Source organism: Vombatus ursinus, unplaced genomic scaffold (assembly GCF_900497805.2).
Source record: "Vombatus ursinus unplaced genomic scaffold, bare-nosed wombat genome assembly UNPS02014778.1, whole genome shotgun sequence".
Classification (NCBI taxonomy): Eukaryota; Metazoa; Chordata; class Mammalia; order Diprotodontia; family Vombatidae; genus Vombatus; species Vombatus ursinus.
The window spans coordinates 4,665,686-4,737,774 of NW_020954556.1; the positions used below are offsets into that span (position 1 = coordinate 4,665,686).

Here is a 72,089-nt window from a genome sequence, read left to right on the forward strand (position 1 = left end):
AGTTTTCTCACAATTCCCACAATTGAATAAAGTTTTCTCACAAAATAGAAATTGGACTAGACCCATAATTGAATAGAAAGGAAACTGAGCTACTTCTAGAACTGAGTCACAAGATAGAGTCAGTGTGGTTCACTCCATTCTCACAGAAGTGCAGACTGGAACACAGTAAAGCCTTGATAAATAAATGCTTGTTGCCTGAATGACTAACCATGGTTGGAAGGAAGGGGTGTGTTTCATCACTGTGGCTGTTGTCTACCATTGCCTCCCCACACCCCAGATCATCTTTCTCAAGTTAAGTACTAACTCATTATCTTCCACTCCTTTTTCTTTTTTCCTCTCCTTCTTAATTCCAGTCCTTTATGATAGGACCCTTTGTATGCTGATGCTCCCTAACCACCTTAACCTACCAGTTTCTCAATCTCTTCAAATCCCAAATCCTATTCCTCCATTCCTCCTTAGTCACAAAGATCTCACAATTACCCAGAATTATTCCATTTCTTGATCATAATTGCTAACACCCCTCTATGACCATAACCTTCTATCATTACTTCTCTCCCTATGCTTCACCCTTCATACACCTATTCCTCACCTTTATTACAACCTCCAATTCCCCTATGCTTCAATATTTTCTCATATTTACTCCTGTCCTGTCTTAATTTTCTTCTTTTTCCCATCTCCACAGTATAACCAATTAACCAATTCAAGTCCACATTATCCTCTACTCTCAAATCACTGGACTCTTCATCTCTTGCTAACTCTGACCTTGGATTACTCCTACCATCATTTGCTGTTTTTCAGAGGTGGGGAAAATCACACAATTGAGTTGACTGGGTCCACTGTAAATTTATGCTATCTAACCTCAACAGGGCCCTCTCTGTAAAAAGTAAGTCCTTTTATCCTTTTCTAATTGATTCTCTATCTCCTTCTCCATGGAAGCTGTTCTAAACCTTCTCTTCTCTCCAAAAGATTCTACAAATCCTCTTCTCTCCACCCTCTCATCTGAGGACCTTGTCTCTAATTTTTTTGTTTGTTTGTTTGTTTTTGGCTAGGCAATGTGGTTAAGTAACTTGCCCGAGGTCACACAGCTAGTAAGTGTCAAATATCTGAGGTCGAATTTGAACTCAGGTCCTCCTGACTCCAAGGCCAGAGCTCTATCCACTGCGCCACCTAGCTGCCCCCTTTTGTCTCTAATTTTACTGAGAAAATTGAGGCTATTGGATGCAAGCTCCCTCTTCTGACTTTCTGTTCATTTTAAAACCCTCTGAAACCATGACCCACTCTTTCCTTCATTGTTGCAAAATGAGATGGCACTTCTCATTGCAGAGGCCAATTCCTTTACATGTGTCATTGACTCCATCCTCTTCATTCTTGTCCAGTAGATTGTCCCCTTACTGATCTCCTACCTCTAATCTCTAATCAAATCTCTGGTGTACACTTGTTCAATTCCCACACTTTCAAACATGTCCAGATCTCCCCCATCCTTAAAACCTTCACTAGACCCCACCACTCCTTCATTATCTTCCTATATTTCTCCTCCCTTTCTCATCCAGAAAAGCTCTTGTCAACTCTAATGTTCTTTTCTCAGTTTCGTCCTTCTTAACCTCTGCCACATTTGATACTCTGTCTCCTTTCTGGGTCTTCATGACACTGCTTTCTCCTGGCTCTCTTCCAACCTAGACCACTACTCAGTATCTTTTATTGGCTCATCATCCAGATAACAATCCCTTATTGTCAATGTTCCTCAAGACTCTGTCCTGGATCCTACTGTATTCTCTCTCTACACTCTCTTGGTGACCTCGTCATGTCCCATGGGTTTAATTATCTTCTCTGCAAATGACTTGGATTTATATATCTAGCCCCAGATTCTAACCTAAGCTTCAGTCCTACATCACCAACTACCTAAGGAACATTTCAAACTGCATTCCTAGAGACATTTCACCACATTCAAAAACGGAACTCATCCTTCCTCTCAAACCCACCCATCTATGTTGAAGGCACTTCAGATGTATTATTCCAAGCATTTAGGTTTGTAATCTTAGCATTATCCTCAACTCCTCATTCTCTACCATAGCACAATCAGTTGACAAATCTTGGAATTTCTACCTCCACAATATCTCTTGCATGGGACCCTTTCAATATCCTCTCACAGCCACAGTTCAGGCTCTCATCACCTCTTGCCTGGACTATAACAATGGCCTTCTAATTGTTCTCTCTGCCTCAAGTCTCTCCCCACTCCAAAATCTTCTTCACACAGCTTGCAAAGTGATTTTCCTTAAGCACAGATCTGACCAAGACACTCCTCTATTCAATAAAACGCCAGTGGCTCCCTATTGCTTCTAAGATAAAACAGAAACTTCTTTTTCAGGCTTTTAAAGTCTTTCACAACTGGTCCCAACCTATCTTTCCGGTCTCATCTTCTCCCCACATTCTATGGCCCAGTCCATTGGGTCTCTCTCTTCCTTACACACTCCATCTCTTATCTGTCTTTATATTGGCTATCTTCCATATCTGTTGTAATCCCCTTCCTCTTCACTTCTACATTGTATTTCTGTGCTCCCATAAAGACACAGCTCAAGCATCACCTTCCACTTGAAGCCCTTCCTGATCCCCCAACTACTAGTGCCCTCTTCCTTCACCTTATAAATAACTATTTTCTATCTACTGCATGTATATATTTAAAAATATATATGCACACATATGTGTCTGTATCTAGAATGTCTTGTATACATCTATGTACGCATGCACACATACATGTATATGTGTAGACACATGCACTCATTTATGGTGTCCCAAAAGTTTTAATGCAGTCTTCAAGCATGAATAGTCCAGACATGAGGTGATAGGACAAGGTCCTGCTGTAGTGGCTGTGTCAAAGAAAGGGACTTATATGAAATATATTGTGAAGATACAAATGACAGAATTTGTCAATAGACTAGATATGTGCAGTATATGAGAATGAAGAACCAAGGATATCCCCTAGGTTGCAAACCCAAGTGACTTTGAATATGGTGACGTCCTCAGTAGGAAAGTTCAGAAGAGGGAAGAATTTGGGGAGACAGATAATTCAGTTTTGGACATGTTTAATTTAAGACGTACATAGAACATCCAGTTCTAGATGTCTAATAGGTAACTGAAGATGTGTGACAAAGTCAGGAGAGATGTTATAGCTGGATTAAAAAAAATATCTGAGGATTGAATCCATGAGAAGTGATAAAATCAAGTGAGAGAATATAGAGGGAGAAGCCCAGAACAGAGCCTTGTAGGATACCCAATGTTAGAAGGCATGACCTAACTGAATATACAGCAAAGGAAATTGAGAAGGAATAGTCAGAAAGGACCAAAGGAAGATCTCTGGAACATTGGGTAAATCTTCCATTGAGTATTTATAGAGAGAAATGGACAAGAATTGCCCCAACATGAAAAGGCACTGGTGACTGGTATCTTTGCAACTAGAAAAAGCCCACAATGATGAGATCATGAAACCATCAAATGGTAGCACAATAACATTTACAGTTTGTAGACATATGAGATTTACAAAGTGCTTTATATACATTGTCTCAGATCCTTATGATATGCCTGGGAGGTAGTAGGAAAAGTATTATTAGCCCCGTTGAGTGAATTAATCTCAACTCAAACTCTATAGAAGTTTTTAGGTGGCTCAATTTTTTCCCTAAATTATAACAACTTTTGATTACTTTAATTTTTTTGGTCTTAAATGAAAAGATATTAACAATGAGGGAATTTTACTAATATTTATCTTAAATAGAAATTTAATTTAAAGTCTTACATAACTGAATTCATGCAATTGGAGCTGAACAAATACAACATCCAACTATTAAAAAAAATTTAAAATGCTGATCATAGGATCAACAAGTGCTAACCTGATGATCCTTAACTCAACACTAAATCTGGTAATATTGTCAGTGAATCCTTGCCTTCTCATAAGAAGGAAGTCCTAGAGTTGGAGTTTTTTGTGATTCCATTCCCAAGAAAGAAGCAGGCCTCTTCTCAGTGACTATCCAGCCATCCCCTTTATCATTTTGGGAAAGAATAAAGTGAAATATATTATGGTATTTTGAAAAAGTTAAAACCATCATAAAACATAAGATATATTAACATTGGGGTTATAAGACCTAGGTTCAAGTATTCGGCCTACCACCTAATAGCTTTGTGACCCCATATTACTTAATCTCAGTCTGTTTAATCTATAAAATGGGGATAATAATTATGCTACCTTCTTGAAGGGTTAGTATTCGAATCAAGTAAAATAATGTTCCTATTAGCACTTTGCAAACTATAAACGCTAAACAAATATAAGGTGTTACGATGGCAGCTGTGGAGAAAATGTCATTAACACATTGCTATAAATTGCAGGCATTCACCTTCCATTGGTAAAGTGAGTTTCTTCACCAAGAGTTCCCTATTCTAGTGAATTCACAGGTTGTCTTTATCCCTATACATCCTTACGAAGTGCTCTATGCACATCATGAACTCTAAGGTCCCTCCAACTTAAATCAAAGGTATCTTTTAAGCATGATAACAACCTTATAAGGTTGTTCTGAGGATCAAAAATGAGAACATATTTCTAAACTCTAGGAATGGATTCCTCAGTTGGGTGGGAAAAGTTTCTCTACTAATATGGATGACAGCTGTTCAGTAATTTGTTTACTCTAAGAGAATTACTCAAGGTTTAGGGACTTGTCTAGGGTAACAAAGCTAGCATGTATCAGTGACGGAACTTGAACCCAGATCTTCCTGAAGCCTGCTTAATCATTGTTATGCCATGCTGCCTCTTAGAATCTGACCCTCAACTACTAAGTATATATTTTTATTTATTAACTTTATATTTATACTGTATGTATTTTTATATGTACCTGTCTCATTCATTAGTACACAAGCTCTTTGGGGGCAATTTCAATTTTATTTGTATTGCCAGGCATAGAGTAGGTACTTAATAAATGATTGTTCTGAGTTCAAATCCTAGCTACTGACCTAATTTAGGCTGGTCTTTTGACGAGGGACAGATGCGTTACTAACTCCATATATGCACTTATTTTTCTGATAGGTCATATCCTAGTAGACTGTAAACTTCCTGAAGAGAGGAGATTTGTCTTCACTTCGTATGTCGTTCAATGCTGAGCTAAGTCACTGGCCTGTGAGTCTGTATTCTCATCCGTAAAATGGGAAGAGTCGTCATTCACCTTGGAGGAGGCAGCTTAGGGTCCCTGGAGTCAGAAAGAGGTGGGTTCAAGTCTTCCCTGAGGCAAACTAGGTCTCTGGCCATGGGCCATGCCTTTAACCTCCAGTGGCCTGGTAAATTTTCTAGACGCTCTAGATTCCTGATGAAATCTCCAATTTACACCAGGTGAGGCAGTTTCCACCCGGGGTTATTTTCTCACACGACGAAAATCCCAACTCAGGACAAAAAATAAGTCACCTTATAAGGTTACTGGAAAGAAAGCGCTTTGGGGAACACATGCGTTCCAATTATTATGACGATAATTACTATCCTCCCTTGTCCTGAGCTCTCTTACTGTTTTAAGTGAGGTTGGGAAGGATATTTCAGGCAGAGGAGCGACACTCCCAGCTCTGACCCCCCATAAAAGTCCCGACTACCGCCCTTTTCCGTTCCTTTTCCTGCCCAAAGCACCCACGTTGTCAAGCAGCCCTTCACACCCCAGCCCCGCCTCTCCCCTTTCTCACGCTCCAACCGCCAAAAGCCAAATCCCCGCCCCCCGCCCCTGACGCATGCGCAGTCAGACCATCCTGGCGCAGGCTCATTTCGCTCGCTCCTCCCCCGCCCCAGGCCCAGGATCTAGCTTCTCGCGACCGGACTCTGGGATCGCCGCTCCTCCCCCTCAAGGGCTTACAACAAAAGAAAAAAGATAGGGATTGGAGGGACAACCAGACCAGAGAAAAGAACCAATAGACTTCCTTTCCTTTGCGCATGCCTGTTGGGAAGGACCGGGGTCGAACAGGAGATTAAATCCACTTCTCCATAGTTTAGTGGTGGCTGGGACCGCCACTAAAATAGAACCGCTCAAGAAAACGAACGCGAAGAAAGGGCGGCCTGGGGCAGGGCTAAAAAGCTGCTGATAAAATCCGGAAAAATGGAGCCAGCCTCTGGAGGCGATGGCGCGGCTTTGGACATGCGTAGTAGGCTTTCCACGGGTTCGGGTCCCGGGGTCGGAGGGTCGGGCGGCGAGTCCAAGGGACTCGCTTGCTCCAGTGTCATGTCGTCCCTAGGGGACTGTGAGTTCCTGGTGCAGCGAGCCCGGGAACTGGTGCAGCAAGACCTGTGGGCGGCCAAGGCCTGGCTCATCACCGCGCGCAGCCTCTACCCGGCTGACTTCAATATCCAGGTCAGGGCCCGGCGTGCGCGCGCGTGCTTGTGTTTGGGGACCGGACGTGCGTGGTGGGGGCGCGCGCTCGCCTGTGGGGGGGGACGACGACTGTGGCGCTGTCAGTGCGCGTCCCTGCGTGCGCACGTGTGGGGGTGGGGAGCGCTCGGTGTGTTTATGGTGTGTGTGCGTACGGCAGGTGTGTATGTAGTGCGTTCGCGCGTGTGCATATATAGGTATATATAGAGAGTGTGTGTATATATATGTATATATATATTGTGTGTATGTGTGTGTGTGTGTGTACCTATCTAGGGTGCATGTGTAGATAGTGTGTGGATTGTGTGTGTGTGCATATGTATGTATATAGAGAGAGTGTCTGTGTGTATATATATAGTGTGTATATGTGTGTGTGTACATATCTAGGGTGCGTGTGTAGATAGTGTGTGGATAGTGTGCGTGTGTGTGCACGTATATGTGTATATATAGAGTATGTGTGTATATATATAGTATGTGTGTACATATCTAGGATGCCTGTGTAGGTAGTGAGTATGTGGGTAGTGTGCGTGTATATATAGTGCAAGTATGTGTGTATATAGTATTTGTTTATATAATGCCTGTATATAGTGTGTGTATATATTATAGTGTGTATATGTAGTGCATATATGATGGGTGTGTAATGTGTGTATGTAACATGATCATATGTATTTAGTGTGTATGCATGTGTGTGAGCGTATATGCATGCACACATAGAATATGTATGTGTGTGCTGTGCCCAGAACCAAACCAGGTGATGATGTCAGGTTCTAGAGCCGGGGTTCTTAACCGGGAATCCTTGAACTTGCTTTTAGGAGGCAACTGGGTGGCTCATTGGAGTCAGGAAGACCTGAGTTCAAATCCTGTTTCATACACTCCCTAGTTCTGTGGCCTTGGGCAAGTCACTTACCTTCTCTCAGCCTCAGTTTCTTCATCTGTAAAATAGGAATAATAATAATAGTGTCTATAGGGATGTTTCATGGATTAAATGAGATAGTATTAGTAAAGGACTTTGCTTACGTGCTTAAGGCACCATATAAATGCCAGTTATTTTATGTTGTTATTATTATTATCATTATTAAAAGGGGATAATAATAATCCCTTCCTTCTAGGGTTATGGTGAACAATAATATTTGTAAAGTACTAAGCTATATAAATTCTTGTTATTGTTGTTGTTATCATTATTATTATTACAACAGAAGTATCTGAAGTGATTTTTAGTGGAATTCTGTGACTCTTTTATGCACTTCTTTTTCATATCCTCTCCTTTCTTTAGTTTCCTTCTCTAGCTGTCATCTTCTATTTTAGACATTGGTGTTCTCTCCTTCCCCAAATTATTAGGTCCTGACTTTGTCCCAGGTTATCGGTAGAACTTTAGGCAAGTTATTTCTTTCTGGGCCTCAGTTTTTTCATCTGTAAAATGAGTAGATTGAATTAGATGAACTCTAAGGTCCTTTCCAGTTCTAAGTCTATATGATATTGTCTTCTTATCAATTTACATGTTATTTCTCCCTGTAAAATGTAAGCTCCTTGCGGACAAGGGACTATTTTTCATTTTTGTCTTTGAATCTCTGGTGCTTAGCATATAGCAGGCATTTTAAATTGAAATTGAGTACTGCTCCCTGCTTTTCTCTCTGCCCTCTTTTCCGCTTTTGCAATATGAGACATTGCTAAACCCCTGCAGTGAATGGCAAGGCTAAAGGGCCTGCTGACCCCACCATACATTCTATTTGTTTTTAACTATATATAGTATTTTGTTAAATCCATTATCACTACAGAAAAAATGACTCTTAATATTTATATTTTGTTGACATAAAATGTCATGAGTGCTCAATAAATGTTAACTGATGGTGATAGTTTACACTAAGAGTTGGATTAGGAATGAAGCAAACGAAGTTAAAAATTAGCTATTGCTGGACCAGAAACAGTGGATAATGCCAAATGTGAATGGTCTTTGTTTCAGTATGAGATGTATACCATTGAACGGAATGCAGAGCGGACAGCTTCAGCTGGAAGGCTCCTGTATGACATGTGAGTGAAGACAGCTCTTACCCATGTTTGACTTGACTTATTTTCTTCACTGAATTTCTACATGAGGCTTTGTATCTGGGTATGGAACTAGGAGTGCAAGGATTATCTGCAGGCTTACCCAGGTCACTAGAGATTATTGTTTAGGAAAGCTGTTTGTAAGTGTAGGTAATATTTCTTAAAAACTAAACACAGGGGCAGCTAGGTGGCTCAATGGATAGAGCACTAGCCCTGGAGTCAAGAGGACCTGAGTTCAAATCCAGCCTCAGACACTTGACACTAGCTGTGTGACCCTGGGCAAGTCACTTAGCCCCACTGCCTAGCAAAAACAAAACAAACAAATAAACAAAAAAACTAAACATAGACTCAGTGTGCATTCCAAGCCATCCTTCCTGCACATAAGCTCCTCTGTGTACAGCATTTAAAACCCTTCACAGTCTGGTTCCAGCCTGCCTTTCCAGGCTGATTTCATATTACTCCCCTTCATGAACTCTATGACATTTCTTGACACTGGCTTACACGTGTAGAGAAGACAGTTCGTGTCTGACACTTACGCCTTTGCTTAGGCTGCACCACCTGCCTGGAAATCACTCCCTTCTTTCTTCAGCCTCTTAAAACCCCTAGTTTCCTTCAAGACTCAGATCAAGTACCTCCTTCTACAGGATGCCTATCTTGTTTCCCCTAGTTGGTAGTGCCACATCCCCTTCCCCAATTACTTTGTTTATTTTCATTGTGTGTTTTATAGAGACAGCATAATAGAGTTGTTAAAAATCCAGCACCAAAGCCAGGAAGACCTGGGCTTACATCCCACCTCTGACTCCTGCCTGCTGTGACCAAGTCACTTAACCCCTCCATTCTGTTAGAGAAGACCTTCATTGGTAGAGGGAGTTTCCTCACCTGGGAATTCCATGAAGTCACAGGTCCATGACCTATCCCCTTTGTATTTCATACTGAGAAGCAGCATAATCGCACAGCATGTAGAGCCAGCCTCAGAGTCAGAAAGAACTCAGTTTAAGTCCCTCCTCTCCCCCCCTGGCAAAGGCATCTCAGTGCCCCAGACAGCTCTCTGTAACTTAAAGTTGCTGGAGAGTTGCCACCTGCATTGGCAGAGGGCTTCCTTCATCACCTGAACTTCTTGATATCAATCAAATCACAGGTCCGGACAGAAACGTTTTGTCTATTTAGCAGGGCACATGTTGTCTCTTCTGTCCTCCCCTCCCATTAGAATGGAAGCTCCTTAAAGGCTGGGGCAGTTCTTTGGTGCTGTCTTTGGGCACTTAATAAATGCTTATTGAATGAATAAATGAAAGGCATAGACAAGTATCCTGAGCTTCATGTGCCTTGGACTTCTACAGCTTTCTCTTAAGCAGCTTTGTTTTTTCGTACCAGTCAAGTTTCCATTTCTCTGTAGTTCTCTTTGAGTCTATTGGTATAGACCTTTCTTCACTTAGAAGAAAGAGAAATGGTAGTTTTTGTTTAATCAAAATTATTTTGAGTACTAATAGTTTTTATAGGCAGATTTCCATTTGAAAGTTTAGAATTCTGGGGGAGGGGGTATATGTGTGTGTGTAACACACATAAAACATAGAGGATGTCCCAAAAGTCTTAGTGCAGTTTTAAGCTTTAATAACTTCAGAAGTAAATATGTCACAAACTTGCAAAAAAAATGACATTTGAAAAGTTAATTAGGGTAACAGGCTAACATTTTAAACGTTGGTATATTTCTTACTAAAATTCAACATGACTACCATCTTGTGTTATACATTGCTCTAGTAAATTTTTAAACTTCATAAAAATTTCTCATCAACAGCTATTCAGTGATTGAAAAGATAACGTTTGTCATTCTAGCCTTAAGATGATCCAGAGAACAAGATTTTGATACATACACGACAATTTTGACTTGACCCCTCAGTAAAAAGTCTGATGGAAATAGATCAGGTGAACAAGATAGCTAGGAAAAGGACCTCCTCTCCTGATCCACCAGTCTGAGAAAGTATCATCTAGAAACTATCATATAAGCAATGTGTAATGAATGAATGATAAGATGCTCTTTCTTGTTAAAATTAAAATTGCAAGGGGCAGCTAGGTGGTACAGTGGATAGAGTACCGGCCCTGAAGTCAGGAGGACCTGAGTTCAAATCTGGCCTTAGACCAAACACTTGACACTTACTAGCTGTGTGACCCTGGGCAAGTCACTTAACCCCAATTGCCTAAAAACAAGCAAAAAAAATTTAAAATTACAAATATATTAATTCAAAATTCATAAAACTAAGGTTAAAAGACAAATAATTAAGCTTTCAAATGATTTTTTTATGTTTGTAACATTTATATTTCTGGAGTTATTAGAACTTAAAACTACTCAAGACTTTTGGGATATCCTCTATTTGTATATTTTATTTTCAAAGTGTTCTTTTTTTTAAAGGTTTGTGAATTTCCCAGACCAACCAGTGGTATGGAGAGAAATAAGTGTCATCACTTCTGCATTAAGGAATGATTCCCAGGATAAACAAACTCAATTTTTAAGAGGTAAAATATGGCAATCCTGCATATTACAAAGTAAACTTTCCTGAACCTCAGATTTTCTTAGCAATAAAAATTAATGTTTTTGACGCTTGTTCCTAACTCTAGGCATTGTTCCTGGCATCTAAATTTGTTTAGGTATCGTCAGGTAATCTCATGAGCATTTTCTTGAAGCCCTTTAGCATCCTTGGAGAGAAATGAATTTATCATTGTTCCTAAAGAGATGTTGTACATTAAAATAGGCTTAAGGAATGAAGACTGTTTCTTAAGAATTTTCTGTATCAAGTGTCACGTTTAAAGTGAAAAGAAAAAAAGACTATCAGATTGCCAGATTTCTTGTAAATGTCGTTGAAATATGGAGGAAAAAAGATTGAGATTATTTTGTTTTGTTTGTGTATTTCACCCAGAGGAAGGAAACCTATGGATGTCCAATAAAAGAACATGAATGATTTTAAGTCCTCATAAAAAAGAAGTGAGGTGATCTGCCTTATTCCACCACTGTGTGCCAGGCACTATGCTAAATGCAGCATAGACGGGGGAGACAAAGAAGGGCAAAAAAACCAGTAGCTACCTTGGAGGAGCTCACGATCTAATGAGGAGAGACAATAAGCAAACAACTACATACAAATAAACTATGTGCCCGATAAATAAAAAGTAATCAATAGAAGAAAGCCATTAAAATTAAGGAGGATAGGAAAGGCTTCCTGTAGAAGATAGTATTTTGGTTGCCACTTGAAGGAAGCCAGGAAAACCAGGAGGTGGAGACAAGGAGGATTCAGGAGAAACAGCCAGGAAAAACACTCGGGGTTCAGGAGATGATATGTCTCATTCCAAGAACAAGGAAGCCAGAGTCCCTGGTGTCTGTAAGAGTATGTGAGGGAAATGTAAAGGATAAGAAGACTGGAAAGTTGAGGGGGAGCAGAGGGGAAGGTTATGAAAGGCTTTAAATGCCAGATGATTTTTAGATTTGATTTCAGATGTGTTAGGAAGTCACTGGAGTTTGCACAGGATGGTGTCGGGGGGAGGGAGTGGGGGAAAGGATGACATGGTGAAACCTGTGTTTAAGGAAAATCAGTTTGACAGCACCACTTGTGATCCTAGCAATACAGAATTTCCATCTCTAGGTTGCTATTGGCAAGAAATAATAAAAACTAACACAACAGGATATTCCATTTTGTGTTGGTTGGTCTGAACATTAACTCTTACTCTTTTGCCTCTCTCTTCTCATTTTCCAAAAATAAGAAAAAGGAAATTTTACTCCGTACAGGTCTGTTTGAAACCCTTCCTGGTCGGGTACAATGTGAAATGTTACTAAAGGCCACAGAACAATGCTTTAATACATTGGAGCGAGCAGAAATGTTACTTCTGCTTTTGAGGCGTTTTCCTGAAACAGTTGTACAACATGGGGTAAGAGAAGATTTGATACAGTAGTACCTAAATGTTCCTATTCAATTGATAATATGTGTTTTCTTAGATCAGTGGAGGTGAAACTGATAGCCAACCAAGTAATTGAAAATATTTTTTGTGTTGACTTTTACCTAAAAAAACAGTTTGGTAAATAGTAATAGTTTAGATTTTAAACTGAGAATCCTTAGAAATTTGCCATATTGATTGTAAGATATTAGACTTTGCCTTATCATGTTAAGGAAACAGTGATTGAACTATGATAATAATATGTGCTCAGCAAGCAGTGGTTATATAAATTTTTTGTTCCTTGGGACTAAACAATGTATAAATTCTTAATTTTGGTGTGTTTTGGGAATGGGCTAACAATTATGTTTCAACAACCCCAGTTTGCTTCTGGTTCAATCCCATCTTGCCAAATTGCTTTCTTTCTGTCTCTCTTTACTAGTAGTTCTCTTGTCTCTGGGAGGTCAGTTCTGTTCTTCCTTTAGCCTGTTTTCTGGCTTGCTGACCAGATTGGCCTGTTTTGTTACCCTCGCCAGTCTTTCTTTGATTTTAGCTTTTCCTATTCTGCAGCACATTACTTTCTTTTCATCACTGCCATGGACCAGTGCTTTGTTAAAATATGTAACCTTTAGTTTTACATACGTGGGCAAGGTTACTTTTAAGGGCCCCTTCAACTTGAAGCTCCTATAACATTTACTGGGAGTATCAGAAATACACAGATGTCTTCATAATTTTAAAAGCATTCCATCTGTCCCAGTGTCTTCAGTGCTTGCCTTTCAGAGCTCTTCAGCCTTGACTTTTGTGACTGTAAGAACAAGTGCTGGTACAGTTACTTGTCCCATACAGAGGAGAGTTTCCCTTCTCTGTGTACTTCAATATACTTGCAGTGCTCTTCAAGTTCCATGTCTGATGCTTTCCATTAGTTTCTGTAGTAATGGTACCAGTTTCTCAGTTTTCCCAGCTAATAGAGACAAATAATAGAAGCAGAATGGTCTGATGATCTATTTGAGATTTTATTCCTGGCTTTGCCATGGATGTCTCATTTTGTTATGGGGATAATTGCTTTACAAAAAAAAGAATTCCTCTTTTAATAAGGAATATAAGTACATAAATACAAAATGTTATTCTGTTTCCTTTATAGACTCTTAACGAATCAAACCTTACCCCACTCTACATTTGAATTTACATTTATTTACATTTTAAAACAGGTTGGCCTTGGGGAAACATTGTTGGAAGCTGAAAATATTGATGAACAAGAATCCCCTGTCAACTGCTTTAGAAAATTATTTGGTAAGAACGGTTTCCTTATTTCAAGCCAAGAAGCATCCAGAGGGTTGGTGGGCAGGAAAGGCCATGGATGCCAAATAGTGTGTCAGGAGACTCAGATTAATGTAACCATTTGTATTATGGAATTTTAATGTAATCACCCCATTTTTCAGTAAACTTTTACATTTCACTTGCCCAGGAAAGTGTTTGCCACAGTTTAATGAGAAACTTGAATTACTAAATTTTCAGTGAACTTAGATTTTGCCGGTATTCTTAGTAAGGGGAAAAAAAAACCAACCAATTTTTTTTTCTTTCAACAGTTTGTGATGTCCTTCCTCTAATAATTAATAACCCTGATGTTAGGTTACCTGCCAGCCTATTATATAAGTATTTGAACAAAGCAGCTGAATTTTATATTAATTATGTCACTAGGTCTACTCAGACAGAAAATCAGCATCAAGGTAAGTGAACTAGCCTGAAATTGTACTGTCAAGTTAAAAACTGAAGAATGTGTTTAGAGAGATGTAATGTAATGGTGTTATATCTAATAAGCTTAAAAGTTTTAAAGATTTTATTTGTTTGGTTTTTTGCTTTTTAAAGAAAAATAATGGAAGGCTTTACTCTTTTTGGTGGGGGGGAGAAAGGTGACACAAATCACAAAGTATGTTTCCAATCAGACTGTCTTTCCTGTCTGACCTATCAATAAACAAATACTTATTAAACATCTACTCTGTACTAGACATTGAGAATATAGAGACAAAAACAAAATAACCACTGCTCTTTAGGAGCTTATATTTTATCAGAGGAGTCATGTACACATTTCAGTATATGAAGTAATTTCAAAAGGATAAACTAGCATCTGGAGGACAGAGGCAGGGTCAATAGGAGGTGACATCTGAACTTTGAAGGGAATTTGAGATCCCAAGAGGTGAAGAGGGAGTACCTTCCAGGCATGGGCAACAGCCAGTACAAAAGCACACATTTGGGAGATAGGTCATCCTGTGTGAGCAACAGCAAGATAGCCGGCCTGATCAGACCATCACATTTGGGGAAGTCTGGTGCCAGCTTCCAGTGACAAGCAGGAGTAATAGGGGGCTACTAGAGCTTAGTGGACAAAAGAGTGATCGTCAGACCTCTGCTTTAGGAATATCTCTCCGGCAGCTGGGTGCACTGTGGAGGAAAGATCCTCTAAGATAGGGTTGTAGAATTAGGGCTGGAAAAGACCATAGAGGCCATCAAGCCTAACCCCATCATTTTACAGATGAAGAAACTGAGGCACAGGGCGGTTAAGTGACTTGGCCAGACACACAGCTAGTAAGTGTCTGAGGCAGAATTTGAACTCAGGTCTTTCTTATTCCAAGGCCAGTGCCCTATCCACTATACCATGTTGCCTCTCAAGAGCTGAGGCAGAAAACCCAATTAGAATACAATCGCAGTAGTCTAGGTGAGAGGTGATAGTGGCCTTAAGAAAAGACAAGATTTGCTAACTGATTGAATATGTGGGGCTAGAGACAGTGAGGAATCAAGAATGACTCTGAGGATGCAAAAACCTCTATGGTCTTTTCCAGCCCTAATTCTACAACAATAGTTCACTTACCTTGATGCTGATTGTCTTAAGACAAGGGTAACATAAAGAATGGCCACAGAAGACTGGCATGGATTTTATTGTCATTCCATATCATTCTTACTGTGCTCTCTTCAAAGCCAAGCTGGCTTGGGTCCAAACTTTAGGGTTCAGATTGTGATTAGTCTGATCTGAGTCTTTTCTCCAATGACTCTATTTGATCATTTTGGGAAAAGTGAGTGAAAGAAATGGAAGTTGAACAGTTAGGGTAAGATTGAAAACCTTCTAAAGATGCTGGAGAGCTGGGTAAATCCAGGGCAACAATACTGGTTGCATACTTACTGTGTACCTAGCATGATACTAGTTCTTGTGAAGAATAGGGAAATAGGATCATCAAGAAGATTCAGTGACAGAGAAGTGTAAGAAACAACTAATAGAAAACAGTATACTGAAGTGCTAAAATGTGTTTTACAGATAGAGTGCCATGATGAGAGATCAGAGGATTCATGGAAGAGGTGGAGCTTAAGCTTGACTCTGGAGGATAGATAGAGGGTAGGATTTGGAAGAGCAGAGGCAAGTAGGGAAGAATTTCACAGCATAGATAAGAAATGAAAATGGTTTAGAAGTTTCACAGAATCTTTAGAGTAAGAAGGAACTGTTCATTGATATCTCATTTAGATGTCTGATCCAATCTCCTACCAGCACGGGAACCATATCTTCCACAGCTTTGACTAGTTTTCTAGTATTTTTGTATAAACATTTCCAGGAATGGCTCACTGCCTCATTGGGCAATTCACTCCATTTTTAACCACTTTAATTGTTGGAATGTTTTTCCTTAACTTTAATTGAATCCTGCTTCCCTGTAACTTTGCTCGTTAGCCTTAGTTCTGCCCTCTTAAGCAACACAGAGTAACTACTTCCTCTTCTGCACGATGGCCTGTGTAGCCATGTGTTGATGGCTGTTATGTCACTCAGGCACCTTCCCCTCCCCAAGCCTTCTCTTCTCCAGGTTAAATTTTCCCAGTTCCTTCAACCACTCCTCATAAAATGTGGCATTCAGAACTGAAAACAGTATTGCAGATTTGCCTGATCATTGCCGTATACAGTGGGACTGTTACTTTCCTTGATCTGGACACTACTTGCTGTCATACAACATTAGTGCACAGAAGTTTTATAGAATGCAGCTCAAAATTCTGTTCCTAGCTATACCAGTGTGTGACCTTGGACCAAAGACTTCGGGACCTCCATGTCCTAATCTTTCAAATGAAGGTAATGCCTCCTGCTTACCTCACAGAATGTGTGTATGGGAGGGGTGTGGCATGTGGGCTGAGGGGCATTTTTAAAACCAACTAATCTTACTGTCCATAAAATGCGATATAAGCACCAAGTCGTAGTAGTGATGAATATAGATATTTCCCCCTTTACTTTTCAGGAGCCCAAGATACATCTGATCTCATGTCCCCGAGCAAGCGTAGCTCTCAGAAGTACATTATAGATGGCCTGACTGAAAAGTCATCGCAGATTGTAGACCCTTGGGAAAGATTGTTTAAAATTTTGTCTGTCATAGGAATGAGATGTGAGTGGCAGATGGATAAAGGAAGACGGTAAGGAATGGTCTTTGCTCTTGGATTTGGTGTCTGATCTGCTAGCTTTGTCCTCACAGTTCTTTAAAAGAGGACAGCTGATGTGATTTGAAAAGCCTGTTGTATGGAGGTATATCTTACTTTAAACAAAGTTATGTGATCTGCATTTACATAAAAGAGGGTATTTGTTTACAAAAGATTTTTTCACTGTAGTTTAGTATGCATCTGAGACTTTCTTCAGCAAATCAGTCATGTTGTTAACAGCTGTAAAACCCATTAAGCATATTTAGACCAGGTGACATCATGTTCTTACCCCTTTGCTGTCCTTTTTGTCTTTGTAAACACAGTGTTTATCACTCTATTACGTAAGTAGACAGTTTAATAAACATGTGTTGAACATTTGTTTATCTTTCGTCTTTCAGAAACCTTGGTGATATTTTGCATAGAATGAAAGACCTCTGCAGATACATGAATAATTTTGACACTGAAACTCACACAAAGTATAAAAATCAAATCGTGTACTCTACAATGCTGGTCTTCTTTAAGAACGCATACCAGTATGTCAGTAGCATTCAGCCATCTCTCTTCCAAGGTTGGTCCTGAGAACTTGATGCAGTCCTAAAGCAGTGCTCTTTGTGACGGGGGAGTGGTAAAGATGAAAGTTGGTTTTAGGAACAACTTTGATGAAAAGTATAACTGAAATCCTGATCTTGGATCAGGGCTTACCTATAGGTGATTTCTTCAGGTTTGCATTAATGTTGGAGTTTTATTTTTTAATTAATGTGCTACCACTGAAAGGTCTCTAAATGTGTGTAAAGAAAATAAATAAATAAATACCTGCAGCATTAGCAGAATCAGAACTTAGTAGAATCAGAAAAGAGTGAGAGTTGTGCTCATAGAGACTTCTTGCAAATTAAGTAGCAGTTCTAAAAATACTTTTATTTTTACTTGTAGGTCCTAATAGTCCCAGTCAAGTTCCATTGGTTCTTCTTGAGGATGTATCAAATGTGTATGGTGATGTTGAAATAGATCGTAACAAACACATACATAAAAAGAGGAAACTTGCAGAAGGAAGAGAAAAAACTATGGTAACCTTTTCATTTATTCAAAATGTACACTTACCAGTCACTATGGTGCTTGAGTTACATCTTTGTTTTAGTCTATGCTATTGTTGTAGGGACCAACTGGAAATTTTTCTTTTGAGATGAAATAACAAACTTAGATGATGCTAGAAGGGCTGGTTAGATAATTATATACCTTTTTAGTCTTTTGTTGTATTGTAAAACCTGTCCTAGGTGTTGCCTTGGTGATTTGAAGGATGCCGCAAGGTCCAGCTTTCCTAAGATGAAACCTGGTCTAGTGGGAAAAGGGTTGGCTTGGAGTAAAGAGACCTGGGTTCAAATGCCACCTCTGTTACTTGCTAGCTCTGTGAAAATGAGCAAGTCATAGAACCTCTCTCAGCCTTAGTTTCCTCTTCTGTATAATGGAGATTATTGCATTTGTACTTCCTCACAGAGTATTGTGAAAACCGAATGATGTCATATGTATAAAGTGCTACACAAGTGTCAACTACTTTGGTAAATTTTGTCTGTCCCTAAGACTCTTTTAGAGTACCTGAACTTTCATTGTTAGAGACCATCCTTTTGAGTTGTAGCATTAACAACAGAAGACTGTAACACAATTATGAGTTCTGTTCTCCCAGCCCAAGGGTGCCCTGTCTCATTACTACAGGATAGACTTTGGGTTCCTTCTTTACTACTACCATCCAAGGAGAAAAAGGGAGGAAGGATCCGTAAGAATGTATACTTGCTCCTAACTTCTGTCAGTATCCTTGTCCCCATCTTCTTCATTTTTGTTCATTGTACATTGAAAAAGAATACAAACCAAAAATAAACTACTAGTCATATTCTTCGTCTATATACAGTCAATAAATTCCTCATCCTGTCATATGTTTCATATTGTTCAACCAGCCTAGGACAGATTTACCAGCACTCAAATAGCCTTTGCTGATGTGACTGTTCAATGTGATTTGAAAATCCTAAATGGATTTTTCCCAAGTATTGTACTACCTGTCCTTTCTCCCGTTCAGTCTAATTTTCATTCCAAGGTCCAGTAACCTTCTTTATCCCTTTCTACGGTCTTTGAAGGAAAAAGCATCTTTCCTGTTTGAGTTCCAGGTCCATTTCTCTGGTTTCCAGTTGTAACAGCACTTTTCCCACAAAGACATTGCCAAAGGACATCTTTGTACAAATTATAAATGTAATAACATTTTTTTTCTCCCCCTGTTGGATTATTTACTTCAGGTAATTCTCTGGAGCAGAATCATGAGGTCAAAGAATGTTTATATTAACTTCAGCGTACCCATTTACTCAGAGCTCCAACATTGGATTATGAATGCATTTTTAAAATAACATCATAGGCACTGTGCGAAACACTGAAGATACATAGAGGGGTAAAAGCATAATTCCTGCTGTCACAGAACTTATATTCTAATGAAGCGACATAGCAAAAATTGTTCCTACTACACACACACACACACACACACACACACACACACACACAGAGTCCATGGAAGTTCATTTCAGAGAAGAGTCACTGCCATGGAGATAGGGGACAGGGAGATGCCACTTACAGAAGGTAGGGTTTGAGCTGTGTCTTGAACAAAGCCAGGAGACTGAGACTGGGAGGGAGAGCATTCTAGGTATAGTGTCAGCCCATAAAAAGACATGGAGTCAGGAGATAAAATGTCATATATAAGGAGCACTAAGATCAGTGTTGTTGACAGAACATAGAAAACATGGAGGTTTAAGAAGACTGGAAAGGGAAGAAGGGACCAAGTTATAAAGGGCCAAACATGGGACTTTATATTTAATCCTGAAAGTAATAGAAGAGCCACTGGACTTTATTCAATAGGGGAATGATGGAACATAGCTTGAGCAGCTTCTTGTTGGATGTACTGAGTAGGGAGAGCCATAAGGCAGGGTGACCAACCAGAAGGCATTGCAGGAGTCCAGGTATGAGGTGATGAGGGCCTTGGGTGGTGGCTGTGTGAATGGAGAGAAAGGGACATATAAAAGAGCTGTGAAGGTAGAAACAACACGATTTGGCAACAGATTGAGTATTGGATGAGTATGAGTGAGAATCAAGGAAGAGACAAAATTAAGGTGATGGTCCTTGAATGAATGAAAGAAGCATTTATTAAACACTGTGTACAAAAGGAGGCAGCTAGGTGGTACAGTAGATAGAGCACTGGGCTGGAGTCAGGAAGACCTGAGTTCAAATCCAGCCTCATACTTACTAGCTGTGTGACCCTGCACAAGTCACTTGACCTCTCTTGGCCATAATCCACTGGAGAAGGAAATGACGAATCACTTGAGTATTTTTGCCAAAAAAAAACCAAAAAACAACAAAACAAAAACCCAGAAACTATGTTCAGTATGGTCCACAGGGTCGTGAAGAGTTGGACACGATTAAATGACTGTACAGCAAATATACAAAGCCCTGGCGGTACAAATAAGGTGAAAGAGTCCCTGTTCTGAAGGAGGTCACATTCTAAAGGGGGAGACTTCAAAGGTAGTAGGTGTCAGCTACAAGTGAAATGGAAATGTCTTGTGATCCTCTGGGTGCAGTGGCAAAGCAGATAGTAATGACTCTTCTTTAATGTCATTTTCACTGGTGAAGTACTATCATTTTCTCATGTTGAACCATTGAACAGTGCCAAAGATGTTAGTGTCAAGAACTTTTTTCTGGGTCTTTAATAAATGTTACTATAGCATCTACAGGACGGTTGCAAAGCTACATCTTCCCAAAGGTTGCTTCTAATTATGATGGCTGTGGACTCTGAGCTGGAAGCATTACTATTCCAAAGACTTTTTTTTGTTTGTTTTTTGTTTGTTTTAATTTATTTATTTTTAGTTTTCAACATTAAAATCCAAAAGATTTTGAGTTTTAAATTTTCTTCCCATCCCTTTCCCTTCCCCCTCCCAACGGCATACAATCTAATATAGGCTCTACATATACATTCTTGTTAAGCATATTTTCTCATTAATCATGATGTAAAGAACAATTAGAACTAATGGGAGGCACCACGAGAATGAAGCAATAAAACAAAACAACAAAGGAGGAGAGCAAATAATATGCTTCCATCTGCATTCAGACTCCATATTTCTTTCTCTGGGTGTGGATAGCAGTTTCCATCATGAATCTTTTGGAGTTGTCTTAGATTCTTGCATTGCTGTGAAGAGCCAAGTCTATCATAAAGTCGGTCATCCCATAATGTGGCTGTTAACTGTGTACACCGTTCTCCTGGTTCTACTTATTTCACTCTGCATCAGTTCATGTGAGTCTTTCCAAGTTTTTTTGAAGTCTGCCTGCTCATCATTGATTATAGCACAATAGTATTCCATTATAATAATATACCACAACTTGTTCAGCCATTCCCCAGTTGATGGTCGTCCTCTCAATTTCCAATTCTTTGCCACCACAAAAAGAACTGCTATAAATATTTTTGTACATGTGGGTCCTTTTCCCATTTTTTTTCGAGATACAGACCAAGAAGTGGTATTGCTGGGTCAAAGGGTATGCACGATTTTATAGTCCTTTGGGCATCACACCAAATTGCTCTTCAAAATGGTTGGATCGTTTCACAACTCCACCAACAATGTATTAGTGTTCCAATTTTCCCACATCATCTGCAACCTTTATCATTGTCCTGTTTTGTCATGTTAGCCAGTCTGATAAGTGTGATGTGGTACCTCACAGTCATTTTGAGTCTCTAATCAAGTGATTTTGAACATTTTTTCATATGACTATAGACAGCTTTAGTTTCTTCTGAGAACTGCCTGTTCATATCCTTTGGAATATTCCCCAACTGATAAATGGTCAGAGACTCTTTGAGTTCAGGGTCCTGAAGTGTCTTTCACAGGGTCTAAGAGGAAATGGTGGTCAAAGTGGTGGTGGCTTTGACTTTCTAGCACGTGCTGCTTCCTGTCTTTCCCTCAGGATTGCTTGATAGTAATAGGGAAGTTTGGAGGTGGAGGGGAAGCTTTTGTAAGAAAAGTGAAGAGTGCTGTTTTGGACATGCTGAGTTTGAGGTGCCTGCAGGCCGTCTAGTTAGAGACGTCCAGGAGGAGGGAAGTTGTGACGCACGACTGTAGGCCAGGAGAGAAGTTAGGGCTGAGTGAACTGGATCTAGGAGTCACCAGCGTTGAAATGGTCATTGAACACATGGTTGCTGCTTAGATCACTGAGAGAGAGAGAGAGTATGCAGGGGAAAGAGAAAGAGAGCAGGACAGACCCTTGGGGAGCCATCACTTCTTTGCCTGCTTTTCTCAGTTTAATAAGTGTGTAATGATAAAATTTTAATTTGCATTTCGTTAAGAACAAGTGTGATTTTCACGTATGATGATATACTATCTATTGCCTTTGACTATTTACCAAGTAGAATCTTGGGACTGATTTCATGAATTTGTATCAGTTCTTTCCCTCTTTTGAATAATAAGATTATTTAAAATCAGTTGTTTTTCACTTTCCTTTTGTACAGTGAAATGTAATAAAATATTAACCAGTTTTAAAATGTGTATATACTCAAACACATCCATCTTCTCACTGATAATATCCTACATTTCTTTAATAATCAAGAATTATCTTCCCTCCCTAACTGGAATAAATATATTCTGTTTTATTCTAGTGTTTTAAAAATTATTAATTTGTTTATCCAACAGGAACTTATTGCTTTGTATAGCATGAGAGATGGATCCAAGTTCATTCTTTATTGATTTTTTTTTCAGTCCAGAGCTATAATTTCTTTGTAAGGAAGCTCCCTCTATCGATGGAAAAATCTGTTCTACAATTTATAGTATTAGAGTTACCTGGGACACTTAGAGGTTAAGTGACTTGCCCAGAGTTACACAGCCAGTATGTGTCAGACTTGAGTATGTCTTCCTAATTCTGAAGTTGGCTCTCTATCCACATACCAGGGGTTGACAAACTATTACCTCAAGGGCCAAATCTACCTGCTTCCTGATTTTGTATAGCCTCTGAGCTAAGAATGGTTTTTACATTTTTAAATACCATAAAAGATTAATGTAAAAAAAGATAAAATGTAAAAATCATTCTTGGGCCTCTGGGCCAAATAGTTTGCTGACCCAAGTTTGGTTGGGGATATAACAAGCAGCCATATCTGAGGCCCTCTATTACTCACCTTCGTTTGACTTGTACCTTCCCTGTAGTTCCATGAGTTCTGCTCTCTTACCTGCCACTGCTCTTTTCTTTTATCTCAAAGTCTTAGTTAACACTGCTGATAAAAAACTTTTTCATTCTGATTTCCTACCCTTGACAACAGGACACACAGAGTAGAAGACTACCATGGTGCATAAAGCACATAAAATCACAAGAGAAGATCAAGGATAGAATAGCTAATCCCTAAATCTTGTGGAAATGTCACTTTACCCAAGATGATCTGACTTTTACCATCTCTGTGACCCTGTGCAAGTCAGTCGTTCAGTAATAAGTATTAAGCACCTACTATATGCCAGTCATAATACTAAACAGCTGGGGATACAAAGAAAAGTAAAAGACCCTGTTCTGGAGGAGCTCACAGGCGACCTACATTTGTTCATTGGTTGGTTGGTTGGTTGTTGTCTTTGCTCTTGAATTTATATAGATATTATTTACTATGTTAAAGAAAATTTCATTTATGCCTATGCTTTCTAGAGTTTTTAATAGAAATAAGTACTAAATTTTGACAGAACCTTTTTCAGCATCTATTGATATTATCATGGTTTTTTTATTATATATATTATTAACATGGCTTACTATATTTATAGTGTTCCTTATGCTGAACCTGCATTCTTGGTATAAACTCAGCCTGGTCGTAGTATATAATCTTTCTAATATATTGTGGTAGACTGCTTGGTTATATTTTGTTTAAAATGTTTGTATCAGTATTCTTTAGGAAATACTGGTCTTTAGTTTTCTTTCTCTGCTTTGTCTCTCCCTGGTTTAGGTATCAAAATCATCTTCATATCATAGTAAGAGATTGGAAGGTTTCTACTTTTCAGATTATAAATCAATTTTTTAATATTTGGTTGAATTTACTTATAATCCATTTGACCTTGGAGTTTTTTTTTCCTCTTTGGGAGTTCATTTATGGCTTGTTCAGTTTTATCTATTTGTTTGTTTATTGATGGTGGGTTAGTTAAATAGTCTGTTTCTTCTTTTGTTAACAGGTTATTTTATATTTTTTGTAAATGCTCATCCATTTCCTCTAAGTTATAGACATATATAATTGGGCAAGATACTTTCTGATAATTTCTTTTGTTTCCTTTTCAGTTATTGTGGGATTTTTTTTTCCATTTCGATATGTACAATTTGGTTTTCCTTTTTTTTTTTTTTTGTAAATAGCCGTTTATTTTCTTACTTTTTGTCTTTTTTGTTAATAAAAGCATTTAGAGTTATAAATTTTCCCCTAAGAATTACTTTAGACGGATTCCCTGTTTTGCTAAATTGTTTCTTTGTTCATTGAAATTTTCTGTTAATTTTTGTAATTTGTTCTTTGACCACCAGTTCTTTAGTCTCTAATTACTATTTTAAACCTTTCTTTTAAACCCCTTATTGAATATATATATTTTATTGCATTGGGATCAATAAATTTAATATTTCTGCTTTACTTTATTTTTGGAGAGGTCTTTGTGCCCCAACACATGGTCAATTTTTTTTAAGTACCATGTATGACAGTATGTAAATTCCTTTCTATTCCCATTCAGTAGTTGTCAGAAATTTACCATATCTAATTTTTCCAAATTTCTATTTAGTTCCTTAACTTCTTTCTTGTTTACCTTCTGGTTGGATTTGTCTAGATTTTAAAGGTTAAGATCTTTCACTGTTATAGAAGCTTAATTTTCAAGACTTAATTGCTAGGAGGTGGAGAACTCCCTACATATTATTTTTTTATTTTATTATATTTTTTTCATATTATTATATCTTTATTTGTTTACTGTAGTATTGAATCTGAGTCATAAGGCTGTCAAACCTGGTTTTTGTCCACATCTAAACAGGACTCACTGCTACAATCTTCTTAAAAAGTTATCAGTCTCAAATCAATCTACTCTATACAAGGCATCTACCAGATCACCTCTAATGAGAGAAACTTACTGCCTTTTAAGACAACCCATTTAACTTTTGGATCGTTGTCTATGTTAGGAAATTTTTCCTTATATTGATCCTTTCTAGTTTTACCCTCTGGGGCAAGGCAGAGCAAATTCAAATATTCTTCCACATGAAAACCCTTTAAGTACTTGGAGACAGCTCTCATTCTCCACTCCTGTCCTCTGTTCCCTCAGCATGATTTTATTATTAGAGACACAGAGTTAATCATGATGAAACCATGCATTAGGAACTTAATAAATCTTTGAAGAATTGAAATTAGCCTCTTATCTAATCTTCTCTGTTTCTAATCTATAATGTGCTATCTTTGCAATATCCAGAAATAAGAGCAACACATTTGTTGAAAAAGTAATATGGAATAGATGTTAGTTATAGAAGGTTGAATTAAATACATTATTCATATTTTTTTAAAGCAGAGTTCTGATGATGAAGAATGTTCAGGGAAAGGAAGAGGCCGGCACATTGTAGTTAATAAAGCAGAGCTTGTCAATTCAGTTGAAGTCCTGGAAAGTTTCAAATTGGCACGTGATAGCTGGGAATTGCTCTATTCCCTGGATTTCCTTGATAAAGGTAAGGAATGTTCTCACATTGTACTGCTTGTGTGTGATATTTCAACAGTGCCTAGTTGGGGCTGTACAGTGATTGGCCTTTTTCATTTTTGAACAGAAATCATCCATTGCTAATGTTGCTTTGTGGTTTTAAAATGCTATTTCTTGGCTGTACATGATGATTTTCAAGAGTGTTTGTTGTATAAACACTTTCATATTTTTGTCCTTCCCCCTCCAATTCTTTTCCCTATTTGCTATGGTCTTTTGTTCTTTCTTATTCTCTGATGGCTCTTCCAGGACATATGTGGTTGAATATACAATAGAATAAATGCTTAATACTTTGAGCTTCACACCTTTACCCACACTTTTTCCTAAAAATAGGCATATCTATAATTGTAACCTGCCATTTCGGGTGGAGGTGGAGTTGGGAGCAGCTTATGAAAATAAGGTAGAGGGAAAGGTTTATATTGTAGTGAAAAGTAGAATTGCTGAACATTGTTTACAGATTCCTTTACCATGGATTTCCTGACCATGACCATTTTTACTGAATTTTTTGGAAGCAGAATGATTCCTTCTTTTACATCACAGTATAACCAATAATACTATTCACCTACTGGCCTCCCTTGCACAGCTGTTACTTGGTATCCCTCCTAAACTCCTCCAGATGGAATATTCTAAGATTCTTCAACCAATCTTTGTATAAGATCTAAGGATATCCTCCACTGTCCTGGCCACCATACTCTGGGTGTTGCCCAGCTTGCCAGTGAATTCTTTAAACTATTGTGCCTAGAGCTCAACACAATACTCCAGATTTAGTCTGATCGGAGAAGAATACTGTGGGACTATCACCTACTTTTTTCTGTACACTATTGCTCCATCATATTTGATTCTTACAGAGCTTGCAGTTCACCAGAATCCCCATATCTTTTTTCAGATCAAATGCTATCTAGCCATGTTTCTTCCTTCTTACACTTATGAAGCTAATTTTTGGGACCAAAGTACAGGACTGTACATTTATCCCTCTTAAATTTCATCTTGTTACATTCAGCCCAGAACTGTAGCTTGTTGACGTTTTTGTGGATCCTGTTGTATAACACATTAGTTTTCCTTTCAAGTATTATGTCATTTGTAAACTTGATAATGCCTTAATTCAGGTTATTAATAAAAATGTTTACTATTACAGAGTCAATGACAGATTCATTTAGATGCCAGTTTCCATGGTAATATTGACCCAATAATATTTATTCTTTTTGGTATGGTTATTTAACTAATTACAGATTCCCACTTATTTTCCTGTTGTCAGTCCACATCTTTCTGTCTTGTCCATGAGAACAGTATGAGAAACTTTTGTTCAATGCTTTACCAAAATCTTGGTAAACTAGATTCCAACTTACAGAATTTCCTTGACATACAAATTCCCTGACATTTTTCAAAGGGAAATGAAGTAAATGTGGCATGATTTACTTTATTTCTTAGTGATTACTGCTTTCTTTTATAGATGTTTCTTTATTAATATCATGTTCTAGAATTTTACCAGGAATCAAAGTCATGGTCACTAATCTATAATTTGAAGACTTTACCTTCTTTCATATTTTTGAAAATTAGAATATTTCACCCTACTCCAGGCTCATAGTGTCTTTCCCATTTCAGGCATTGCTGATAGTGACTCAGCAGTCAAAACATCAGATTCTTTCTGTGTCTTGGACCTGGTGACTTGAACTCTTTGAGGACGTCTAGGTGCTCTCTTCACTACTTTTAGGTTTCTTCTCTTTATTATCCACGTTGTTCTGTCCATTCTTTTGCAAAGATCCTGGGCAGAGAAGACAGGCAAGATAAAAGTTGTTGCTGATAATTGTCTTCTGCCATCTCCATCCAATCATTTTATTTTTCCTTAAAAATTGTCTTTTTTCTCATCTTTTGCGTTCCTTACCAAGTTCAACTCTTTCTGATTTTTTTCTATCATTACATTATTCTTACAGCATTCTCCATTGCAGAGTATAAATACTATAGTATCGTACTTTTATGTTCATCCTCCATTAACTGCCCTTGCTTGTTTATTCTGGTTTGGTTTGTCTTGTTTGTTTGTGGTGTTTTTTGTTTTTTGTTTTTGTTTTTTCCATTAAAATAGGTTGAGGAATAGGTAGGATAAAATGTTCACTGTCTGTAATTTTATAGATAGTTCCCCTTTTTCCTCCTCATCAGAATTGATTTTCTATTTGTTTTTAGAATTTCATGCTTGAGAACTTCCATAAATCCTGAATTAACTTCCCCTGTAAAACTTTTAGTCATATAATCTTGTTTCTTCTTTCTTTGAATGCTTTGACATTTGTTCTCCTAAAATCTAGGGTGCTTGTCAGAATCAGCCCATCTTCCCTCTCTTCTTTGGATGAATTCTGAGATGGAGTGGGCACTTCCCCTAAAGGTCCACTCATTTCTACTTCACCAGCCAACTTTACCTTGGTGGTGAGAACTAAGTATCAAAGAGCACTTCTGCTTGTTGCTTTATCTACCGCTTTTGAATAATGAAATTATCATTAAGTAGGCCAAAGAATTATTACTCTGATTTTGAAAGAGAGCACCAAAAGATGTCCACATGATAACAATATGCCATCACTACCATAGCATGCGTATGTTCCACGCATAGCTTATAATCCATTTCTGTAATTTTTTATCTATTCCCTCCTGTCTAGGTAGTCCATGATATATTCCCAAGACAATATCATTTCTGTTTTTTCCTCCATAGATCTTTACCCAAACTTTCCTTACCTTGATGCCCATTCTTCCCCACTCCATCCTTTTCCTGGATTTCCTCACATGAATATATCTTCTTAATATAATTCTACTCCATTTCCTTCCCCCCAACCCCAGTCTAAGGTGTTTCTTTTTAATAAGGCATACTCTAGAGCCATATTCTAGTTATAAATTTTGTCCTACCAAGTATCAGTTGGCATTGGTGAGGTAAAATTTGCTTCATTGTGTTAGAATCTCCAGCTCACCTTGGTGGTTCTCCATCCTTTGTGTCACCAGCCCCATTGCTAGGGTAAGAGGTAGATGGATTCCTGGAATATCAGATTGGAACTGTGCAGCTGTGGAACATGTTTCAGAAGGAAGCATGGTGTAGTGGATAGAGTGCTGGACTTGGAGCTCTGAAGATCTGGGTTTGGATTGTGTCTCTGTCACATTGTCAGTGTGTGATCATGGGCAAGTCCTCTGACCACTCTGAGCCTCAGTTTCTTTATCTATAAAGTGGGAGTGACTAACACCTGTAATCCCAACCTCACAGAGTTATTCTAAGGATCAATGAGATAATGTACATATTTTCCAGACTTTCAAGTGCTATATAAATACCAGCTATCATTAATACTTGTTTTCATCATCGTCATCATCATTGTCTTGTTCCATGGAGTGGATGCAAATGGTCCAAGAACAAGTCACTCCTACTATTATTCTGTTATTTTTAATGTTCAGTGAACTGTTATCAAGTGGCTAAAAGTACTTTTTGTAGCCGAATAAAAATATTAGGATGTAAAGCCGTATTTCTTGGGCTCAATGAAAGCAACTCCAAAAGCAGGCAGAATGATGGGAATTATCTTATCAGGATGAATATATACTTAATCCTTTTCTCAAAGTTACTCATTTATTTATTTGCCTGTACAAACACTATTGCATATGGTTGTTTTTTTGTTGTAGTGTTATTAGTCCACTATAGGATAAGTAGGCTTTTGTAGGATGCCAGCCATCATTTATCATATTGATTTTGTGGGTGACCTGATTTCCAAAAACCCGCCTTCAGACTTTTGGAATATGGCCTATTCATAAACTGGGGACTGGCTATATAGGCCTTTGGCTCACATAGCTGTCTGTGGCAGTGGTAAAATGCTAGTGTGAATGTGTGATCAGATTGCTAGCCCATTCTGAAATTTTGAAGCAGCATGTCCTTTAAAATTTTTTTAAATCTGGCCGAAGACACATGACGCTTGCTAGCTGTGTGACCCTGGGCAAGTCACTTAACCTTGATTGCCTCACCAAAAAAAAAAAAAGAAAAAAAAGTAAAATTTTTTTGAACACACACATGTATTAATTGACGAGCATTTATTTTTTGTCTCCCACAATTTCCTTCGCGTGCTTAAAATTTTAGTAAAATGTAAATGTAACATTTCTGTAAGAGTGTTCTGTAAATTTTAAATTTGGAAGATAATTTGGGATCATTGTGTATTGTAATTTTTCCTGAATGAAAACAGTTCTGTAAAAGCAACAACATATTTAGAAAGATAAGTGAATAGAAATTAAAATGTTTAGTATTATTGTTCTTTATTTCCCTGTATGACCAATCAGACTTTTAGATGTTGCTTTAGAAATCAAGATTAGAGGCAGCTAGGTGGGGCAGTGGATAGAGCACCGGCCCTGAAGTCAGGAGGACCTGAGTTCAAATCTGGCCTTACACCAAACACATGACACTTACTAGCTGTGTGACCCTGGGCAAGTCACTTAACCCCAATTGCCTTAAAAAAAAGAAGAAAGAAAGAAAGAAAGAAAGAAAGAAATCAAGGTTAAATAATCATATTCTTTTCTGTAAATTTCCTTTTTTCCCACAGAATTTACAAGAATATGTTTAGCATGGAAAACAGATACCTGGCTTTGGCTACGCATCTTTCTCACTGACATGATTATCTATCAGGTAAAATGAACCATACTAAATTCCATTTGTACAGATTTTGCTTCTATTGTATTTTAATGAGTGCAGGATTTTGTTATACTATCAAATGATCTACATTTACTTTTAAATATTGCCCATTCATAGGTGAGATAAGTATAGTCCATTGATACAGAGTTCTCCATTCATGTGAACAGTAATATATAAATCTTTTGTTATCTATAACTATAACTATAAATATAAATATCTTTCCACTGTGAGGAAAAAACAAACTGCCCTAAACCTATCACAAAAAAAAACCTTGGGGGTTTTTTTGAAGTAGAAGAGTGACTTTCTAGACCTTTATCTGCTGAGGTATGGCCTTTGTGATCTTAGACCTGAATCATCTAATCTTAAAGTAAGGAAAGTAAATGATCAAAGAATAAGGTAGAAGAAGAATATTGTGCTTGGCAATAGTGAGGAGAGCAGGGAGGAAGGACAATTAAGTTTATTATGTTTGTAATTAAATAATTAATATTTATTAAATAATTAATGATTAAATAATTTTAATAATATAATTTTATATTATATATAAATATAATTAAATAATTTAAAGAGCTGAGGTTCATATGGACTTGGATCATTTTAACTAATTTTATAAAGGTTCTCTGGCTTACAGAAAAATAAGGAAAGTAAATGATCTAAATAAAATGGAGAAAAAAGTCAGAAGTACAAAGGTGAATGAATAATTAAGGAATGATAACTTAAAGGAAGAAATTGTTTTAATGGTCATTTGATTTTCTCTTTCTTTGTGTGAATGACCACATGTAAAGAAGATGGTGATAGTAATTGTACTTGCTCTGACTAACTTTTACATTTGTGTCTCTTAGAGCATAAACTCATTTTGGAGATTGTGTTTGATCTCAGATCTTTGGTTCTTTGGTGGCTTATACCCCCTAAAGGCTAGAAGTGGTAATTACAGTTTTCCAGAGGTTATGTGATTATATTAAACTGTAAGACTCATTGAGTCTAGAAGAGAAAACCTCTATGCCTTTTAGGTGAGATTCTATAAACTCTGTGTAGCTATAAATAATGGCATTCCAGAACTGCCTTGCGACTCACCAGAAGGTCAAAGCGTAACCAGTTATTTACAATTACTAGGCTATTTCTACCTGATTGATGCTGGAAATTTTTTATAAAATAAGGTTTTTATCCTTTTCTATAAATACTATTTCCACCTTTTGTGGCTTTTAAGGGGCAGTATAAAAAGGCAATAGCCAGCCTACATCACTTAGCCGCTCTTCAGGGATCACATCCTCAACAGCAGATTACTGGACAAGGAACACTAGAGCATCAAAGGGCACTCATCCAGTTAGCAACTTGTCACTTTGCTCTTGGGGAGTACAGAGTAAGTACCGTGTGTTTTCTGAACATACCCACAAATGCATTTAACCATTTCTGGCACTATTACGTTGTCAGACAATGTTATTTTTCTCACTTAGTTTAACTGCGTCTTTACAAAGTTCTAGGCCTTTAGACCTAAAACATTGAAATCATCTTTGACTGTTCTTTTTCATTACCTATATCTAATACATCACCAGTTTTTGGATTCTTGCTTCACATTATCTTTCAGATTGCTCCTGTCCTTTCTGTTCCCACTAATACCAACCTACATCAGATTCCTTTAAATTCATATATTGACTGCTTTACCTGCTTCTACTTAATTTCCTTGTTTCTGGTCTCTCTTCCTTTCAGTCACCTCAGAGTATATCTTCTTAAAATGGTTCTTTAATTATGCCATTCAGTTAACCAAGTGTTTAATGAACCTATGATCTTCTTGAGGGCAAAGACTTCCTTTTTTGTCTTGTATTTATATCTCCTGCACTTAACACAGTGTCTGGCCTTTAGTGGGTATTTAGTAAATGTTTATTGATTGATTGGGGAACATTGAAGTATAAGACAACATGATCCTTGCCCTTAAGAAGCTTATAACTTAGTTGGGGGATACAGATGCCCCACTTGAAACAACTTGAAACCATTAGAAATCCACGTAAGATACTTTTCAAATGAAAAGTCACGTGTTAGTCTCTGAATGTAATTGATGATAAGAGAAGGGAAAGATCACTGTGGTTGGCTAAAGTAGTCTATGAAGAATAATACTTCCTTGAGTAGGTAAGACTGGAGCCCTTAAAGGGTAAAGGATGAAATTTAGAGAGGGAATAATCATTTCATATTGTTAACTAGTTCAAGATGAAACTCATAGGATCAGAGACCTTGGAGGATATTTAGTCCAGTCCCTCAGTTTATAGATGAGGAAAGTGGGGCCCAAAAAGGTTGAATGACTTACTCAAAGTCACATAGTAACAGAGAGGAGATTTAAACCCAAGTCCACTGATTCCAAATCCAATACTCTTTCAATTACTCCAAACTGAGAACTGGCATTCTCACTTCCTGCCTTAACCATTCAACATTATAGCCCTGTTTTCTGATATGCCTATAGGCAGCTTGTGTTGCAGAGGATGGAATATATGGCATGAGGTTAAGAAGACCTGAGTTCAAATCTAACCTCAGACGCTCACTAGCTGTGTGAGCCTGGGCAAGTCACTTACCTCTGTTTGCCTTAATTTCTTTATCTGTAAAATGGGGACCTACCATGCAGGATTGTTGTGAAGCTCAAATGAGATAATCATTGTAAAGTGATTAGCATAGTGCCTGGCACATAGTAAATGCTATATAAATATTAGCTATTATTATCATTAACAACAACAGTAATAATAATAGGTGTTTGCTAGAACTTGGAGTTGAATTGAATCAGGTGATTGTACTTATCAGGGAGGCACCATTGTGTAGTAAAAATGGCACTGGATTTTGTGTCATGGAGTCTAGGTTTGAGTCCTGCCTTTGCCACTTACTAAGAAGGCAGGAGGGAAGGAAGAGGCTAGTACTGCTGAATCACTGAGTACATGAGGGGATGGGATGGTGCAAGTAAGGTATAAGAAAACTGGAAAGGCAGGAAGGGGCCAGATTATAAAGGACTTAGAATGATAGATAAGGGGTTGTATATTTGATCCTGCATGCTGTAGGGAGCTGCTAGAATTTATTGAGGAGGAGGGGTGACATAGTCAGACCTGCACTTTGGAAAGATTAATTTGATAGCTAAGTGGAGGGTAGACTGGAGTAGGAAGAGACTTGAGGTTGGGAAACCAACCAGATACTTTTCCTTTCTATCCTGTCCACCCTTCAAAAGGCTATTTCACATCTCATCCCTTCCATGTAATTTGCTCTTCAATTTTAGTCTGCACTGGATTCTCTTTTGCTGAATTCCAAGAGCATGTATAGTTCCTGCTACACACTAGCTCATATTTTGTATGTCTTCTGTGAATAAATGCCTACCTCATTAAATCATTGTGAGAAAAATACTTTTAAAATCTTATTAGATTGCTATAGAAATGTGAAAGTTTTTTGATTTACATATATTTGAATAGTACAATCTTACCTACATATCAAGCAGTCAGTAAACATTTGTTGGTCTCTTGGCTTATATATTTTTATGTTTTGGCATTGTTACTCGAAAGGATGGATGTTGTTCCCTCAAAGAGGAAAACTAGACTGATTTAATTTTAGTCTTAGTTTCCTCATAAACAGTGTGATAGTCCCATAAAGAGAATACACATTTATTATGGGATGGGGCCAAAGCCTTCAGATATACATTTTTTTACCCTGTGTTTCCCTTGATTTTTGCACTGCTGATATGTAATTTGAGTCTTTTTTTAGGACAGCTTCAGATTAATATATATGCATGTATTTACATGTGACTATATATGTAGACATATTTATGTAAATATATACACTTTTTTTCTGTTTAGTTGACATGTGAAAAAATTCTGGATCTTATGTGTTACATGGTACTTCCCATTCAAGATGGAGGCAAACCTCATGAGGAACCTTCTAAAGTAAAATCTAAGTTTAGAAAAGGTAAGGTTGAAAATTTAAGTTTGGATATTATTTTTGTTTAATTTTAGGTCTCAAGGGAATTAAGAATGCTTTTTAACATTTATTAATGGAGCAGCTAGGTGGCACAGTGGATAAAGCGCTGGCCCTGAAGTCAGGAGGACCTGAGTTCAAATCTGGCCTCAGACCAAACATTTGACACTTACTAGCTGTGTGACCCTGGGCAAGTCACTTAACCCCAGTTGCCTTAAAAAAAAATTATTAGTAAAATAACATTATTATTAGTCCTACAAGACTTGACAGTTTTGTGTATTTAAATTCCCTTAATTTTTTTTACAGCTTACAACTCATCTGTGACTTAGTAAGTCCTAGTAAGTTACTAGAGACATATGAAGATTAAATGTCTTGCCCAAGTTCTCATAGCTAGTATGTGTCAGAGGTAGGATTTAAACCCAGGTTTTCTGGACTCTGTCTATCATGCCATACCTCTCTGAAAAGAGAGAAGTAGTGTTGGATATGGTGGATAAAGGACCATTCTTAGTGTCAGAAAGACCTGACTTCAGGTTCCACCTTTGACATTTACTAGCCCTGTGACCATCATCAAGGCACTTGATTTCTCTGTGTTTGAAGCAACTCTCTAAGATTACAAATCACAGCCGTGCTGCTGGTCTGCATTGACAACTGCATTCTTGGGGGGAGTTTCTACCAATGAAATCACAAATCTGACAACACCACCACCACCCCCCATGGACACTTCTTAAAGTTTGTGATCCCTTTGAACACATTAAGTAATAAGGATGGTATTTGGAAGACTATTTTACATGTGTGGTACTTATGCCAGTGAGCTTCCATACTGTATATGTATTTCTGAGGTCTACTAAATGAGTGTGACTGTATTTTTCTGTGAAGTCCAAGGGCCTTGATAGCTAGGGTTATAGATAATCCATGTTATGCTTCCCTTGGTGACTACTATCCTATTAATAATGGCTGAAATAATAATAGGTAGCATTTATAGGTTTGCAAAGCACTCTACTAATATTATCTCATTTTATCCTCACAGTAACCCTGAGAAGTAGGTGCTATCGTTATTATTATTATTCCCCATTTTACAAACGAGGAAGCTGAGCGAGACTTTCCTAGGGTCACACAGCTAGTATCTGAGGCTAGATTTGAATTCAGTTCTTCCTGACTACATATCTAATACTCAATCTACTGTGCTACCTAGATTAAAAAAAAATCATCTAAAAAGTCTATATGTGGGATAAAGAAGAGTTGGAAAGGAATCTGGTAGAGTTAACAGTGGAGAGGTGGATAGAGAGTATTATGGGCAGAACCTATCAACACGCTGCCTACAGAGGAATCAGTGCTTTTTTTGTGAAACTATATTTCAACATGGGAGGGTACATAAAGAGGGAGAGGAGAAGAGGGAGATAGAGAGGAGTGAATGATATGCCAGGGCCAATTCAGGGGCTAGCAGTGAGGGAAAGATGACCTCTGTGGTCTCAGAAAGAAAACAGCTTACAAAGGACTGGATGAAGAGGAAGGGTAGGGAAGATTGAAAAGGTAGGAAAGGAAAGAGACCTTCCTTTGGAGGAGGTTCCACTAATAAATGCTCCTATGAGTGAGGTGAGATGGTCAGTCACTAATGCACTAGTGGAGTTGTGAAGCAATCCGACCATTCTGGAGAGCAGTTTGGAACTATGCCCAAATGGCTATAAAATTATGCATACCCTTTGATGCAGCAATACCACAACTAGGTCTATATCCCAAAAAAAATCATAAAAAAGGGAAAAGGACCCACATGTACAAAAATATTTGTGGCAGTCCTTTTTGTGGTGGCAAAGAATTGGAAATTGAGGGGAAGTCCGTCAATTGGAGAATGGCTGAACAAGTTGTGGTATATGAATGTAATGGAATATTATTGTGCTATAAGAAATGATGATCAAGCAAGTTTCAGAAAAACCTGGAAAGACTTACATGAACTGATGCTGAGTGAAGTGAGCAGAACCAGGAGAACATTGTACACAGTAACAGCCACATTGTGTGATGATCCACTATAAGTGGCTTAGCTCCTCCCAGCAATACAATGATCCAAGACAATTCCAAAAGACTCATGATGGAAAATGCTATCCACATCCAGAGATAGAACTGATGGAGTCTGAATTCAGACTCATTAAATAGCATACTATTTTAACTTTATTGTTTTTTCCAGAATTGTTTTGCAAACTATTTCTTCTTCCACAACATGACAAATATGGAAATCGGTTTTACATGATTGCACATGTATAAACTTATATCACATTGCTGACCGTCTGTAGGGAGAGAGGAAGAAAATTTTGAACTCAAAATTTTATTAAAAATGAATGTTAAAAATTGTCTTTACACATAAGTGGAAAAAATAAAATACTATTTTAAAGGCGAGAGAGAAAGGGTTATTGAAGGGAGATAAAGACCTTATGCTTGATCAGACCTGAGGAATTTGTTGTTTGAAAAGTCTACTTGTCCTGGTTATGGGGGAGTTGGATGCCCTGGAGGAGTGGGACAGCAAAAGGGACAATATGGTAAGGTATAGATCTGTGATGGGTCATAGACCCTACTGTAGGTCAATGTCCTTTCTGATATCTGCAGTAATTGGCATTGTTCTGAGGATGAGGCACAATGGAAAAGAGAAATCCATGGGACAAGCCCTAAAAGTAGTGGCAAAAAGCACCTAGAAGGGAGAAGCCAGAATGGATATTTTGGACATTTTGATTGTGTGAGAAAGACCAGATAATTATTGGTCATGAGTCAGAGAACAAGAGTCTAGAGTAAAGAGCAAGGGGGGCAGCTAGGTGGTGCAGTTGATGGAGCACAGGCCCTGAAGTCAGGAGGATTTGAGTTCAAATCCGACCTCAGACCAAACACTTGACACTTACTAGCTGTGTGACCCTGGGCAAGTCACTTAACCCCAATTGCCAAAAAAAAAAAAAATAGAGTAAGGAGCAAGGGAAGATGGTTAATGAAAAGAGTGAGGGAAATCCTTTTTTGGACAGGGGTGCAAAAAATTAAATTTAAAATCTCAGGAACAGGACTAGCTAAAGGGGAGGAGTGGAAGAGGATGTCTACTAGGAGGAAAAGGGGGAAGAGGAGAGAAACATACATAAAATCAGGAGAGAAAAGGGAAACTAATAAAATCCTAAAGGGAAAGGGGTATCAGACAAGAAGAGGGGATCAGAATCAGGAGAAGGGAGCCACTGAAAATGTGACCTTAAAAAAAAAAGATTAACATAAAGTAATGGAAGGAACATAATATAATGTTTACAGCAGAAGAGGAAATTTGAGCTGAAAAGATGCATAGGCACATTAATGCATCTAGGATAAGAAGGGAAGTGGTCAAATGGGAAAATAATCTTTGTATCAGTTTTTTTGATAAAAGTTTAATATCCAAGATATATAAACAATTAACAGATATCTTTATGTAAGACTAATAGCCACTCCCCAGTAGATAAATGGTCAAAGGATATGAATAAACAGTTCTCAAAAGAAGAATTGCAAAGTATTCTCAACCACAAGAAAAGATGTGCCAAATTGCTAATAAGAAATGCACATCAAAAGATCCCTGAGGTTTTACCTTACACTCTGCAAACTGGCAAAAATGACAAAAAATGGCAATAGTCAATGTTGGAGGGGTTGTGGAAAAATAATATTTTGCTGGTAGAGCTATGAAGAAGTATAACCATTTTGGAAAGCAATTTGAAATTATGCAAATAGAGTGAATAAAATGTCCATACCCATTAAGCTCAAGATTCCATTACTGGGCTTATATCCAGGGAAACTATTGATTTAAAGGGGGAAAGAAAGTATCCATATACTCCAAAATATTTATAACAGCCCTTTTTGTGATAGCTAAGTACTGAAAACAGAGTAGATGCCCATCAGTTGGGGAGTGGCTAAACAAATTGTGGTACAGAAAAGTAATGGAATATATTCTTGTGCTGTAAGAAATGATATGTGATGAATACAGAGAAGCATAGAAAGATCTATATGAACCCATGCACAATGAAGTAAGGAGAGCCAGCAAGTACAACATTGTAAATGGAAAGAACAATGACACACCAAAAATTGAAAAGTAAATGTAGCAAAATTATACAGATTAACTGGAATTCAAATGAAGAAATATGAGAGGACATCCCCAACCTTAACTCTCTGTGGAGGTGGGAGATCCACAGACATAACACATTGTGCGTGTTTTCAGACTTTTTTTTCCTTTCTGGAAAATACTGTTTGTCTTATGACATGGCTTTCTGTGAGGAGGTGGGGCAAGGTTACATACATGAGATACTGTGGTGATATAAGAAACATAAAATATCAACAAAAATTTTATTTTTTTAAGAAGCCCTACCCCAAAAAAAGTCTGTATGTTCTAAAAGTACTTGAACATGTTATTTACATTGAGTATATACTGCTGGATGTAAAACATAGGCTAACTCTTAGGCTAACTTCTTTTATTGCTGCTTCATCCTTCCTACTTTGGCGTGCCATGTAGCTAGCTCATTTGTGATTTCAGCAGAATTTGGGACTAGGGAGAAAAGAAAATAAAACTATTTTTTGTTACTTGTAAAAAGTTTTTTTTTAATTTAGAACTATACCCCTATTAAAAGGCTCAGATGGGACCAGGGTTGGCTTTTGAATTGGAGTTCAGTTATCAGTCTCCTATTGACCATAGATAGTTAAGAGCTGTATGTCCTTAAAATTGTGACTTCTCTCATCTTTTTGACCAAAAACATCTTAAATATTTGCATCATAAAGTTGCGTTTGTTTAAGCTAACAAATGTTTTTTTTTTTTTTTTTTAATTTTTAGGTTCAGATTTGAAACTTCTGCCTTGTACTAATAAGGCTATTATGCCTTATTGTCTCCATTTAATGTTAGCCTGTTTTAAGGTAAGCCTAAAGATATTCATTGGGATTCTTGCTTAATTTAAGATATTTTGTAATTTTTAAAAATTTTTTATTATGTTAAGTCAGTAGAACAAATATATTCTATAACATTTAATTACATGTGTATTTTATCCAGTTATGTACAAAGAAGAACATTTCTCTAAGGAAGAAATAATTTTCTTCCAAAGAAAAGATTTTTTGTGGATATTAATATTTTTCTAAAAATCAGGTTTATTTTAAAGTTTGCATTCTCTCCCTCCCACTTTCCACTTCATATTGAGAAAACAAGAAAAACAAAGCCCCTGTTATAAATCTGTATAGTCAAGCAAAACAAATCCCCACATTGGCCATGTCCAAAAAATGTCTCAATCTTTGCATGTTACTTTTAAAATGTTAAAATTTAGAAATAAAAGATGTACTTTTCACATCATAATTTGCTGGCGGCGAGGAGGGAGGGGATCCCTTCCCAGTGTTATTTGCTTACATCCCAGAGTGCTGTATCTGTTAGAAACCTTAAAGATCATCTATTCTGAATCCTTCATCTCTAAAGTAAGAAGGAACAGGTCTGTCAGGGATAAGTGACTTGGCTTAAGTAGTGAATAACAGAGCCAAAATTTCTATTACATACTCAATAGCAGTTTAATGGTAAAGCTACCTCTGGAGCAAAGGCTGCAGCCCAGAACTTTCAGGGGCTTGGAGTATTAATGGGAATTACCCAGGTTACTGATAATTTAATGAGGGGGCAGCTAGGTGGTGCAGTGGATAGAGCTCTGGCCTTAGAGTCAGGAGGACCTAAGTTCAAATCTGGCCTCAGACACTTGACACTAATTAGCTGTGTGACCCTGTCAAGTCACTTAACCCCGATTGCCTCACCAAAACAAAAAAAACTTAATGCTTCAGTCAGTTGAGGTGATAGTCTTCAAAGGTAACATCATATATGGTAACTGCTCTGATTTGGAGAAGCAGCCTCAGGAGGGAAGGGCCTGCTGCCTTTCTTAGGTTGGTTGGGAGTCCTGGAGTTCAGTTTCAGTTCTGCTGCTGGTGATACTTTCTCAATTTGAGCTAATCACTTTACTTCTCAGCACCACATTTTCCTCATTTTAGTGAGAAGGGGGCTGGACAGGATACCATTAAGCCCCTTCTAGTTCAGACATTCAGATTATAATTTCGTGCTTCTTTAGATTGAGAGAGAGAATCTATTTCCACTAGACTGTGAGCTTCTTGAAGTTAGGGACTGTCTTTTGCCTCTTTTTGTATCCCCAGCCCTTAGCACAGAGCCTGGAACTTAATAGGCGCTTAATAAATGTTTATTGATTGACAAACTGACTTCTTAGCAGAAACTTCCTGCATGGTTTCTAAATGTCAATTCTATAATATAAAGGTAGATTTTTTTTTTTTTTTTTTTTTTTAAAGAAAGCATGTATGGACTACCATCAGTGGGTCGTGGCCCTGTATTATATCTGCATTTATATGGATGAGCTGAAGATGAAATAACATACATCATGTTTTTGGTTCTTTTTTCTCCTTAGATGAAATAGAGTGATTATTACCTGATTTGTTTTAGAATAAGTTGCTGTTTTTAGTGGTCTTGTGAATTTTTCTCCCTTTGACAACCTCTGGAGACCTCGTATAACAAGACAAAGCCTCTGTTTTAATGTTCTTATGGGGAGCCCTCTAGAGAGTTTTTTCTGTGGGAATAGAAAGTTAAAGTGTTATAGTCTCAGAGTATACAACTTAACAAGTGGATCCTGTTCAACTCATACAGTAAGTGGGAGTATACTGCTTTGTTCCCAGATACTCTGTAGGTATCTTTTATCATAGAGTTTATAGTATGAAACAAGGGTACGTTAAGATGGTATTTTTTAAATGACTTTTCATATACTTTTTTTTTCTTTTTTTTGCTTGGCATAAATCCTTGTCTTACAGTTGAGAGCTTTCACGGATAACAGGGATGATATGGCATTGGGTCATGTAATCGTGTTGCTTCAGCAAGAGTGGCCACGTGGAGAAAACCTGTTTTTGAAAGCTGTCAATAAAATTTGTCAGCAAGGCAACTTTCAGTATGAGAATTTTTTCAACTATGTTACAAGTATCCTTTTTTCATACTAAGGAGCCCTCTCTGCCAATTTTTAGATTCTTTTTCAAGAATGACTTTTGTATTGTGTATTTTATTTAGCACTGAATTTTTAGAAATTAGTTTTACACCTCATTCTCATCAGTCCCTTCTGGAAAACCATCACTGAAGAAGAATAGAGAAAATAGGACAAAGATGTGAAAAAGATTGTCTTATCTTCAACATTTATTAAGCTGCTCTAGAGCAATGATGTCAAACTCAAATAGAAACCGATCTCTGCAGGCCACATATTGATTTAGAAAACCACAAGTTAACATAAACTTTGTTAAACATATCTCAGTTACATTTTAATCTGGTTCAGGTAATACTGGCTGCTTTCTAGTTTGAAACCTGTTCTCTAAAGTACAGACAGTTGACTAAAAGGGAAGATACAGAGGTGAATAAAAACATGGTCCCTGCTCTCATGGAGCTTACAGTCCAGTGTAGGGAATGACACATTAATGTAACTGTAATACAAAACAAAATGTGATCATTGCATAAAAGAGGTGTTAGATGATCAAGAAAGGAAAGATTATTTATGGGGCAATGGGAAAGGCTACATTACATAGAAGAAGTGGCAGGTGAACTGGGTTTTAAAGGATACATAGGAACATATGAAGTAGAGATAAAAAGGAAAGCATTAAAGGCTTAAAGAACAGTGTGCACAAAAGCAGGAAAGTATAGGATGTGAAAGAAGGAGTAAAGGATGTCGGAGCAGTGATCCAAAGGTCATCTTTTAATAAGAAGCATCAGTACTCTTCACTCACATGCTGGGACGTGTAGTCTGTGAGTGCATGCACTACAGCCAGCCCATGCTCTTCACAGTAACTGCTTTTAATCAAGGGGTGGCTGTCTTCCTTGCATCTAGCCACAATATACCAGTTTTGTCATTTGCTAGGATATTGGCTATCCCTTGAAATGTGATTAACTGTTGTGCCCAGTGGTACCCATTCCTGACATAGAGTATCCATCCCCTAAAAGATGTTGTTAAGCTACTCATCATTCCTTCATTACCTTCTTTAACAGCTACCTCAGTTTTTGCATGTTTGTTGTTATTCATGAGCTTTTTTAAATTGAAGTTAATTCTTGCATCCACGCAGCAAGCATTTACTAAGCTTCTGCTATATGGTAGGCACTGGACTGGACATACTTTCTATAAAGCTACCAGTGGTCTCTTAATTGCCAAATGTGATAGCCTTTCCTCAGTTGATCTATCTGCTTCAACATTTAATGCTGTTAAGCACTCTCTTCCTGGCTACTCTCTCCTCTGTTGATTTTTGTGATACTGCTCTCTCCTGGTTTCTCTTGCCTTCTCAGTATCCTTTGCTTTCTCAAAGTCCAGATCACTCCCCTTAATGAAGGCTGCTTCCCAAAGTTTTGCCCAGACCCGCTTCTTCCTCTTAGTAACTTCATCAGTTCCCATTGGTTTAATCATCATCCCTATGCAGATGACTCATTTCTTTATATTCAGCCCCAGTCTCTCCCCTGAGCTTGAGTTTCACATTATCAGCTGCCTATCAGACATTTCAAACCAGGTGTCCCAGACACATTTCAAACTAAACATGCACAAAACAACTCATTAGCTTCCCCCTCAGCCCTCATCTCTTCCAAATTTTCCTATTTCTATTAAAGGTACCACCATCTTTACACAGTCTCCCAAGTTCATAATTTCAACATTATCCTCAACTCTTCTTTCCTCATAAATTCAAACAGTTGCCAAATCTTGCCATTTCTAAGTCTGCAGTGCTTCTCAAATCAGACTATTTCCTTCCAATTACACATCTGCTGCCTTAGTTCAGGTCCTCATCACCTCTTACTTATATTTTTTTTTTTAAGGCAATTAGGGTTAAGTGACTTGCCCAGGGTCACACAGCTAGTAGGTATCAAGTGTTTGGTCTGAGGCTGGATTTGAACTCCGGTCCTCCTGACTTCAGGAGACTATCCTCTGCGCCACCTAGCTGCCCACTCTCACTTATATTATTGCAATGTCCTGTTAACTGTTCTCCTTGCCTCTCAAGTATCTCCTCACTCCAATTCATCCTATACACTGCTGCCAAAGTGATTTTTCCTTAAATATAGATCTGACCTTGGCCCTTCCCTGCTCAACACCATTGGCTTCATGTTGCATCCAGAATCAAATATAAACTCTTCTGTTAAGCTTTCAACCTGGCCCCAACTTCAAGGGTCAAGTGAAATTTTTTTTTAAGAGTAGAGGAGAGCTTTTTATTTTTAAGTAGTAGGGATAAAGAGAGGATGATAGAAAAAAGTCCAGGGATAAAGAGAGGATAATAGAAAAAGAGAATAATTGATGATACAGATTTCCAGAGGAAAGTAGAAGGGATGGACTTAGTAAAAAATACTACACCTTTTTTTTAGTTAAGTTTTTATTTTTTCAATAACAGAAATCAGTTTTCTCTCTCCTTCCAACACACCCCCTCCCTATGGGAGATGGAGAAAGAACCTTGTAACAAATATGCATAGTCAAGCAAAATAAATTTCTTCATTGGCCATATCCAGAAAAATGTATGTTTAACCATGCACCCTGAATCTATTACCTCTCTGTCAGGAGGCAGGTAGCATGAGAATCACTGCCTCATCAGAGACTGGTATAAAGGTTAAGAGAATAAATGATCTTTTAGATACTAGTTGAGGGGAGAAGCCTCTCTTCAGTAATGGAGAAGGCAAATTCTTCTGTTTGAGAAGATTTAGGATAGTGGAAAAGGTTGGTCCACTACTAAAGAGATTGGGTAGATAAGCTGTTTAATTATTACATATATAGAAAGGTTATTCCAGTGTCCTTTGGCTTTGGCCTTGTCATTTCTAGCTCAAAGGTACAGTATTCCTTTATTCATTAGCTACTTAGAGAGCTAATTTATTATTGCTTGTATCATATGCAAAGTGTGGTGGTGAATCCTGAACCTAGGCCTACAGATATAGACATGCTGGAAGAATTTGCCTATTTGAGGACCCAGGAAGGTGGAAAAATCCATTTGGAATTACTACCCAATCAAGGAATGCTAATCAAGTAAGTGATGTTAATGCTGTTTTAAAATTTAACTATTTCTTGCTATAAGGTTTTGTGTAAAAAATAACTGCTTTTGGTCATTTGCTTGAATTTTTTGTGTGTGTATTTGTAGGAAATAATGTTTATAATAATATATTTCTAATAGCTTTCAAAAATATAGAAGTCCAGGCCTGAGTCTCAGCTTCTATGAACAGAACTAGGTTTGGAAGACATTTTAAAAGGCTTAAGTTTTCACAGTGACCTTCTCTATATTTCTAATATGATATTCACTATTTTAATGGTGTTGCTTTTGTGGTTTTTGAGAGATTTCACTATGCAAAGGGCTTGTTATAGTTTCTTTTATTTTTCCTTTCTTAAGTTTACAAAATTAATAGAATTATAGACTTTTAGAGCTCAAAAGTAGAGGTTTGTAGAGGTCATCTAGTCTTGTTTTACAAGTGGCCCATGAGAAAAAGAGACTTGTTCAAGTTCGCAGACAGGTAATAAGGAGAGAGGCTGGGACTGAAACCAAGATCTTTGGACTCTTCTTGCCACCAACACCATTCGCACCTCAATTCATTTTTGGCCAATGAAGCATTTCATTTTTTTAAATGGGGAAAAATTTTTGCTCCTTTTTGCGAGAGGCAAAAGCTCCCAAAGAGTAGCAGCTGTGTCATATATATATAAATCGCACTTGGTTTGAAAGTTTTACTCAGTAAACTACAATTTATTAAGTCCTACTGTATGCCAGGCACTGTGCTATGTAAGTACTCTTAGCTGTAATGTAGCACAGAATAAAATACTTAAGCCTGGTACCTCCTAGAGAAACTAAAATCTTATTAGCAATTTGTTTTCATTTTTCCCAAAGGTCAGTATTATGGTCATCTCAAGAAAATGAGTCCTCAGTTAACATAGATCGAAAGGGATTGGCTCTGGTCAAGATTCTTTTCCTCTCCCCTATGGAATAAATGGGTTCCCATTTAACAGAAAGACAAGACTTTTCCCCTCCTCTTTCTCCCTTTCCCCCTGGATTTCCTATGCCCTAGATTCCTTTTCTCAATTTCTCAGGGATTGAGAGTGGAAAAGGAATATTGTCTCTGGAACTTTAAGCCTACTGAGTAATTTGGAAGATGGCAAACTTTCCAGCAGCATCTGTGCCTCCTTTCCCTTCCCCACACTTATTAGGGACCACAGGAAAGAAGTAAAGTTTTACAAAGAAAGATACTAAAGATATAAAGAATTAGTAAGAATTAAGTGAGGCATGTGTGTCTTTCTAATGTTTTTTTTTTTAAGATTGTAAAGTAGACATTGCAATTGATTTTTGACTCTGATCCTTTCAGTGACAGCAGAGTATCTCCCAATGACAACTGTTTAAATAAAAACTGTTGTTTTGATCTGGGAGATAGAAGGCCACCAGTGTGGTTTTTCGTTGTGATTTCCTTTCCAGATTATGATGCTGCACACACAAATAGATGTCAAGACGTCGTTTAGCAGAATCAGACTTTGTTTAGTTAGTAGCAAATATTTATATGGACAATTCCTTTATATAGACAGTGTTTAATTATCATTAGTAATGGGACAGAAGTATAGATTGTTAAAAAAGAAAGACCTAAAATGAATTCTGAAACCTCATTTTAACTATTTGCTTTAACTTTGTCAAGTCAACAAGCATTTATTAAGAGCCTACTATCTGCTAGGTACTAAGTGCTAGGGATACAAAGAAAGTCTAAACACAGTCTTTGCTCCCAAGGACCTCACAGTCTAATAAGGGGAAACACCACACAAACATCTGTGTACAGACAAGCGGTAAACAAGGTAAATTGGATATAATCTCAGAGGGAAGGCACTGGTATTAAAGAGGATCGGGGAAAAGCTTTCTCTAGAAAATAGGATTTTATCTGGAAGCTCAAGGAAGCCAAAAATTCTAAGAGGCAGAGATGAGAAGAAATCATTCCAGGGATGGGGGACAACCAGAGAAAATGTCCTAAGCTGGGAGATGCCGTGTCTTGTGTGAGGAATAGCCAGGGACTGAACAAAATGTTGTCCCCACCAAATGATTTATTCAAGCTGAACAAAAAGTGACATGAGAGATGTGCTAGAATGAAGACATCCCCTGGACAAGGAGGGAGAAGTGAGGCTTGGGGTTAGACCCAGAAAGGATAGATCCATGAGGGATCACGAGGGTAGGTTAAGGACCTCTACTTCTAGCCTGTTAGTATAATTGAGATAGCTAATATTTATATAGCACTTTGAAGATTTGTAAAGTGTTTTATATGCATTATCACATTTAATTCTCACCACAAATCTGTGAGGTACATGTTATTTTTATCCCCATTTTACACATGAGGAAAGTGAGGCTCAGAAGGTGTTAGATATTTGCTTATGGTCACATAGCTAATACATATCAGAAGTGGGATTTAAACTCAGAAATTTGCTGATGCTAGGTCCAGTATCCTTTCCAGGACACCATACTTCATTTTAAGAGCAACTAACATCTCCTACGAGTTAGGCCTTGGTTTCAGCTCTTGAAAACAATTAAACAGCAAGTTATAAGAATTGGAGGCAGGTCTGGGTAGGACTGGCCTAATACTTCTGGGAACTTTACTTAATGGGATTTGCCTAATATACTTTGTGGAGTTCTTAGAGTCATTCTAAAATTTTTATCTAGTCATAAACTGCAATAGTGGTAGGACAAACGGGAGACAGTAGGAGAGCTCAAAAGGCACCTGAATAAAAATGGACATTGGCTTCCTTTGAATTATAAAGTTATTTCAAAAAGCTATTCCAGATGTAGAGGAAAGTTGTTTATGCTGTCTTGCATCCTTTGTAGTAAGCCATTAAGATACACAATCATAATTTTAAAGTGCATAACTAATTGAGATCCTGTGATTAAAAGAACTGAGAAGATGGTAATAAAAAATTGCCGTAAACTGTGTAGCCTATCTTTAAGGTTGGTTCGCTATAAAATTGGGAAAATAAGATGTGGAAATATGAGCACCCTCTGCAGAAAACAGCCAGCTTGCTCAGGTCCTTTAAGCTAAACGAGAAAAACTCCAACCTTAAGAATAGATGAGAGGTAATTGCGGAAATATCTAGGCCACAAATGGATTGACCCCGTGTATAGTCGCTTCCTTTTCTACATTCATAAGCTGTAGGGTAGTCAGTATAGACTGAATAGCATATATAATATGCACTTGTGAAAACTTTATGCTGTGGCCAACTTTGGACATTTTATTCACTCCTCCCTGGCTGTCGGGTTGTCAGAGTTGTTGCAAATGTGGTACATCCAAAAAGGATGAAAGTTGATGAAGTGAGAAGTACCAAAGGAACATGGCATGGTTCCTAGAGCCAGAAAGAGAGATTCTTTTTCTTCATAGAGCAGGGGTTCTTAACCTTTTGGGTCAGGGAACCTGTTTTGGCAATCTAGTGAAGCCTATGGACCCCTTCTCAGAATAATGTTTATTACCTGCATTTATAAGTGAAGGAAATGCTATGTTTCAGTTACAGGCTAGTGAAAATAGAGATGTGATTTTTTTTTCCCCCATCTAAATTCATGGATGGATCCCTTGGGGGTCCATGGACCCCAAGTTAAGAACCCATGGCTTAAAGGTTTTGCTTTTACATATTTAATGAGAGTTGTGTTTTTTTTTTTTTAATATTAAATGTCTGCCGTACTTTTTTTAGTTGGATCAAACTAGAATGAAATAGGCAGTATTGGTGTATACTGTACTGTGTATGCCATGATGTGATCACTCAACCATCTCCTAACCAAACCTCAACATAATTGCATTCCAGGGAGTTTGTCAGGGTATATGTCTGGACTTTTGTGAGAAAAAATAAGGATAGGATTTAAAAATTAATTTTTTTAATGTATAGTTCATTTCCCACTACAAATTCATCATACTCAGTTTCCTTACTGTTCTCTTTGGACACCATGCTTGAGACTCAGTTCAAGTCAAATTCTACGTAAAACCTGGACAATATACCATCAGTGGGCATCATGAAAGTAGATGACGCTTCTTCCCTTCTTTCCCCTTCAGCACATGACTGGACTAAGGTGGTTATTGCAGGTTTAAAAAAAAAAGCACTCATATGGTCTCCTTCCAGCTCTCTCTTGTATTTTCTCTGGAGTGTTTTACAGTACAGGGTGAGTCGGTGTGGGTGTTTGAATGCTGCTGTTTGCTGTTTTTTAAAGGCCTTCTAGCCCTCCCATGGGGTTACTGCAGCAGGAATTCATACCTGTACTACAGCCCAGCATACAGACTGCTGACAGGTACCAAGTGGGAAAAAACACACCTGCTCATAGTGTGCTGTTTCGTCAACATGTTGTACTGCCCATGGTTTTCAGCTCTCTGTTACCCAGTGCCCTCATCCATGCTTTTCTTTTAATTTATTCTGCATTCCTCAGCAAACCATCTGGTTGTAATATTGTAACATCTCTTATTTTTATCCATAAGTTGACAGTGTGTGTGTGTTCAATTTAATATTCACCACCAAATTAAAACTGAAATGAAGGTTATATGAAACTGTTATTAGATTGTACTAGTGTAAGTCCTAGTCCAAGATGCCAGCTTTTTAAAACAAGTTTCCTTCCCTAAATATAGGTAAGAATACCACTTTTAGCTACAGTTTTAGTCTTTTTCTTTTTTCTTTTCTTTTTCTTTGAGTCCCTTATCTAAATAGAGATCTTAGATTCAGAGCTGGAAGGGAGCTCTTGGGTCATCTGGTCTAGCTCCCTTATTTTAAGATAATAAAATTGAGGCCTTAGAGGTTAAATGACTTGCCCACTGTAGCATAGTGAAGATTCAGATCCAGGTTGGGTTTTTTTGTGTGTTTTTGGTTTTCATTTGTTTTGTTTTGATTTTTTGTTTTTTGCTTTTTTGGTGAGGCAGTTGGGGGTTAAGCGACTCACCCAGGGTCACAACAGCTAGTAAGTATCAAGTGTCTAAAGCTGGTTTTGAATTCAGGTCCTCCTGACTCCAAGGTTGGAGCTCTACCCACTCCATCCACCTAGCTGCCCCAAGTCCAGGTTTTCTACATCTAAATTCACTACTTTTTAGTAGGCGTAATTTCAGCATTTTTTCCCTAGCCGTTGACAATTTCTTTAGAGTAGGCAATTCCTAATTTAAAGTATTGAATAGGATAGAATGCCATAGCTTTTATCATTAGCTACGTGGAGTTTGTTCTAGCAGTAGGGATGGGTTTGTTCATAGCACCCTTACATTTGCTTTGTCACTGCTGCAGTCAACATTTTTTTCAGAGTTGTAGCATTTACAAAATCAGGCTGCAGTTAGTCTGTGACCCTGGAACAGAACTTGCTTGATGCAGTTAACTGACCTAGAGAGGGATAGAACCCTTGACCTTGAATGATTGCCTTAGTACTCCACCCTAACCAAACTGAGCTGCCAGTCCTAACTCAAAATACCGTGAATGGAGCACCATGTTTTCTCTGTGGAATCAGTGAGGGCGTAGGCCTCATGTAAATTGTGCCACAGACTTCCTACCATGAAACTACTTCCCTGAAGCTAGCAATTTAAAGCTTTCTGCTGCAGTGCGACTTTTGATTGTGGCATCTGTATAGTTATTATAGCTAAAGTTATTTTTACTTCACATCATAGAATAGAAATAGTTTATAAGCACTTTTTAGTTTTTAGTTATGCAAATGCATAGATTTGTTCTATTCTGCATCACTTTTATAGTAATGGAATAAAGGTGGCTTCTGATTTGAGTTTATCTAAATCTGACGAATCAGTGAACTAGTAAAGTTAGGACTCATTTCCCCCATAGCTGTTGATTCCTGTTCATTTATTTTATTCATTGGTAAGAATTCGTTTTATTGGATTTCCTCTATTCTTTCTCTTCTTATTTAAGGGTCTTTTGAATGTGCGCTTGATAGCATCCCAAAATGTTAACAACACCTCAACTTTCCTGTTTTTCTCCACCCCCAAGATCTCACAAGTGCCAAATCTGTGGCAGTTTTGTGAAAGATTGTAAGGCCTGCTGCCTCGCCATTGAGTTACCCAGCCTGCCACACCCCCTGCTTGATTTGCCTGGTTTTTGCTCAGTCTCTGACCTCTTTGCCAATTGTCATTTCATTTCCAAAATGGACCTCCATCTAGATGGTTCCTTTACCTGGTGTTCTTAGGGAGCCACTCCCATGATGGCTTAATGTTCACTGAGCTCCCACAGATGACACTGAGGGCCTTGCATAGTTAGGGAGGATCTCCCTCTGTTGGATTCAAGAGCCTTAATTCTTTAGAAGGAGTAGCAGCAGCAGCAGACAAGGATTACAAAACAAAGCTAAATGTTAACCAGTCAGATGTTCCTGTGCCTTTCTTATAGGGGGAAAATGGTGAAGAGAACTTTTGAAGATGCCCATCTATCTTAAAATTTGGGGTAGCATTTTATTTTGTGTTGTTTGGGGTTTTTTTTTGTTTTGTTTTGTTTTGAGGAAATTTATTTTTCTTTTACTGGCTTCCTCTTAAGTAGAAGGCAGATTTATGTATTAGACTATCCTTCAGGATTAATATGGTTTCAGGCACAGATGATAATCCCATTTTCTCTTTGTTTTCCTGTTGCTAACTTCAGGCACCACACAGTAACCAGGGGTATCACCAAAGGTGTAAAAGAAGATTTCCGCCTGGCTATGGAGCGCCAGGTATCCCGCTGTGGCGAGAATTTGATGGTCGTGCTCCATAGGTTCTGCATTAATGAGAAAATCTTGCTGCTTCAGGCTCTGGCTTAAATGAAGTGATCCCCATGAGCACAGTTTTCTTTACTAGAAGTTGTGATCAATAACAGTGTGGCTTTATGACTCTAAAAAGAAATCATCTGAATGCTAACTTTAGTTGCTTTTAATGTGGAAAATACAGAAATCTAAGAAGGTATTTCTATTTTTCAGTATCACTTTTTGTAACTTTTATAAAGGAGAGTGAAATCATTTTGTAAATAAAAATCATCCTTAAAAAACTTTATGAGTGAATGAAAAAGCATTTATTAAGTATGTATTAGGTACCAGGCACTGTGCTCTGAGTACGAAAATACTTTTCAGAAGAGAGGCCCTTCCCTCAAAGAGGAAAGGACAACATGTAAAAGGGAGTGGTAACTAGAGAAGGGTGTTTTGTTCTATAGAGGTAAAAGGATAGGGGGAAAAGGAAAGGATGGGGACTCAGAAAGCACAAGGCAGGTGGTGAAAGAGCCCAAATGGAGGCCTGGATGGGATGTGAAACTGGTACAAGTTGTGGTATCTAGGCCTGGCCAGGAGACATATTGGGCTAATGTGCATGCGCACGCAGGCACGCGCACACACACACACACACACACACACACACAGAGTCATCAGTCAACTGGGTTGGGTCCTGAGGTGAGCGTGCCAAAGGTGATACACAAATAAAATATGTTGCCTTTTACAGGTATCCCTGTTAAAAGCAACTACTTTCAAATTTTACAAACAGTATAATCAACAGTCTGATGCATGACTGGATTTGGTAGTGAATTTTCATGGTACATGTAAGATTGAGGCATCATGCCAATGAATACAGTACCTTCTATAAGCCAAAATTCCCATTGTCAGCATGAGTACTTTTTTACATTTCTCAGATTTGTTAAATACAAGAAATTCATTTTGTCTTTTGAGGGGCTTTAATTGTAAAAAGTCATCACCCAGAGTATGGTAGGCTCCATTCCCATGGCCCTTATTCCCCCAGTTGAAATAAGTACAAGAGAGAGCAATGGTGGGACCTCATGAGGTGAAACAGCGCAAGGTCTCTTGGCTCTGCCAAGCAGACCTGGAGGAGTAGAAGGATTCCCCAGAAGCTTTGCTTTGTAGAGCCTACCTGTCTGAGCAAGAGTTTAGGTGAGATGAAGGAAGAACTTGCCGACTAGTGTATTATGTTCTGGAGATGGTTCTGATGAGAATACAAATCACTCTCCTTGAAAGTCAGCATATTAACACAGTGGCCTAAAAATAAATCCAAAATACTTGTTTTAGGGGAAAAGAATAATGCAAAAAAAAGCAGGATTTCAGTGATCCAGAATAGAGGTTTAAAACACTTGCCAAATACTTTTTATGATCTGACTAGAACAGGCAGTGATCACACGGATACTTGCTATAATCAATGGAAAAGCCTGGAATAATTGAAAGATGGCTTTCAGTTAATTTTAAGTGTGAGTTTCTAATACTCTGCCTTGTATTAATGCATTACAAATATAAGTGATTTTTTTTTTTTAATCATGGCATGTTTCATCCTATTGCTGCTTTCTAGTTAAATATTCTCCTGTGGCACAATGGATAGAGCTCTGGGCCTGGAGTCAGGAAGACCTGAGTCTTCCTGGGCAAATTACGGAACCTCTGTTTACCTCAGTTTCCTCATCTGTAAAAGGAGGATCAAATGAAATAACAAAGTGCCTGGCATATAGTAGGTGCCCTCATAAAAGCTAATCCTTTTCCCCATTCCCTCACCCATAACACCTCCCACAGATATTTAATCTTGGGCAACACACATCAAAGCTTTGTGTTTTGAATCTAGACTCGCTAGGCAGCAGAAAAACAGTCCATTTGTCTTCAGTGACTAGTTCCATCAGAGGCCAGCAGGTTTAGCTGTTTCAGAATTGGCTGAAGTGAAAAGATATTCTGACAGTCAGCTTTATCTGTGGACCAGTCACACTGCTTAGGTAGCATGGATGGAGTCAGTCATTCAGCCATAGCTGTGAAAATATATCATCCCTATGTCTTTTATATCTAATTCAGCAAACGTTTATTAAGTGCCTACTGTTTGCAAAGCACGTTGCTACATCACAGTGTGTTTCAAACGTGAGTGATAATGACAAGATTGTATTTCTGTGCCAACAAAAGGGGATTTTTTTGGCTAAAAGCATAAAAAAAGTTGGGATGAATGCAGGGTAGGGTAGAAGGAAAGAGGAATGCTATAATAACTTTGCATGTACACACAATAGAAGCACATTTAAATCGCATATAAATGCTGAAATAGTAAAAATTTAAAACAATACAGTTTTTTTTAATCTTCAACATAACCACCATCATTGGTGACACACCAATTTTCAGTTGCTACTGTGTAATTTCATGCATTGAATTTGTGGAGACAAAATTAACCCAAAATTAACAATGCTAATACATAAACTTCAGGAATCTACCTTTGATATTCCATTAACTGTGTGCTTCCATTGTGTGTAAATCTACAGTTAGACAAGTTACATAAAGATTTTATAACCATCCAGTATATAGTTTACTCAGATGACAAGGAGATGGTCTACTAGTACCGGAAAAAAATGAGAAATAATCTGGTATAGCCAGGCTCAAAGAAATGGCAAGAGGTAAGTAGTTGAAGTTAGCCGAAGACAAAGGAAACCAGAAAAGAAATGGTTTCTTACAGAAAGCAGCAACACCTCCTACAGAACCTGTTTTGGCCAGAGCTCAATAAAATACAGTGCTATTGTGGGAAACCATCTTCATGGGACATCTGCAAGCTGTTCTGAAAGGGCTTCACTCGACTTAACGTGAAATGCTAAGCTAGGAAGCCAATGCTAATGGTGACTTTGGTCTTTTTTAAAATGTTTTGGCACTGCCCACCAATCAAGGAATTTTTTAAAAGTCTGGCATTTAGTGACATGATGCAAACATCTTGAATTTCTTCCAACAGTGAACTTAAGAATCCATAAAACTTGAAAGGGGCAAAGGCACTAAAAGTTTGAGATTACTGGAACTAATGGCCAACAGAAATTGATTACTGAAAGAATGTTAGCTTGTGATGAACTAATGAAAAGAGTTGAAAAGATTCCATGAATCTACACAACTGAGCAAACCATTCTTTTCTACCTCACTTTGAAATTTACAAGAACCTGTGTTTGAGATGATAAGAGAATTTGTACCTGAAACAGCTTTACTATTGAAATGAGTTCATTTGATTGGATCATATTTACATACTAGTTAATGTTAGCATTTTACATGTTTGGAAGGAGTTAAGAACTTTGCTGCATTGAAAATTCTAATCTAGCCCTTTGTTCTGATGTAAGGATTGTTAGTGTTAATTTTACTCTTAGTTCAAAATCTACTCCTAATCTTTTCAGGTTTTAGGATGACCTCTACCTCTGTGAAGTAGTATTAACTAAGTTCATAGTTACAATCTCAGTCACATTGAGAAATTCTCTTAAGGAGGCATTTTGCAAAAGTTCATTTGTCTTCCCATCTCCCTGAGAGGTGGATAGTCAATGATTCCAGCTCATTTTTATAGAGGTTCAGGAAACAGCAACACAAATAAATATAAAAAATAGGCACATAAGAAAAATCACTACTTTCTTTGGACATAAACTTTACGTGTGGACCCCTACATATCTGTGGAGTTGCCCTTGCTTTGGCTTATCGGCTCACGGGATTTAGTACCCAAAGGAAAAAATCTTAGATCACTTCATCTAAATAACAGATAATAGCCAGCACATACATATTTATATAATGCTTTAAGATTTGCAAAGAGCTTTATAAATATTTCATTGAATCCTCACCACAGAGGTAGGGTAATTTTAGTCTTATTTCATAGATCAGGAAACAACCAGGTTAAGTGACCTGCCCAGGGTCCAATAGCTAAGTGTCTAGGGCAGGATTTGAATTTATGTCCTTCTGACACCAGTACTCTTCACATGGCTGCCTTCAATAAGGAATCCTCCCTTAGTCACACAAGTAGTAAGTAGCAGAGCCAAGAGTCAGCGAACAAGTCCTAAGTCCATTGTCCTTTATTACCCCTGCACTGATGTTTTTAAAACTAGTCAAGTGAACAGGAGTAAGATAAGTACGTTTTAGAACCCACACTTAAACATACTAAAAATACAGGTTTGAACATAAGAATAAAAATAAAAGCATTAAATAGATGCCAAAACGCTTTTTCTAAATTCACAGCATAGTATTTTCTGCTTTACTACATGTAACTCTACCACTATGAACCAAATGCTACATATTCAATTTTGAAAAGGTTCCTAGATAATAAGATATACAGGCAGTGGGGTATAGAAATCTATCCTGCCCTGTGGGAAAACAGAAGGGGAAGGGGATAAGAGAAGCTGGTGGGGGGGGGGGGTTGATAGAAGGGAGGGCAGATTAGGAGAAAGGGTATTCAGAATGCGCACCATCTTGGGGTGGGAGGAGGGACGAGATGGGGAGAAAATGTGGAACTCAAAATCTTATGGAAGTGAATGTTGAAAACTAAAAATAATAAATTAATTAAAATGCTAAAAAAAGAAAAAAGAAAGAAAGAAAAAGAAAAGGTTCCTAGATGATGATCAAGAAAGACCTAACTGCTGAGCTTATCTAGGTGTAGCTTTATTTTTGCTAAAGGCTTATACACACTTATGATTAACTATATTAGAAAATGTTACCCGATAGAGGCAGCAGCTGAAAAAGTGAGGCACCCAGAAGCCATCAACTACTTTGAAAAAAAAATACAATTAGTTATAAACCTGTTCCAAACCTATTTTACCTAAATATATGACAATAGAAGTGAACTCATCAAGTATCACAATTTAGAATGGAGCTAGTAATCTTTTGTCACCATCAGAAAGGTATTTGTGTTGTTTCATTCATAAAATATGTTTTAATTTGATTGATAAACGTAAACAATGCAACTACTGTCTACTGAAAAAATATCCACTTTGCGATCATAAATATTTTCAGGAACTAAAGGTTATTTTGTTGGCATTTCAGCTATCTACATGAATATGCTGTTAACAAGGTTCTGTTTTGTTTTGTTTTGTTTTGTTTTTGTTTTCCTTTTAAGTTGGGAGAGGAAGGAGAGAAAATAAATGTAAGTTAAAAATAAAATTTAATGTAAAAAACAAAAGTGATCTACTGTTGAACTAGACAAAATGTGAAAGATCATAGGATACACACGTCAAGGTAATTGAATAAGAAGATGGAGGGGCTGCGAGGATGATGTAAACTTCTGAATAGATCTTTTGAGATGCTGTCATCAACATGGCAGGTGAACTCATAAAAGAGTGGACCCAAGGTCTGTGGAAGAAATTAACCTTGGGATAACTGATTAGAGAAATTACTCATTATTATTCTTATCTGTAGCTTCTCTAGTTTTGTTTGAGATTCTCAATCCAACAAGCACTTACGGGCCTACTAAGGTACGTATACTAGTTGCCAAGAATACAAAAAAAATATGAAAGACAATCTCTGTTCTCAAGAAGCTTACATTCTACCCATGTCACACATGTGAATAAGTCTACACATGACGACTTCTTAAGTTATTTTTTTCTTTCAACGAAGTTCTTCCTTCTCACCGTTCCCACTTCCCACTCCTTGTCCTCTACCCAAGAACTAAAGAGAAACAAACTCTATTAAAAACATAGTCAATCAAAACAAATTTCCACATTGGCCATGTCCAAAAAAAAATAATATTTATCTCATTCTGAACTCTTGAGTCCTTTACCTCTCTGTTAGGATGTGAATAACATGTTTCATCATGAACCCTCTAGAATCATTAGTCATTACACTAATCAGAGTTCCTAAATCTTTCAGTTGCTTGCCTTTAAAATCATATTGCTGTCATTGTATATAAATTGTTCTGGTTCTATTCATTTCTCTCACCATCAGATCATACAAGTTTTCCTATCCCCTTCCTTCCTTACAACACAAAAGTATTCTGTTATATTTATATACCATAACTTGTTCACTTATTCCCTAATTTATAGGCACCCCCTCAGATTCCCATTCTTTGCCACCTCAAAAGAGCTGTAAATATCCTCTAATTCCACCTACCCCTGCATTTCCCTATTGAATGAAATGTGTTTCTGTACCAAACTCTACATGTGCTCTTCCTTCCTTTAACCAGTTCAAATGCAAATAAGGTGGAAGTGTCAGCTTCTCCCCCCATCCCCTCCTTGTTTATATAGATGTTGACTTAGGCATCCCAATCATACGAGATAATTTCCCCTAACCTTCCTTTCCCTTCCCCATCCCCACCCCCCAGCATATTCCTTTTCCTCCTCTTTCTATTCTTTCTCTTACGATCATCAAAACCTTAAAAGAACCACCCCTCAGCTTCATCTAATTGGACTCCCCTTTCTGAACCCTGATGATACAGATCAGAGGGGACACGTGTATCATCTCTCCACATTAGAATATAAGTAGTTTACCCTTTAATTCATGGTCATTCATTCTTGTTTCCCTTATATTTATGCTTCCTGTGTTTGAACTACCTTAATGAAATAGCTCTGGGTCTTTTCATCAGGAATGCTTAGAAGTCCTCTATTTCATTAAGGCAGGATTATACTCAGTTTTGCTAGATAAATTATTCTTGGCTCTAAGCCCATATCCTTTGCCTTTGGGAATGTATTCAAAGTTCTCCTCTCCTTTAGAGTAGTGTCTGCTAAATAGTGTGTGATCCTGACTGTGGTTCCTCAGTTCTTGAATTCACTTTTCAAGGTATTTTTTTCTTTGACCAGGAAGTTCTGGATTTTGGCTATGATGCTCCTGGGAGTTTTCATTTTGGGGTTTCTGATGGAGGTGACCAGCAGATTCTGTTTCCACTTTGCCCTCTGATTCTGAGAGACCTTGGCAGTTTTAAGATTTCTTGAAATGTGACATTTAGGGTTTTTAAATTTTTTTTTTGAGGGGGAAGTCATGGCATTCAGATAATCCAATGATTCTTTAAAAAAAAAATTTCCCCACTGTTCTTCAGGTCAGTTGTTTTTGCTGAGATACCTTACATTTTAATTTTTTTAGCTTTTCGACTTTATTTTAATATTTATTGTTGTCTCATAGAATCATTCATTGGCTAGTCCTGTTGCTATTTTTTTTTTTTAACATTTAGGCAATTGGGGTTAAGTGACTTGCCCAGAGTCACACAGCTAGTAAGTGTCAAGTGTTTGGTCTGAGGTCGGATTCGAACTCAGGTCCTCCTGACTTCAAGGCTGGTGCTCTATCCACTGCGCCACCTAGCTCCCCCCTGTTGCTACTTTCTTAGGGTATGTTACATTATTCCACAATCCCAGATATAGGTCAAGGACCTACTAGTTCCTTCCAAAGTGGTCTGATCCAGGGCAAAGTCTGCTTGCTGCACTTCCCTCCTCCCAGTTCTGCAAGCTCTTGACCCAGGTTTCCATCAGAGCAACAAGAGAATGCAGCCAGACAGAGCCCCCATCCAGACTGACAACTGCAGGCTTCTCTGATCTGAGATTCCTGCCTTTGTTATTTTTCTGCAGGAAGACGGGGCTAGACATTGGAACTGAAATCCATTTCTGCTCCTGGGGCGTGTGTGGCCCACGCCACTGCTGCTGCTGGCTTCTGGACTTCTTGGGGCACTCACTAGGAATGCCACCCCCATGTGTAAGTTCCCTTCCCGTGGATCTCTACTGTGGATCTATGACCCAGGGCTGGGGAGTGGGCAACAAAGCTGCTAGTTGGTACCTGTCCCTGTTTCTGTGGCCATGTATGGGTCTGAGTCTGGCACCTCCTCTCACCCTTGTAGACGGCCTCTCCCTGGGAGCTGGAGTGCACACCCATGACATATTCTTGCTCTCACCTAGTCCCCAAAGTCAGCAGATCTCTCTCTCTCTGTCTCCCTATGCTGACCTGGGCTGAACAAAGGAGTCACTGACTTTTTTTGGGTTTTCCCATCAACACTCAGTCTGGTGCATCTTCCAGGTCTGGCGAAGGAGTTTTGTGGATTGCAGCCTGCTGCCCAGCTTCTTGAGAGACTGCCATCTTGACTCAACTGTAAATGGCACCTACATCACAGGTATATAAATGCTTATTTCCTCCTCCTTCTCCCTTTCTTTCCCTAGGGGGATTGGAAATGGCTTAACATAGAAGATGACACATGAGCTGATCTTAAGATTGTGCGAGATAGTGTTTATTTCATGATCACTGGGTGGTGTGCCATCACGTATTTTTATTTGTCTTGGGATTTCTTTAACATCAGTAATCTCCCAGTGATGTCGAATGACTTAGGTCACATGAAGCTCTCAGGAGAATTAAAATGACAAACCAAAGGACAGTGGAAAGCAGTATGGTGGGCACGAACAGGCTGTGGCAACCTTTCAGGGGCATCAAGTGCAAGCAGTGAAGACATATGACTGAAAAGGGAGATGACTCAAGTCAAGGAGTAGGAAGGAGAAATAACAGATGGATAGCTTGAATAGGGCATAGAAGTATCTCCAAGATACTAAGAGAAAAGGAGGAAGACCTTCAGCTGGTTTGAAAGATTTATGAAATGCTTGGATACATTTTGCTTTCTGAAGACTGATAGTGAAGGATATCTCTCAGGAGAGGCGGTGATCTCTAGGTGTAAAGCATACATTTGCAGATGTGGTCAGTGTGTTGTATTTGTTTTGCTTAGCTAGGTTTATTACAGGGAGGGGATCCTGGGGGCAGGAAGGAGTTATTTAAAAGTAACAGGGATGTAAAAAAAAAAAAGGGTACTAATGAAACACCTTCAAATGAAAAGAAAAATGAGGATAAGACTCCCAGGGGAAGAGGTATGGGTGGGGTTGTAGTGTATGTCAGTAGATGAACACACATTGATGAACTCACAGGTCCACTAAGTACCAAACTCCAAAATTCCCCACCCACATGTGCTAATGAAGCATATGAAACTGCTAATTCTTATTTTAGGTTTTCCCAATTCCATTAAGGAGAAACACTCCCGTTGTCAGCTTGGTGACAGTGGGCAAGAACACATCTCCATTGAGAAGACGAAATAATGGGAGGGGGTTTATACAATGAATGGTCTGACAAATGCTGCTCAAACATTTTAATTGGAATTTTTTCCATAATAAAATACACCTTTACTGAGAATTTCGGGAAAACCATAGATAAACTCTAGATAGCCACAGAATACTGGCAAGAAAAGAAGTTCAATACATGGCATCTTTAAAAAAAAAAAAAAGAGGAATGACAGAAAAAGTCTTTTGACAGAAGGAGGCATTTTTTTCAAGAAGCATCAGAGAACAGAAATGTGTGCCACACAGCAAGCGCCTGGCAGATCTGAAAAGGGCACTTAGAAAGGTAGGCTTTCTTGGAACTCGCTTAGCAGGAATCACACTTAGCAGAAAAGCTGGGATTATTAAACAAAGCAGAGCATATCAGCACATAAACACATTCAATAACTTTTATAGTTCACATGAGAAATAAGGCTGCTCTTTGTAAGCGGGTACATAAGCTCTAAAACATCAATTTTACAGGAAAATGAGATAAGTAAGAAGAATCAGGTCTTCGGTTGTTTTTTATCAAACTTGAAAGCAAAAGGCCTGCAGTAATTCCCTTTCAATGACACCTCATCAGAATGGAACTAAAACTGTCAAACACATCTATGTTTTTTTTTTTTTTGAGGCAATCGGGGTTAAGTGACTTGCCCAGGGTCACACAGCTAGTAGACATCTGAGGCTGAATTTGAACTCAAGTCCTCCTGACTCTAGGTCTATTGCTCTATCCACTAGGTCACCTAGCTGCCCCTAAATACACCTATTTACACAGAATAAAGGGAAAAAACCACTACGGTCAGTTACACTACAAACACATGATTTACAAATACACAGAAGACAGGATTTCTGATGAGTTAAACCAGTTTACACGACTACAGCATCTAATTTATGCACATTCAAAGAGGATTCCATGTTCCCACGACGCAGACACTCCACAGCCCATTCACTTTTCCCACTAATACAGATGGCAGTCTATTTGCTTCACCGATCTCCCTGGGCCCCTCTAGAATCAGTCCAGTGACACGTATCTGCGTGGCCCTCAGATTTTCCAGAAAATCCTCTTTCGGTAGAGCACGTAAGCAATGACAACCCAGAGGGAAGTGGCGACCAGGTTCTGAGTCAAGTGTTCCTTATGAGACTGGTAGTCCTCCATCTTCCACTGAAAAGGGAAGTAGTTCTCAAAGACCTCATGCCCAACGTACACCAGGATGGAGTTCATTCCTTAAGAAGAAATTTTAAAAAGACGACGTCAGCTCAAATACACCGTTCCAGAATCATGAGCTGGGGACTGCATCCTGCTTCTCTGAGACATACAGTATAACACAGAATGCCTCAAATGGGGGGTGCTACGCATTATCTGGCAGACATGCTTTCCTCCCTGTGAAGCCTCAAAGAGAAACTAGAATAATGTGATTTATATAGAGTTAAAACAGAGATCCTGACAATGTAATTGAGGGGGGAACCCACACCTGTGATTTCACTGATGGAGGGAACTGTCAATCTGAGAATCACCTCTACCAGTGTAGACTCATAACCTGCTCTGCAACTTTTATTCCTAGAGAGATGTTTGGGGAACTAACAGGTTAAGTGACTTGTCCAGGGTCACATAAACAGTACGTGCCAGAACTAGGGCACATGGAATTATACTACAGTGAAATCAAAAACTGCTGGAGGTGGAAGGGTCACCTAAAACTATTTCATCCATTCCTCTGCACTTAAGCCAAATCATGGACCTATTTTTTTTTTTTTGTTGAGACGTATGGCTTCATTAATGAGTGGGAACTCTCAGTATTGAAAAGACCCTCCACCAGAGCAGATCAACAACTCATTTGTAACTTAAAATCTTAGAGACTTAGAATAACAACCAGGACACAGAGACATCGGGTGAGTTGCTTGTGACCACCCAGGTAGCATGTGTTAGAGGCAGGATTAGAACCTAGGTCTGATACCAATGATGGTCCCCTCTCCACTATACCACACTATCTCTCTTGGGACTATCTAGTTCTCTGATCTTTTTCATTTGGGGAAAAGCATTATTGCTGCACAAAACCTTGGAAATCAAACTAAGCATATTATCGAAAGGCTGATGTCTTCCAGGAGGGACAATGCATTGGAGCTATTCCGACACTAGGTTCATTAATTATGAATATATGTCATCTGTCACAGACACCTCTTTTAAAGTCTCTATTCCCACAAAGGCATCCTTGTTACCCTACCTTACTAACACAAATGTTAGTTTTACAGAGTACGCTCAGCTCTAGGCAGGCTGTTTACACTGTTGATCCCTCCCTGCCCCCTTCGTGGAAAAATGCCCAAACTGGTTATTGTCCCCTAGGCCTCCAGTTGTCCAACTACCATCACAGGGAACCTTTGCTCTGGGAGAAATCTGGCTGACCTGGGTAAAAGAAGGGAGCTCCAGACCACAGTCTTGCCACATCCACCAAGAAATACATAAACAGGAGCAGAAGGAAAGCAAAGAAGCTCAGGGTTGTCACATAGGAGATGGACCTATGCAGTTGGGGGGACAAAAGAGAATGATATTTAGCCATCCGTAGACTAAAGCATACTGTAAAAGGATTAAAACAATATTTTGCTTTCTACTTACCAGAGATTTTTATTTACTGGAATGAAGCCTTCATTTTGAGAAAATTTGGTCAATACACCTGAAATAATACCCTGTAAGAAAACGGAAAAAAAAAAAGGACAAAGGTTTATATCTGGTGTGGGAAAATAAAATTTATACTACAACACAAAGGAAAAAGGACAATATGTTTTTAACAGGAAAAAATATCTTTTAAGATGCTTATATGATTATTTAACTCTCTGTAACAAAATAATACTTTAAAGTCATTTTAAATAAGTTACGATATATGAATGTGATGGAATACTATTGTGCTGTAAGAAATGATGATGTGGATGGTTTCAGAGAAAACTGATGTACAGTGAAGTAAGCAAAACCAGAAAAACAATTCACACAATAACAACACTGTTAGGACAACCAACTTTGAAAGACCTAGAAGCTATCATATTGCTTGCCTCTACAATGGTTGGGGAAGGGGCTGGAGGGAGAGAATTGAGAATTCAAAAAAAATTTTTTTAAAAAGGTTAAATAATAAACTGGGGGGGAGAATGACTTGGAAACTGATCAAACACAATAACCACACACAATTCCAGAGGTCTCATGATAAAAACATCCTGCCCACCCCCCGACAGAGGTGGCTCAGAGAGCAGATGGAGATATTTTTGAAGGAACATGGCCAATGCAGGAATTTGTTTGTTTTTGACTCTTCGTGTTTGTAACAGTTTTGTTTTTCTTGCTTTCTCAATGTGGGGAGAGGAGAGGTGAGGGAAAGAGAAAGTGGATCTTTCTTTGAAAGTAAAATAAAATAAAATTTAATTTAAAAATTAAAGTCATTCTGATAACAATATCTGATTCATCCTTACAACATTTATGGGAGAGAAACGGAAGAGGGCAGGAAGCCTGAATTGCCTCCCACTTCCACACACCCACAGTGAATCAGTGACCAAGATGAGGACGGGAGGATGATGGAACAGTGTCTCCCCAAATTCATTTTTTACATGAGATTCCAGAACACAGCATTGGAAAATTGCTCCTGGTCTTAATTTTACTTTGAAGTAAAAACTTTCATCCTATCTCTATTTTCTGTCTCATGGATTAAAAAAACAACACAGTACCAGACAACGGACACAGCTTGGTCCTTCAAGGTATTCTTAAAGTGTAGTTCCTTTTAAGCATAGATGAAAACAAGTGAGAGTAATGAATCAATCACTTACCAACATGGCACTCCACAGAAGGAACCGAAGCAGGATCTGCTTGTGTTGGTCTTTGTAAAACAAGAGGATTTTTCCAGCCTAGAAAAGAAACCATCACTAATGACACTGTTCATCTGTACAAAGCTCTGGGACTTAACAGGATCCCCTCATATACATGATCCCCTGTGAGCCCTGGAACAGCCCTGAGAGGGGGGCAGGGGTTGTTAGCATTATCATCCTCATCTCTAGAATTACAAGAACCCAAGCCTTCTGGTTCTCAAGCTGGGTCTCTTTTTGACTGCATCACACTGACCAAGACAGCAACAATATATAGTTATCCTTTCCACATTGCTGGGGTTAGGGGTACGGTACGGTGCCCCCAAAATCTGGAAAATCCATGTAAAATTTTTTGGCCCTCTTTTAGTACCAGAGAAGTCTGAGTTTTTTTCTTTTACAGGGTGTTGATATTATACACCATATTTTATGCATTTCTGAGTTTCTAAACTTTTTCTGTGATGTCTGCTGGCCTTTGTGTGTCATCTGCAGCTTCCACAAAACTCCCAAAAAATTCCCATTTAATTTCTTATGCTGACCCACCATATATCAAAACCTCGATGGGGAAAGTCACCATATGGAAGGGATAACTGTAATTTCCCACAATTTCTTTAAACAGTGGAATCTAGCAAAACAAATTTCCTTTTGGTCATGTTCCCCCCCCCCAAAAAGGATGTCTCAATCTGCTCTGAGTCCATCACCGATCTGTCAGGAGGTGGGCAGCATTCACTGAAGGATGGAGTCTAAGGGGCCTAAGAATTCCTGTCTTAACCTGGGCTTATGTGAGGATAAAAGTAAATAATGTCTGTAAAGTGCTTTACACACTAGGTGCTATGTAAATGCTAGCTGCTATTATTATCATTATTTTAATATTTTGAGAAGTGTATTTCAAATATAACTGGTAGCCTTTGTCATCCTGGGTGTTTTGTTTTATATACTGAAAAACATGATTCTGAGAAGGGGTCCATGGGTTTTCATCAGACATAAAAAAGGATAAAGACCCTTATCTAGATTAAACATTTCCCTAAAACGAGAAGATAAAACATGTGGAAACAACAGTGTGAAATATTATTCCTAGAGAAAATAAATCTGTTAATTGGGGGAAAGTTATTGCAATTATCTAGGCAAGAAGTAATGAAGCGGTTTAAAGACTGGCCTTGGTGTCAAAATACCCAGGTGCAAGTCATCTATTAGCTGTGCGACCATGGTTAAGTCAAAGGCAGTTAGGTGATGCAGTGGACAGAGAACTGCACCTGAGGTCAGGAAGACTTGAGGTCAAATGCAGCTTCAGACACTTACTAGCTGTGTGACCCTGGACAAGTCATTTAACTGCTTGTCTACCTCAGTTTCCTGATCTGTAAAATGGAGATAATAATAATAATAGCACCTACCTCTCAGGGTTGCTATAATGATAAAATGAGATAATATTTGTAAAGCACTTTGCAAACCTTAAAACACTATATAAATGCTATTATTATTATTACTATTTATCATTATTACTAAGTCACTTAGTCTTGCTGGCCTAGATAACTGTCTGACCATCAATTATAGATGAATTACTGAACTCTACCAGGAGGAGTTTCCAGCTTAGGAATTTCATATACTGATGAGCTCATAGAAGCACCCTCCACGCCACCCAGCTGCCAAGAAATAGGAAGCCCTAAAATGGAATGTCATTTCAATTGACAAAATAAATATTAAACAGGCTTTTCAAAATAAATAAGCAAAGCATCTTTGGGAGATGGGGTAGGGTAGCTCCCTTGTTCTGGTTCACCTGGCATTTATTACTTTGGAAGAAAATAACACTCTAAAGAAAAACAGTACCTGCACTCCTAAAAATGCCATCACAATGGAGTTGATGGTTCCCAAGAGTCCCTCTGGATCATAGGCCACTTTGGTGTGGTATATCACCTGGACAAGAAAGACAGGAATAAGGTGAATGATGCAGGCAGGCCTAGCACGTCAGAAGTGTCTTTCCCAACACCCTTGTGGAGGGTCTGATATCCACTATATATACAGGAAATTAACACGCAAGCCCAGAGTTGCAACCCTGATGGACGAGACTGACAAAAGATAAGAAAAAGTAGAAAGACATGACACTAATATGTCGCTAGTGAAGCTGTGAATTAGTCCAACCACTTTGGAAGGCAATTTGGAATTATGCTTAAAATCCAACTAAACCATCCTTACTCAGAGATTCCACCATTAGGCATATACCCAAGGAAGTCAATGACAAAAAAGAAAGTCTCCATTCATATACATCATAACATTTACAGAAGCATTTTGTGTAGTGGCAAAGAAGTGAACATAAAGTTTATTTAGCCCATCAATTGTAGTTGTTTGGTCATTTCCAACTCTTCATGACCTAATTTGGGGTTTTCCTTTTTTGTCCATTTGTTTGTTTTTTGGGTTTGTTTTTTTTTTGCTAGGCAATGAGGTTAGGTGACTTGCCCAGGGTCACACAGCTAGTAAGTGTCTGAGGCCGAATTTGAATTCAGGTCTTCCTAGTTCCACGTTGGTACTTTACTGTACCACCTAGCTGCCCATTAATTGAGGAAGGACTAAATAATGCTATGGTGTTATAAGAAATCATGATTGGGGGACAGCTGGGTGGCACAACGGATAGAGCACTGGCCCTGGAGTCAGGAGGACCTGAGTTCAAATCCGGCTTCAGACACCTGATACTTACTAGCTGTGTGATCCTGGGCAAGTCACTTAACCCCACTGCCCAGCAAAGAAAACAAAAACAAGAAATCGTGATTGGGTTAAATCCAGAAAAGCAGAGAAAGACAAAAACTGATCCAAAAGGAGTAAGCAAGGCCTAAAACATAAATGGAAAGAATGAAAAAAATTAAGGCGAACTCTTTAAATACAATGACCAAAAATGTGTCTTCCAAGTAGAGATGAGAAAATGCATCTCCCTTCCCTTTCTGCAAAGGTGAGCTTTTATAAGTGTGAAACACTAGATACTGTCAGACATGGCTGAGAGTCGGTTGGCTGGCCTTATTGGCCTGCTTTTTCCCTCCATTTCTTTTTATTTTCTTAATTTTCTTAATTTTTGTTACAACGGAAAGCTCTTCTGGCAGAGGCAGAGACAGGGATATATCTGGAAATTGAGGTGAGATAAAAAAAAGATATCAACAAAAATGAGATTTTTTTTTAAAAGTGCCTTTCCGTGGTCACATGCTTTAACCGAGACACAGGGGTCTTAAACAAAGCATCGATTAAAAGGTTTCAGGAAGGACCCCAGAGATCCAGCAATGAAACTTCCTGTGAACCTAAGATAGCAGAGAGTATACAGATCATATGGAAGTGTTAACCTACTTTATTTTAACACACAAGCCTAAGAAAACATTGTGCTATCATTAAAATGATGGTGCCACAGCTACTTCTCCTAATAAGCTCCTAAGGCTTATAAGCTTAAGCTCTGTGCAGTCTTCATGACACGATGCTCACTCTCTCTGACTTACTAAGGCCAGCCTAATCTTTGAGCATTAGGATGACACAATTAGAGGACATTTACCAGCAACATGACCTACCATGCCCCATATCTGATCCACTGCTGCCTCACTTCATAACCCAAAGGCTTTTAAAAATTCACGTAACAGAAACAACAAACAGCAAAAAGTAGCCCACAATTAAAATGAGCCTCAGTTCAGCCACCCTGCATTGAAGGCAGGCTGTTTTCAATGAACCACCCTTCCGCCTTCCCTTCACTTCTTCAAGGATGGGTTAATTTTACTCACATTAGGAGACGGGTGCTGGTAGATGTGGTCTTCTCCCAGAAGCCAACGATCGATATAGCCGGCAGCTCCTCCCGTACAATTCGGGTATTTTCCAAAGTCTCCAATACCACCAGGGCCAAGATAACCCCTAGAGATGGTAAAAGCAAATTCTTACTGTATGAAACTTCATAAAGAATAATAAATAATAAATGTATGAAAGAAATAATGAATATGAAATCAATTTATGAAACTACAGAATAAATTCATAATAAATAATAAATTTATGAAATTATATAATGAAATGAGTTATGTATGGATACAAACCTTGTATATTGGTTCACCTACAGGAGGGCACTTAACTGCCCTAGCCTCAGTTTCCCCATTTGTTAAATGAGTGGGTTGGAGTAGACGATTTCTAAGGTCATTTCCACCTCTAGATCTCTGATTCCCTATGAGCGTGAAATTTTTGATGTCTTGTCTGGCCTTGTTATTGTTCCCACACAATACTATCATCTTCCATCTCCATATCCGGAATGAACCCCTCCATACCTCGGATTTCCTTCAAAGGACAACTTAAGCATGACTTTTTACATACTTTTTACAACCCTTCATATCAAATTATGTTGTATATCTCTTGAGTATACATATATATGTTGTGTGTGTATGTGTATATTTATAGATGTACACATATATCTATAAATATAGTGAAGTAGACAAAGACAAAAATGGAGCAATGCCTGTCCTCAATGAGCTTATATTCTATTAAAGGAGATGCATGTATACATATACATGTACATACACATATGTGTATATGTTTTATATACATATATCTACATGTGTATACAGATATCTGTGTATACCTATATCTATGTATATTTTTATATATATACACATACACATGTATGCACACACACACAATCTCCTCTAATAGAATGTAAGTTCCTTGAGGGCAGGCGTTGCTCCATTTTTGTCTTTGCATCCCTAGCGCCCTTCTGAGTACCTGGTACCTAGTAGGTGCTTAATGAATGCTTGTTAACTGATTGATTGAACTTCTCTCCCATCATAGGAGCTTAGGAATAAGGTTTATCTTAATTTAACTCAACAATTCAAGGAGCATTTATTAAGCACTTACTGGGGACCAGGCACTGGTGGTCCAAAGATAAAAACACAAAGAGAACCTGCCTAGAAAGTACACCACGTACAAAGATAAGTAAATTCAAAGTAATTTAAGCAGGGAAAACAACTGTAAGCATTGGAGACCTCTGGCAAATGGTGGTTGGGAAACTGCACTGAAACATTTCTCAGGACACACTGCAGATTCCTTTCTTTAGGCCTTTTATACGTTAGAGAGCTAGGGGAAGAAAGATTCACTTACCAAAAATAGCTCTGATAGAGTGAAAATTATAAGATATAGGAAAAAATTGCTATCATGGCAGGAATGACAATAACTGGTATTTATATTGCACTTTTAAGGATATTAACTGCTTTCCTGGATGCTTTCTCATTTGAGCTATCAATTCCAAGCTTCACCACCACCACCACCACTACTACCACCACCACCAATACTACTACTACCAGTACCACCACCCACCACCATTCCTACTACTACTACTACTAGTATTATTATCACCATTATTATTATCATTCCCCTCACTTTGCAGATGAGAAAACTAAGGCTCAGAGAGGAAATCGATTTACCCACCTTTGTCCAGCTGGCAAGTATCAGAAGCAGGATAAAAACTCAAGTCTTCCCCCCTAAGCCCAAGTCCAGGACTCCACTCACTATGCAGCACTGTCTCTCCTTTTTAACGCCTCCAAAAAGTAAGGAGAGCATTTACTCACGTTGGGCAGCCAGGAACTGGTAACAAGAAGGTCACACACACCCAAACGGCCTCCAACATCAGAATGAAAATCCACTGTGGCCAGTATGAGATGATATCCTGGAAAGAAGAACAAGGCCTCTCCAATTGTGAATGGCAGAAAAGGAAATAGAAATGACTGGAAAAATGAGCTTTGTGCAATATTCTAGGCAAACGCCCTACCCATCATGGACCCTATTTTGGGATGTTGAAGGAAAAACTAGAGATGAATTCCTGTGGGTTCTAAGTTGTTTGTTCTCCTATGAAGAATCACAATGAAAACATTCATTAAGAGAAATCAATAATTTCCAAGAACCCTGCAGCAGGCTTTATTTAATAGCCCTCAGTGTTGTTTCTTCTAGCTTCCAGTTCACATACAGTTTAGAATTTCCTAAATGAAATTACATGAGTAAATAATGCACTTATTAAGCCATGCTGTAAGTTGTAGAATATTTAGCCACACTAACATTAAACAATTAAAATATTATAATTAAATTCCTACAAAATATCCCTGGTGAGAGGAAATGGGCAGGGAGAGGATGGGATCCAGAATAAATCAACACTACGACGGCTACTCGTGACAAACTTGTGAAAACTAACAAACCAGTCCTGGGTTAGATCCATTTCCTGAGGAAAAGCTGAGTTATCGCTCTCAAAGCCTGGGGTTCAGACCTGTGATTTCATCAATGAAGGGAAAGCTCAGTGCAGAAACTTCCTCCACTAAAGCAGATTGCAGTTGTCAAAAATGTAGAGTCTAAGCCCTCAGACACATAACACTTACTAGCTGTGTGACCCTGGGCAAGTCACTTAACCCCACTGCCTAGCTCCCCCCCCCAAATGTGGAGTCTAACAGTCTTGGGGGCACTGAGAGGGCTGAATGATTTGTGTCTAAGTCCTAAAGCCAAGGCCTGTACTCTAAACACCACGTCTCTGCAGCACTGCCTCTCATGAACGACTCAAATGACTTTTCCAAAGCACTTTGCAAACCTTAAAGTGCTATATAAATGCTAACTATTTATTACTGTAAATGTTCAAAGATCATCATAAGATCATCATGGGAAGAACCGAGAAGATCTGGGATGCACTGTTAAACCTGCTAACAAGAAACTACCTACACTGAAAGAGGGGCAGGAAAAATTAAAGAAAGAATCTTTAAATGCCTGCCACATGGTAAGCTCTTTATAAACACCTGGTGACTGATTGATTGACTTTAAGTTAATGATCAGAATTCAGGAAGATGGGTCTTTCTGACTCCAGGCCCAGCACTCTATCCCCTGTCACCTAGCTGCCCTGTAATCTAATTAGAATGGGATTTTTCTTCCTATTATTTCCTCCTGTATGCTGCTGTTACTATATAGAAATGGTGGCAATTTCTGTGGATTAATTTTGTTTCCTGCTACTTTATTAAAGCCATTACTAATCTCAAAAAAATAAAAATAAATTTTTAAAAATTGAAAAAAAAAATAAATTAATGATCAGAGCCTTCAAAAAAGAACACACACATATACACACACATATATATTTCCACCAAAATTGAGATTGCAATAGTTTTCTGGAGGGAGATGGCCTGTCTAAGTAGCTAAATGCAATTCAAACAATTCCAACTATACAGGAAAGGAACCTGAAGATGCAGGATCTTATTCTGCTCTTTTCCCCTGTCTGTGTCTAACTTTGGGCTGAAGTCACTGAGCAAAAACAGAAAGGCTGACTTGGCTTGAAGGAGTGTGACAATCTCTTCCCAGAGTTCCTCCGCCTTTCATCCTCTTTAGTGGCTACTGCTGTATGGAGCGGTGGTTATCCTCAGGGTGGCCTTTTTCCCTTACGCTCCTCACAAGCACCGCACGTCACAGAATGATGCTTCCTGCTGCCGTGAGGCCCGTGATAAAAGCAACTCTGCCCTTTTATTTTTCAGCCTCTCTAAAGAAGACTCATGAGTCATCTTTCCCTTTAGTGGCCACTTCCTTATATCTGCTAGTTTCGCTTACAGCAAAAATATAACAATAATAACTATTATTATAATTACAATAATGATGGTGATGATGTAGTAACATTTACATAGCTTTTGAAAGTTTGTAAAACACTTCACAATTATTATCTTATTTGATCCCAAAAACAACCCTGTGAAGTAGGTGCTATCATGGTCTCCACTTTACAGATGAGGAAACTGAGGCTGAGATAAAGGTTAAGTGATTTATCCACAGTCACACAGTTAGCTAAGTATCTGAGTAAGCATTTGAACTCTCGTATTCCTGACTCTTCGAGCAGGGATCCATTATACCAGCTAGCCAGCTGATATGGTCCAAATCCTCCACAAGTATGTCAACCTGTTGGTCACTTGGAGAGGGATGTTCCTAGAAAGGACCAACAGTTACATTAGTGTTTACCTGAAAAACAATGTGATTCTTAGCAGGCTCTGTCCCCTTTTCCACCCCTCAGCCACTATCCCTACAGAAGGAGAGCTACCCATGGCTGAGGGCCACTTTGGATTTTTCTGTGCCCCCCCCCACCCCCGTGGGTTGCCGTGGCCAAAGACTCCATCACCTGGTTCCTAACCTGCTGGTGATAAGCCAGAGAGCCTCTGCACATACAACTCCCTCCCTGAGAGAAGACACAGGCGATCCCTCTGACCAAACATCTGCAAAGAGGGAAGGGGAAATACCCACAGGAACACACAGAAGTACATTAATGACTCTGCTTTAAGAGCAGCAGCTCAGTCTCTCAGCAGAACCTGAACTAACTTTACATAGTCACTGAAATGTTATAGACACAGATGCTCTATACCAATGATGAAGAATACAAAGAGGGGCAAAGAGGAACTATCAGATCAGGTTAGTGGGGATGTAGTGAGATTATTTCATGCCTTTGCACCCGAGCCAAAGAAGA

The 72,089-nt window shown here is 38.3% G+C and overlaps 2 protein-coding genes across 8 annotated transcripts in view; one reads left to right on the plus strand and one right to left on the minus strand.

Moving 5' to 3' along the window:
- Positions 1–5,794: 5,794 nt before the first annotated feature.
- INTS10 (integrator complex subunit 10) lies at positions 5,795–51,025 on the plus strand. Of its 7 annotated transcripts, none has more exons than XM_027865281.1 (18): positions 5,795–6,362; positions 8,338–8,405; positions 10,825–10,928; positions 12,190–12,329; positions 13,541–13,622; positions 13,919–14,059; positions 16,595–16,766; positions 17,168–17,337; positions 17,700–17,833; positions 25,325–25,481; positions 30,055–30,137; positions 31,348–31,500; positions 33,959–34,067; positions 38,884–38,963; positions 40,887–41,049; positions 44,005–44,098; positions 48,273–48,350; positions 50,666–51,025. In XM_027865281.1, exons 1-18 carry the CDS (start codon positions 6,111–6,113, stop codon positions 50,820–50,822), a joined length of 2,337 nt encoding a protein of 778 aa, XP_027721082.1. In that variant the 5' UTR covers positions 5,795–6,110; the 3' UTR covers positions 50,823–51,025. The 7 variants fall into 7 exon arrangements, with proteins under 7 accessions (XP_027721082.1, XP_027721083.1, XP_027721081.1 ...); XM_027865282.1 differs by having other exon boundaries at positions 25,328–25,481; XM_027865280.1 differs by lacking the exon at positions 50,666–51,025 and adding an exon at positions 16,366–16,431 and having other exon boundaries at positions 48,273–48,576.
- Positions 51,026–60,637: 9,612 nt separating this feature from the next.
- HGSNAT (heparan-alpha-glucosaminide N-acetyltransferase) overlaps positions 60,638–72,089 on the minus strand; it is a 44,801-nt gene continuing 33,349 nt past the window's right edge. Inside the window, exons 12-18 of the mRNA XM_027865410.1 lie at positions 69,190–69,287; positions 67,369–67,495; positions 65,447–65,533; positions 63,590–63,667; positions 62,400–62,470; positions 62,190–62,302; positions 60,638–61,015 (exon numbers count right to left, since the gene is read on the minus strand). Coding sequence (XP_027721211.1) covers positions 60,834–61,015; positions 62,190–62,302; positions 62,400–62,470; positions 63,590–63,667; positions 65,447–65,533; positions 67,369–67,495; positions 69,190–69,287 — 756 coding nt within the window. The 3' untranslated portion in view covers positions 60,638–60,833. The remainder of the gene's footprint in view (positions 61,016–62,189; positions 62,303–62,399; positions 62,471–63,589; positions 63,668–65,446; positions 65,534–67,368; positions 67,496–69,189; positions 69,288–72,089) is intronic.

Excerpts from the sequence above, each read along its gene's own strand:
- INTS10 (XM_027865280.1), top strand. The coding sequence starts at position 6,111 with ATGGAGCCAGCCTCTGGAGGCGATGGCGCGGCTTTGGACATGCGTAGT. Across the intron at positions 10,929-12,189 it reads ACAAACTCAATTTTTAAGAG|GTCTGTTTGAAACCCTTCCT; the intron begins GTAAAATATGGC and ends TACTCCGTACAG. Across the intron at positions 44,099-48,272 it reads AATCAAGGAATGCTAATCAA|GCCTTCTAGCCCTCCCATGG; the intron begins GTAAGTGATGTT and ends TGTTTTTTAAAG.